Below are 72089 nucleotides of genomic sequence, written 5' to 3'. Positions count from 1 at the left end.
CGAGGCTTTCACGTACATCGGTGATTGTTTTCTTTTGCTCAACAATACATAATTTCAATAAATTTGAGTGTAAAACTATTGGAAAATTCCTATGATTAATATTAATCATAACAAAAATAATTAGCATATGATTTCCATTCAGACCTAGTCCATCACATCTTCAACACTTGTAGCAATGCCATCGATGCTTGAGTTTAGCTCACTGACTATTTCGTCTAGTAGGAACAACGATGCAAAGTTTAATATACACATGTATTTGTGTTTGTACTACTCTGCACAATAATAATGGAATATAGATCTACTGATGAAGGATAATTTGAGTAGAGAATTGTTTTACCCACGTGAGTAATTCCCTTTTTTGCATTTATGTAAATTGTGATATTTAGCTAGGAGAATCTGTGTTGGTTTGGAGGATATTTTGAGGCTTCCTTATGGGACAAATGTAAATACTCTATTAGATGGAGTGCCATTTAAGTAATAGAATAGGGAAAATTATAAGAATACTAGAGGGATTTTATTTACAACCTCCATTTTGTCTTAGTGATTTTTTTGTCTTGGCAGGAGGATGAGATAGTAGAAGAGAGGGACAAAGAAAGATTCACTACATCCTGTGTAGTTGTCTTGATCTGTATAGTAGAATTACTAGACCCTATATAATTTCTTTTATTCTGAGTAATATAATTATAGTTTGATTTTTACTCTATGTTCTTTATGTTTAATTGTTGCAGCATTGTGTTAATATTCTGTGGAGACAATTATTGAGGGGTCATAGGCTTTATATCAGAGAGGGAGTGATTTCAAAATTATTTAGCTTTCAGATTTCACAGGGAAAATTGTTGTTTTGGGCACAGTCATGATTTCCATCTACACACCAATTAACATAAATTCCAAATCTTCACCAACTCACACTCAAATCCAAGGTCTTGGCTCTCGAATAGCATAATGTTCCATTTCATGGAATCAAGACTCAAATCCCCTAGCATGAGGTTCCGAGAAATCAGAGTGGGGGGGGGGGTTGGTAACATAGTGGTAAGAAAAGACGACAAAGGTGGCCTCGTGATAAATCAAAGTCATCCATGTATTCTGGAAATTTTCCCTATGTCTTTCTTTGTGCCCCATCCTAAGCCTTAAACCTTAACAGGTGTTGGTGCCCCATGAGCCATCGATCATTGGGGGAATTTTGAGGTAAAAAATGTGCCTCAAAAATAAAAAGTACTAACAAAATTAACTTTAAAAGAACTAATAGGATTCAAGCTGATGATGTCAAACTCAAGAGTAAATATTTTGGAGGGAAAAGAAGAAAACAACATTTTTTTAATTTTATTTTTGGCTTATCTGCTTATAGATTTACTTAAATGTCATGTGTATATACTTTTTGGATGCATAATTAAATTCCACATCCAACAAATACCCACTCTACATACTTATGAATAGACCCACACTAAAAAAAAATTGAAAATACATGAAAAAAGTGTAACATAGATTTTTCATGTATTTTCATTTTTTTCGACGTGGGTCTACTAAGAAGTATGCAGAGTGGGTACTTATTGGTAATGGAATTCAATTACTCATCCAATGACTATATAAAATTGAAATTTGACTAAATATATAAGGATATAAGCTGAAAATACAATAAAAAAAATATTCTCCTTTCTTAAAAAAAATTATATCTCTTATTTTATTATTTTCCTTAGGATCCCCATTTTAGACCTTGAAATTTCCCTAATGCTTGTGTACTCCGAGATCACACCATTGGAAGGTGAATTAGCATTAGCTAGGGCCCACGATATTCCTTGAAGGCCCTGTGATTCAGTCGAGACATAGGTCATTCACACTCATGATCTAGTTGTCAAAAGTTAGTGGGATGTTAAATGTAAACCATGCACTATGAATGAACAGATCACACTACGACAATGATTAGTGGGCGAGGAAGAATTGAGGGTGAAATAGTAAAGACCAATTTGACATCAAATTTTGGTATTAGAGCATAATTTATCTTGGGTATGGGAGAAAGGCACAAAAGAGTAGCTCAAAATGCAAGTGAAAGGATACCTACGGGCAGAAGAATGTCTGTATTGAATGCATACTAAGAGAAGGATATGAGGTGCATTTAAGAGAGGTTGGATAAAATGGAGACTATCGAGAGGGGATAAGTTGAGACCAGAGATGTTAGTGAAGCCAATCAAGAATATCCTAGTGAAGAATAAGAAGGAGGAGAATTAGTATAGGAGAGAATGTTGAGGATGATAACCAAAATGGGTGTCGGGCTAAGGATGGAAGTACATGAATTTGAACATAATTTGAATGTTGATGAGTTAATGTATTCGATAAATGCCACGAACAACTATTTTAATTATGAAGAAGTAGATGAACAAAAGAAAGTTAAGTTTATTGTCACAAGCCAAAGAGGACATGTAACTCTGTGGTGGGATGAAGTGTAGGTTGATAGGAAAAGAAAAAGTAAGCCCAAGATAAAATGTTGGGGAAAAATGATGGAAACAACTAAGAACAAGTTCCTACCCAAATATTACCATCTAAATATTTTTAGGAAACTGTGGACCCTTAGATAAAGGTCCATGACAATTGATGAATGTATTGAAGAGTTTTTAAATTAGATATTAGAGTTGGAGATATTGAAGAGGATGTTGAAAAGGCTTCCAGATATCCTAATGGCCTGAGGTATGAGATTCAAAATGAGATTTTTATCTTGACTCTAAACATAGTTAGGGATGCTTAGCAAGTTTATTTGAAACTTGAGGAAATTATTTCCAAAAACATAGTTAAAAGAGTAGAGGAAAACATCATGTCAGAGGCGAGGGACAATCATGCAACAGAGAAATATTTTAGTATCCAAAAGAAGAAGGTGGGACTCCAAGTAAGTATCCACCAAGAGGAGGAGAATTTAGAGGAAGAATATATTTCTCTAGAGGCAAAGGTAGAGGCATAGGCTACCATCCTAGATGCCATAGATGTGGACAGTTAGGCCATATTTCATGGGAATGCCCAGAGAATAATCCAATAGGATAGAGGGTGAAAACGTGGTAGAATCTAAAGAAGGGAATTCAAGTCCAATGGCAATTGAAGAAGCTATTGAAGAAGGAGAACCCCTGTTTTTGAAGATGGTTCTGATTAACTTAGAGAAGAAAAATAAATAACCAACTAAAAGAATCTTTTTTAGAACCATGTGCAAGTCAAGTGGTAAGTGTTGTAAGGTTGTAATTGGTAGTGGTAGCTCATAAGAGATGTAGAGAAACTATATTTAAAAAGAGCACCACATCCTACCCTTTATAGAGTTTCATCATTGCAAAAAGGTCATCAAATATTAGTAAATGAACAATGTAAGGTAGAAATTTGGATTGGAAGATACAAGGATGAAATATTGTGTGATTTTATGCATATGGACGTTTGCCATATTTTGCTGGGAAGGCCATGACAGTTGGATAGGAGAGCTATCCATTATGGTAGAAGAAACACCAACACGCTTGAGAAAGATGGTCACAAGTATCCATTGTTTCCTTTATAAGATGAAGGAGCTAAAGAAGAAGTTGGTCCTAGTGTGCTGTTGATGAGTGGAAAGGATATGCTACATGAGGTAAAAAATAAGGAAGTTCATATTTTCTGGATTGGTAAACCCAAGGTAATTCTTACCAACACAAGTGTATATGATTTGCCTAATGAAGTAAAGGATATTTTGGATGATTTTACTAATATAGTTGTGGACGAATTCCCAAGTAAACTACCCTTGTCTAAAGCATCAACCATCATATAGATTTGATTCCTGGAGAGAATATTCCAAACAAGGTAACCTACAGAATGAATCATCAAGAAAATGAAGAGATAAGGAAACGAGTGCAAGAGTTGTTAGATAAAGGTATTATCAGAGTGTATTGTCCCAATAGTCCTTATCCCAAATAAAGATGGTGGATGGGGGTTGTGCACTAATTCAAGGGCCTTCAACAAAAACACAATCATGTAAAAATATCATCTTTCACACATTGATGACTCGATTGATTGTTTGAGTGGTGCTAGTTATTTTTCTAAGTTTGATTTAAATATCGGTTACCACTAATAGCGAATGAGAGATGGGGATGAACAAAAGGAAACCTTTAATACCAACGATGGACTATGTGAGCAGTTAGTAATTCCTTTTGGTCTTAAAAATGCACTAAACACTTTCATGAGACTGATGAATGACGTCTTTAAGGAGTTTATAGGTAAAATTGTTACTGTTTATTTGGATTAAATTTTGTACATCCAAATGAAAGAAGAGCATTTGAGACATCTCAGATTGGTTTTGAAGACCTTGTAGTAAGACATTTATGATTAATTTGAATAAACGTGCCTTTATGAAAAGGGAATTGGTATATTTGGGCTTCATGATTTCTAAAGTTGGTTTGAAGATGGAAACTAAAAAGGTTAGAAAAATCATTGATTGGACTAGCCCACCAAATTTGTTTGAGGTCAAAAGTTTTCATGGTCTTGCAAGTTTTTATAGAAAATTCATTAAAATTTTAGTAGACTTTGTGCACCTATTGTAGAAACCACCAAAGAAAATAACTAGCCATTCAAGTGGACTATAGCAGTAGATAGAAATTTTAAGTTTTTGAAGCAAAAGGTCATGGAGCAACCTATTTTGGCTTTACCAAACTTCAATAAGTTTTTCTAGGCTGAGAGAGATGCAAGTGGAGTTGCTATTGGAGTAGTTTTGAGTTAGGAAGGGTGACAAATTTCTTATTTTAGTGATAATTTAAATGAATCCGAGAAGAAGTATTTTTCATATGAAAAATAATTTTATGCTATAGTTCAGGCTTTGAAAAGTGGCGACACTACCTTATGCCAAAGGAATTTGTTTTGTACAATGATAATCATGCCTTGCAGCTCATTAATAGACAACCAAAGCTAAATTATAGGCATGTAAAATGGGTTGGATTTCTATAGAATTTAATTTTGTGATTAAGCATAAGAGTGGTTCATCAATCAAGTCAGTTGATGCCTTAAGTAGAATCAACTTATTTTTGCAAGAATTCCAAGTTAATGTTATAGGAATTGATGAACTAAGATAAATGGGCAAGGATGATCCAATTTTTAAGGAAGCATATGTAGCCTATGAAAACCCAACTAGCATGAATAGAGCATAGTGGTAAAGCTATATGATCCAATAAGACTTGTTGTTTAAAGACAATCGATTCTAAATTACATGAGAGACAATTTGATAAAGGAGAAAAACAATGGAATAATATTGAGACACTTTGGGACTCACAAAACTTTTTCGTTGTTAAATTATTTTATTTATTAGCTAGGTACGCAAGTTGAAGTAATTTTTTTTTACAAAATTGAGGAGTGTGCCATTATGCTAAGGGAAGAAGGAAAAATACAAGATTGTACCAACAACTACCCATTCCAAGCAAGCCTTTGGATTCTATTTGTATGGACTTTTTTTGGGGATTACCTCTAGCAGAGAGAGTTAATGATTCTATTTTTGTGATTATGGATATGTTTTATAAAACAGCTCATCTTATGCCTTGCACAAAAACCACTAATTCAACCAATGTCACAAATCTAGTTTTTAAAGAAGTTTTGAGATTGCATGGTTTTCCTAGAAGCATCTTTTTAGACCAAGATACGAGGTTTGTACGTCATTTATGGAGGAAATTATTGAAGGAACTAGATGCCAATTTAAATTACAATTTAACTTACCATCCACAAACAAATGGATAAATAGAGGTGGTGAATAGATGTTTGGGGAACATCTTGAGAGGTTCAGAAAGTGAACATCCCAAGCAGTGGGACCAAGTGCTTAATCAAGTTGAATTAACTTATAATAAATATCCCAATAGAATTACCCGAATGATCCCATTGCAGATAGTATATGGAATTCACTCAAGAGGAGTTGGGAAATTTGTGACAACAAGAAATCGAGAGTGCTGAAAGTGAAGAGTTTGTAGCAATTATGCAAGAGGTGCAAGAGAGAGTCAAGCAACAACAACAAGAAACCAACATCAAGTAGAAATATAAAGAATTTTCAAGAAGGAGAAAAATATAATTTGAAGTTGTTGGGTCCCTATAATACTAGTGATTACCCCATTACTATTGTAGTTATACCCCTTATTAATATTGTTGTGCCCCTATTTCCCCCATATTGTTATTACTGTGCCCCATAGAATCCCTCTATTGTTATTTTTGTGGCTTTATATTATTATTGTTAGGTCGGTTGGATTATATTGTGACTCTTTAGACTCCTATATATAGAAAGGAGGTTTTGTCATTTGAAACATCCAAGAAATTTTCATTTATGTAATGTAAAAGAGGTTTCCCCCTCGAAGAGGCTAAATTATAAGGCGTTGATCTATCTTTTCTAGAGCTGGTTTCATAACATTTGGTATCAGAGCTTTGGATTCTAGGGTTTCGCTGCTCCAAACAGGTCATCGTGGAATTTTCGCTATAAATTTTTTTCTACGATGTTTCAGAAGTTGCAAAAAACACCCATTTGAGAAGAAATTGCGCTAAACCTCGGGTCCAAATTTCAGATCTTTTCACGCTATATTTGCAGAGATATGATCTGAGGAAGTTGGTCTTTTTGCAGACTCCTGAATTACATTCCAAACAGGTGACCTGGGGAAAATCATCATAACTTTCTTTCTGAGCATCGGATTGAAATTTCATATGAAGGTACAGAAAGAGGACAGACTGTAGTTTTCTTATATATATGTTTCAGAGTCAAAGGTTGAAACAGTGACACGTGGCACTTCATACAAGTTCGCTCTACTGAACTAGTCTATAATCAGGTCACTGCGGGAGATTGTGCATAACTCTTTCTTGGAGAATCCAATTTGGATCAAACTAGTGGCATTGGAAAGAGGACACAGAAGGCTACTATAGGTCACAATTTTAGAACTGGATGATTCGAAATTACAGAGATACATCAGATTCAATATCAGGCTTCTACAAAGTGAAAAAAGGTGTGTAGTTTTTTTTAAAATTTTTGCGTAAGCTTGGTTTGAAGGAATTCAAAGGGCATAGTAAAGCATTATTATCGGTAATTGATGCCCCGAGGAAAGAAAATGCAAACACCTAGTAAGCAACCTGAAAGCTCTAGCATGACTTATGAAGAAGAGGAAGAAATGCAACATGATATAGCAAAATTACGAGACCAAGTGCAACAAGTGTCACTTGCACAAAAAGGAACATAATCTAAGATGGATGGTTTAAAGAAAGATCTAGAAGCAAACATGGATGGTTTAAAGAAATGCGTAGAGGCTAAGATGGACGATTTGAAGATAGCTTTGAAGTCAGACATCGAAGAATTGAAGAAGTTGCTACAAGAAAGGGTCACTAATGGTGAAAGGGTAGTAAAGGAAACTCATGATGAGAACAAAAGAAATGTTAATCATGATTCCATAGACTCTAATGTTGGATCGAAGACCCACCATATTCCAAAAATTGATATGAGGAAGTTTGATGGCAAGGATCTCGCAACATGGATATTACAGATGGAGAAATTCTTCGATCTCAATAATGTGCAAAACACACAGAAGGTACGTATGGCAACTTTATATTTGGAACCAAATCAGTTTGTATGGTATCAATGGCTTTGCTCTCGTAAACAATTTTTCACTTGGGCAATTTTTACGGAAGAATTGATAGCACATTATGAGGATACAAAAGCAACACTTTTTTTAGCCAATTGATAAGTCTCAAACAAAAGGGTTCAATAATGGAGCACATTGAGGAGTTCCAAAAATTGAACATAAGGGTAAAAGATATTCCAGAGGAGCATAGGATTGATGGGTTCATAGGGTCTTTAAAGGATAATATCCAACATGATGTTTGCCTTTGGGAACCTGATTCATTAGAGAAGGCATTCAGGTTAGCAAGAAAAATGGAAAGCAAAATTATGGCAACCAGGAAGCATACCACTCACAACTATAAAGATGGAAGTGTTGTTGCCCCTAGTCTTCCACAACCTATAAGGTTGACACCACAACAATTGGAAGAAAAAAGAGCAAAAGGGCTTTGTTACAGTTGTGATAGAAAATAAACTAAAGGTCATAAGTGTGCTGAGAAGAAATTATTCTACATAGATTGTGAAGAGGAAGAAGAAAAGGAGAAAGAAAGGTCAAAAGAAGAGGATATACTCCAGGAACAAAGCCTAGATGAAGAACAAATAAATCCGACCATATCTTGTAATGCATTGGCAGGAATTACCACTCCTCAAACCATCAAGATAGAAGGACAAATCAAGAAGAAAAAGGTAATAGTGTTGATTGATTTAGGAAGCACCCACAATTTTATTCATTGTAAGGTAGCAAAGGAATTGAATTTCTTCCTATATCCAGCATCAGAGTGTCAAGTGATGATTGCAAATGGAGGAACAATAAATTTCTCTAGAAAGTGCCATAATATAAAACTATCCATGGGAGAATATGTATTGACTAGCCCAATGCTTTCCATTCCAATGGGAGGTGCTGATGTTGTACTAGGAGTCCAATGGCTACAATCCTTGGGTACAATAGCTTTTAATTTTCAAGAACTTTTCATGAAATTTTCTACGGAAGGAAAGGAAGCTGAATTAAGGGGTATTGCAGGGAAACCAGGAAAGATAATCAGCTTTAATGGTATGACAAAGCTTCTAAAAAAGGAGCAAAGAGGTGTAATTGCACAATTATGTTTGCTAGATGTTTCCACATCGGAATCATCTATTTCTCAAGATCTCCAAAAAGTCTTGGACAATCATTCCAAGGTATTTGAGACTCCCAAAGGTCTCCCACCTATGCGTGATCATGATCATGCTATTCATATGATTCCAGGAAGTGTTCCTCCAAACATTAGGCCGTACAGATATCCCTATGTCCAAAAGACTGAAATTGAACGTATGGCTGCAGAAATGCTAGAGGCTAGTATAATTCAACCGAGTCAAAGTTCTTTCTCTCCTCCAGTAGTATTGGTGCACAAGAAGGATAGATCATGGCGCATGTGTCTGGATTATAGGGAGCTCAACAAGCTCACTATTAAAGATAAGTTCCCCATTCCTGTCATTGATGAATTACTGGATGAATTGCATGGATCAATTTACTTCACCAAGTTGGATATTCGTTCAGGATATCATCAAATCGGAATGAAGACTGAAGACATTCCGAAAAAATCATTTAGAACTCATGAGGGTCATTATGAATTTTTGGTCATGCCTTTTGGCCTTACCAATGCACCTTCAACATTTCAAGGTTTGATGAATTCAATTTTCAAACCATTCCTTAGAAAATTTGTGTTAGTATTTTTTGATGATATACTAATCTACAGCAAGTCTTGGAAGGATCATGTTGAACATGTTGACAGGGTGCTACAACTATTGGAGGAGAAACAATTATATGCAAAAAGATCCAAATGTTTCTTTGGAGTCCAGGAGGTGGAATATCTGGGTCATATTGTATCTCATGAAGGAGTTAAGGTAGACCCTAGCAAAATTAAAGCCATTAAGGAATGGAAAATCCCCACATCCATAAAGCATCTGTGAGGATTTCTCGGGTTGACAGGGTATTATTGCAAGTTTGTTAAGAATTATGGGAGAATAGCAGCACCTCTAACAACATTATTGAAGAAAGATGCATTTTCATGGACTCCGGAAGCAACAAAGGCCTTTGAACATCTTAAAGAGGCAATGTGCCAAGCACCGGTCTTAGCTACACCGGACTTCACAAAAACCTTTATTGTGGAATGTGATGCTTCAGGAAATGGAATTGGTGCTGTTTTAATGCAAGATGAAACACCCATTGCTTTTGAAAGTCGTCCAATCAAGGGAAAGTTTTTAAGCAAAGCTATTTATGAGAAGGAAATGTTGGCAATACTCCATGCACTTAAGAAATGGTGACCCTACCTAATGGGAAGACACTTCAAGGTAAAAAGGGATCATGATAGCCTTAAATACTTTTTAGAACAAAGATTATCCTCTGAAGAGCAACAAAAGTGGGTCACAAAGATGTTGGGTTATGACTTTGAAATCATCTACAAAAAAGGGAAGCAAAATGTGGTGGCAGATGCACTCTCAAGAAAGGATGAGGATGTGGAAGCATTGTTGTGCGCCATTTCTATTATCAGACCAGATTAGATAAATGAAGCAAGGGAGGAATGGAAGAATGACGAAGAAGTGTGGGCACTTATTCGAAAGTTACAACAAGATTTCAGTACGTCTGATACATTTAGCTGGAAAAATGATTCGTTATGGTACAAAGATCGCTTATACCTCTGTAAGAATTCCCAGCTAAAACAAAAGATTCTTATGGAATTGCACACTTCTCCCTTAGGAGGGCACTCAGGTTTTTTAAAAACTTACCACAGGGTTAAGAAGGAATTTTTTTGGGATGGCCTTAAATCATATATTCAAAAGTTTGTGGTGGAATGTTTGGTTTGCCAACAAAATAAAGTTGAAACAATTAAGACATCGGGTCTATTACAACCTTTATCCATTCCAAGCCAACGTTGGGAGGAGGTTTCAATGGATTTTATCACAAGTTTACCCAAGTCTGAGGGAAAGAGTGTCATCATGGTGGTAGTTGACAGACTTACCAAGTATGCACACTTTTGTGCATTATCACATCCATTTAAAGCCAATATAGTTTCTACTGCATTTATGGAAACAATTCAAAAGCTACATGGAAACCCAAAGATTATTGTAAGTGATAGATATCCCATTTTCACTGGAAATTTTTGGAAAAATTATTTTCTTGTCTTGGTACTCAGTTAGCTCATAGCTCATCTTATCATCCTCAATTTGATGGGCAAACTGAGATAGTAAACAAATGTTTGGAAGGATATCTTCGTTGCTTTGTATTTGATAAACAGACAAAATGGGTCAAATGGTTGCCTCTGGCTGAATGGTGGTATAACACTTCCTTCCATACAACAACAAAAATGACCCCATTTATGGCACTTTATGGGTATCAACCACCATCCATCACATCATATTTAAGAGAAAATTCTAAGGTTCTGGTAGTGGAACATCACATTGAACATCAACAACAAGTCCTCCAACTCTTAAAGGATAGCCTCATGTTGGCACAGAATAGAATGAAACAATAGGTAGATCAACATCACAGTGAAATAAGTTTTGATGTAGGTGATTGGGTATTCCTACGGCTACAACCATATAAGCAAATGTCCCTCAAGCAAGCTAAGAAGGATAATAAATTATCACCAAAGGATTATGGTCCATACAAGGTGTTGCAAAAGATTGGTACTATGGCATACAAATTGGAGCTTCCTGCAGCTTCTCGATTGCACCCAGTTTTCCATGTTTCATGTTTAAAAAAGGTTATAGGTAACAAGCTCCCAGTTCAAACAATATTGCCAGAATTTGACGAGGAAGGAAAAATTATATTGGAACTAGAAGCAGTCATAGAAACAAGAACTTGACAGCTACGAAATCGATCAATTTCAGAGTATTTTATCAAGTGGAAGAACTTATCCGCTGAAGATTCCACATGGGAGGTTGAGAATTTTATGCAGAAGTATCCAGAACTACTCAAGCGTTGAGGACAACACTTTTTTGAAGGAGAGGGGCATGTTGGGTCCCTATAATACTAGTGATTACCCCATTACTATTGTAGTTATACCCCGTATTAATATTGTTGTGCCCCTATTGCCCCCATATTGTTATTACTGTGCCCCATAGAATCCCTCTATTGTTATTTTTGTGGCTTTATATTGTTAGGTCGGCTGGATTATATTGTGACTCCTTAGACTCCTATATATAGAAAGGAGGTTTTGTCATTTGAAACATCCAGAATTTTTCATTTATGTAATGTAAAGGAGGTTTCCCCCTCGAAGAGGCTGAATTCTAAGGCGTTGATCTATCTTTTCTATCTTTTCTTGAGCTGGTTTCATAACAGAAGTTGGGGAATTAGTAATGGGTTAGCTTAGGAAGGAAATATTTCCTAATGGGACATACAATAAATTGAAGCTTAATAAAATTTGCCCTTGTAAAATCCTAAGGGAGTTTTATTCCATTCATTATGAACTAGAAATTCCAGGAGATATTGGAATTTCACCAATCTTCAATGAATGAGATCTATATCCCTTTAAGGAGACAATGCATGCATCTACAAGTGATGAAGACGATACCTACAGATGGAAGGATCAATTACCAAAAGAAAGTTATAAGGATATTGAAGCAATGCTGGAAAAAAGGGTGACCAAGAGGACCAAAGGAAAATAATATTTTGAGTACTGTCAATGGAAAAACATGCCATTAGAAGATGCAAGTTGGATGACAATATTGGAAATTTCTAAATTTAGCAAGGATGTTGAAGCCTTGATGGATAAATATATTCTCCCCTGGGAGTTTGGTGTAGGAGCATCCCAACAAACAATTATTTTACCCAAGTGAATAATTCCTTTTATGTATTTTTTCAAATTGTGATATTTAGATAGGAGAATATGTGTTAGTTTGGAGGTTATTCTAAGCTGTCCTTGGAAAGATGTAAATATTCTATTAGATGGAATGGAATTTAAATTCTAGAATACAGATGATTGTAAGAATACTAGAGGGTTGTTAGTTACAACCTCCATTTTGTCTTAGTGATTTTTTTATCTAGGCAGGAGGATGAGAGAGAAGAAGGGAGTGAGAAAGAAAGATTCACTAAATCCTGTGTAGTCATTTGGCTTTATGTAACTTAGAATTATTATAATTTCTTTTGTTTTGAGTACTATAATTTTTGTTTGACTTGTACTCTTTGTTCACTGTGTTTGATCATTATAACATTGTGTTAATATTCTATGGAGACAATTATTGAAGGGTCGTAGAATTTATATCAGAGAGAGAAATTTCAAATTTTTTTAGTTTTCAGGGTTCACAGCCCAAATTCTTGTTTTCAATTGAGCCATGCAGATTCCTAGCTCCGCTCTAGTTAATGTAAAGTCCAAATTTCCATCACCTCCCGCTCAAATCCTGGGTCTTGACTCTTGGGATAGTGTAATGTTCCATTTCTTGGAAGCAAATCCCCCATCACAAGGTTATGATAAACTAGAGTGGTTTTCACTTGGGGGGTACCATAGAATTAAGTGAGAATGAGAGAGGGAGCCCTGTGATAAATTATATTTGTCCATGTACTATAGCAGCAAACCTCATCGCCCCCCCTCCCCCGGGAGAATTAAACTTCAACAAGTCTAGGGACCCTACAAGTTGTCAATCATTAGGGAAATTTTGAGGTATAAAATGAGCCTCAAAACAAAAAATGTACTAACAAAATTTACTTTAAAAGAACCAATAAGATTCAGGATGATGATATTATCCCTAGGGGTAAATATTTTGGAGGGAAAATAATAAAATACTTTTTTGAATTATTTTTTCGGCTTATCTACTTATATATTTACTCAAATGTCATGTTCACACATATTTTGGATGAAAAATTAAATTCCACATCCAATGAGTATGCACTATGCATACTTCTAAATAGACCAACATTGAAATAAATTGAAAATACATGAAAAAATGTGATGACATGCTTTTTCCATGTATTTTCAATTTTTTTCAATGTGGGTCTACTTAGAAGTAAGCTGAGTGGGTACTTGTTGAATGTGGAATTTAATTCCACATCCAATGACTATTTAAACTTGACATATGACTAAATATATAAGGATATAAGTCAAAGGCACAATAAAAAAGTAGTTTCCTTTCTTTTTCTTAAAAAAGTTATAACTCTTATTTTATTATTTTAACTATTATTTTATTATTTTCCTTCGAAGGCTCATTTATAGACCTCAATATTCCCCTAACATTTTTGAACACCCTGATAACACTGCTCGAAGGTGTATGGGCATTAGCAAGGGCCAATGATAGTATAACGAGGCTTCACAATTCGACTAGGTTGTAGATCATTCATGCTCATGATCGAGCCGTCGAAAGTTAGTTGGAACGTATACCCCACACAATGAATGATTGAAGCACGTTACAACAGTGATTACCATATGAGCTAGAATTGTGGTTGCAATAGAAAATACCAATTCGGCATAAAATTTTTGTATTAGAGCACAATTTCTATTGGATATGGAAAAAATGTATAGAGGAGAAACTCAAGGAGTAGGTGGAAGGAGACTTACGGGTAGAAGAACACCTATAGTGAATGCACCCTTAGAGGAGGAGATGTGGTGAATTCAAGAGAGGTTGGTAGAAATGGAGACTACTCAGAGGCGAGGAGCTGAGATTGGAGATGCTAGTGAAGCCGAGTAAGAATCTTCTAGTCAAGAAGAAGAAGGAAGAGAAACAACAAAGGATAGAATGCTTAATATGATAGCCAAATTAGGTGCCAGAATGAGGATGGAAATATTTGCATATGAACATAATTTGAATGTTGATAAGTAAATGCACTGGATAAATTCCATGGACAAGTATTTTGATTATGAAGAAGTAGATGAAGAAAAGAAACATGGATAAGTTTGTTGTCACAAGGTTTAAAGGACATGCAACCCTATGGTGGTATGAAGTGCATGATGATAGGAAAAGAAAATGTAAGACCAAGATCAAAAGTTGGGTTGAATGGTGGAAAAATTTAAGAGAAATGTCATACCCAAGGATTACTAGCTAAATATTTTTAAGAAGTTTCAGAACCTTAGAAAAAGGTCCATGACAATGAAAGACTATACTAAATAATTTTATATTTTAGATATTAGAGTTGGACACATTGAAGAGGATGCTGAAAATGTTGCTAGATATCCTAATGGATTGAGGTGTGAGATTATTATATTGACTCTGGGCACAATCAGAGATGCCTACCATGATTCTTTGAAATATGAGGACAAAATGTACATAAAATAGAGTCAAAAGAGCAGAAGAAAAGGTCATGTCAGAGGCAAGGGATAATCAAGCAACAAAGAAAGATTTTAGTCTCCAAAAGAAGAAGGCGAGAGTCTAATTAATTAGACACCAAGAGGAGGCGACTTTATAAGAATAAGTTCTTTCTTCAGAGGTAGAGGCAGAGGTATATACTATTATCCTAAATGATACATATGTGGAAAGTTAGGCCATATGTCATTGGAATGTATAGAGAATACTCCAACAGGATAGGGGAGTGAAAATGTGGTAGAAACTAAAGAAGATAATGTAAGTATATTTGCAACTAAAGAAACTACTGAAGTAGGATAATACATATTGTTGAAGAGAGTTTTGATTAACTCAGAGAAGGAAACTAAAGAACCTGCTCATATGAGAAGTTTGTTCAGGACCATGTGCAAATCAAGATATAAGCGTTTTAAGGTTGTAGTTGTGGTAACATAGATAATATTATTTCTACAAAGATGTTAGAGAAACTAGATTTAGAAGAAACACCACATCCCACCCCTTACAAAGTTTCATGGTTGCAAAAAGGTAATCAAACCTTAGAAAATGAACAATGTAAAATAGAATTTTAGATTGGAAGATACAAGGATGAAATATTGTGGTGATGTTATGCCTATGGATCTTTGCCATATTTTGTTGGGAAGACCATGGAAGTTTGATAGGAGATCTATCCATGATGGTGTAAGAAACACCAATACACTTGAGAAAGATGGTCACATGCATACATTACTACCATTACAAGATGGAGCTAAAGAAGAAGCTAGTACTAGTGTGTTGTTGATGAGTGGAAAGGAGATGCTGCAAGAGGTCAAAAAGAAGGAATTCCATTTTTCCTTGATTGGTAAACCCAAGGTAATTCTTACCAGCACAAGTCTAGATGAATTTCCAAAGGAAGTCAAGGATATTTTAGATGATTTTGTTGACACCTAATCCGAAACGGATGGGTGAACAGGACAGTCATCTAGAAGATGAACTGATCCGTTTTTATTTTTGTATATAAACATGAGTTACCTAATGAATAAGATCAATCAGTTTTGTCTCTCGTTCAATGTGGAGTTACCCTGGCCTGACATGGTATCAGAGCACAGGTCCCAAAATAGTGTAACTCCTGCTGAGCGCTGCATCATACTGAGCGATTCCTGAGCGATTCTCTGAGCATATAGCGCTGCCACTGCTGTAGACTGCGCCCTCTGTCCTGAGCGCTGTTCTGCTCTGACATCCTGAGCGATTCCCTGCAATACGTTTCTGAATGCCCTGCGCTCTCTGACTGCCAGAGACTGCGCCCTCTCAGAGCTTGAGTCATTGATAATGAACGCGCATAACCGTTGATGCGTTTCACCTGGCCTGGACGTGAATTCGAAGACTTTGAGCGTTTACCATCCTGTAACCCTCGTTTGCTCCTACACCTGCTGTGCATCACGCCATTTCCTAGCAAGAACGCGCATTGAAGCTCTGTCACGGCTTGAAGAACTTTGATGGTGAAATATGGTGAATGCATAACGTTTTTCTTTGGTATTCAATTAACAAACTCATATATATATTGAAGAAATTTGATGGTGAATGCATATATGGTAATAAAACGAGTGCGTTTAATATTATGGTGACTGCGTTTTATTATGGTGGCTGAATTCTATTGAAGCCTGCGTTGTATTCTATTGGTGACTGCGTTTTCTTGTGGTGACTGCGTTTTCTTGTGTCTGCGTTTTTTTTTGGTGTAAGACGACTGTATAAAAGAGCTGTGGAGCTCTCTTATCAAACGGATGCTCGAGACAGTTGGGGCCGTCATCTCATTTGGTGTTGGTGCCGAGGTTTATTGTATTGATAAACTGTATTAAAATCAATGTCGTGCCATAGAATTATGCCGAGGTTCTGCATTATTGTATTGAAACCGTGCCATAGAATTATATATTAAGACCGATGCCGAGGTTCTGTATTGACAAATTGTATTGAAACTGTGCCATAGAATTATGTATTGAGACTGATGCCGAGGTTATATAAATTGTATTGAAGACCGATGCTAAGGTTTATATAAACTGTATTGAAAAACTGAGATTCTAAAGGTAGATACATAGAATACTGCAATGAGCCGAGAACAGTAAAATGTATAGAATTACTCAGTAGCATGTGACAGTCTTTGGCTATAAAGGAACGAGTGTCTTAAACATCTAAAGATTGATATTTTTTTGGAATCTGTGACATAAGGATTTTTTTTCCAGCAAAAGTCTTGCTGTGGCATAAGAATTTTTTTTCCAGCAGAAGTCTTTTATCAACATAAGTTTTTTTTTTTTAGCAGAGATATTTTTACAGAATGCATTCAATCATTTCTATGGTCAGAATAGTTCTCACTGGCAAGGAGAACTATTCTGAATGGTCTCGGATGGTGAAACACACCCTCATCTACAATGAGCTGTGGAAAGGAGTGTGTGTCGGAGAAGAAGACAGAGACCCTGTGCAGCCCACATCAGACAAAGAACTCGCCATTTGGGAAAACAAGAACAACAAAGCCTATGCATTGATCGCAGCATCTGTAAATGAGGAAGTAAGTCGTCATATTTCATCCTATTCCACTGCCTTTGAAGCTTTACAAAAGCTAAAAGAACTCTATGATACACATTCTGCACTTGAAGTTGTTCAGCTCATGATTAAACTCTTCACTCTTGAACTGAAAAATAATGATCCTCTTGCTCTTGCATCTGAAATAAAGTCTATAATGCATGATATTAAATCCACTAAGGTTGAGCTGGATATCTCTCTTATTGCCTTTCTCAAAGCACTCTATCCTACCTACTCCAATTATCTTGAGTCTTTACAAGCAAATGGAAATCTTAAAGATATAACCTTTGACTCTCTTGTGAAAAAGTTTGCTGAAAGAGAGAAAGCCTTTGGAAAGAAAACAGTCCCTGAATCTTCTGAAGAGACTGTTTGCCTTGCTCACAAAGAAAAGCATCCTGCTCAAGATTCTACAAGAGGAAGAGGTGGACGAAGAGGAAGAGGAAGATACTTCAGAGGCAGGGGGGCAGACATTCTCAAGCAGAAAAGGCAGATCTGCATTGCATTCGCTGCAAACGAAATGGATCACATGATGCTTCTACATGCAAGCTACCATGGGACAAGGTTGAGCAGAGAAGAAATCAGCAGAAAGGTAAAACTGATGACACAGACAAAGGTAAAGCACCTGAATCCGCTCACTATATTGAGGCACAATGTAACATTGGAGTAAATGAAGACTTGTTTAATGCTTCACTTACTTCTTCGAAAAATGACTGGTTGCTTGATTCAGGAGCAACCTGCCATATGACTCATAGGAAAGATTTTTTTGAAGATTTCACTGATAATGTTGATGGAGCAGTATACTTTGCAGATCAGTCAAAAATCAAGCCATCAGGGCTTGGCACAGTCAGGCTTAAACTGCCTGGTCTTCCAGACTTTCTTCTGGATCATGTTCTATATCTCCCACAGCTCAAGAGAAACTTGCTGTCCCTGGTCCACATCCACCAGCAAGGTCACTCCATTCATATGTTTGATGGAAAGCTTGAGGTAAGAAAGGAATCTGACCATTCACTTGTCATGAGGGGTATAGAAGAAGAAAGACTTCTTAAACTGCAAGGAACCTCTGCTCATGCACAACATTTTTCATATATTTCTCATCATGATGAAGGTACACTTCCATCAAGTTTATTATGGCATGCTAGATTTGGACATTTAAACTATGATAGTCTCCGCTTGTTGAAGAAAAATGGTGTTGCTGGTTTGCCTACAATTCCTAGAAAACATAAACAATGTGATGCTTGCATTCTAGGAAAGCATAGCAAACAGTCTTTTCATGATTCACATTCAAGAGCACATAGGAAGCTTGAACTTATTCATTCAGATTTATGTGGTCCAATGCCTGTTCCTTCTGCAAATGGAAATAAGTATATCATGACATTTATTGATGATTACACCAGAATGTGTTGGGTTTATTTATTGAAGAACAAATCTGATGCTTTTCAAACATTCAAGAATTTTCATAAGTGGATTGAAAATGATGCACAATCTCATATTGGGTCTATTCGCACTGATAATGGAAAATAATATACATCAAATGAATTTGAACACTATCTTCGCCAACATGGGATTAAACATCAAACAACTGTGCCTTATAATCCTCAACAGAATGGTGTAGCTGAAAGAATGAACAGAACAATTTTGAATATGGTACGATCCATGCTTTTCTTCAAAAATGTAAAGACAATGTTTTGGGCTGATGCTGTTCTATGTGCTGCATATATAAAGAATAGATGTCCATCTAGTGCTATAAGAAACAAGACTCCTTATGAATTGTGGTATGGACATGTTCCTTCGGTAAAACATCTCAGGATTTTTGGTTCCACCTGTTATGCTTTAATACCAAAGGTACATAGAAACAAACTTGGTGCTAGAAGTCGTAAGTGTATCTTCCTGGGGTATTCAAACACATCTAAAGCATACCGCCTCTATGATGAAGTAAATAAAAAGTTTGTTTTATCTAGAGATGTCATCTTTCTTGAATCATCCAAATCTGACAGTGTTGTTGAGCGACAATTTGATCGCTTGGATAGATTCACAAAATCGAAATCATTTCAAGAGTTTGATAATCAGATTCCACATCTTGAAGGGGGGATTCCTATACTAGATCAATATGTGGAATCTTCTTCTGAAGAACAATCTCCCCTGCATGACACTCCAACAACGGATGATGCTTTAAGTGATGTAATTGATAGAATTGGGAGACTCAATCTTGATTCAGACCCAACTCAATCAACAGAACAGCCTGGACCATCTCAGAAAGGTCCCCCAAAGTGGCTGACAAAGACACTTGAAAGTGTTCATCCTGATGAAATTGGAAAAACAGGAACCAAAAATACAAACCGACAAGATGGAGGTGATGTAGATAACTCTAATTCACCTGTTGATATGGATGTTACTTATGATTGTGAATTGAACTTGTCTATAGATTTTGAACCAACTTCCTTCAAAGAAGCTGCTTCTCATGATGAATAGAAAGAAGCGATGCAGAAGGAGTATGATGCCCTCATAAAGAATGGCACTTGGAAGCTGGTTGATCCTCCATTTGGAACCAAACCAATTGGCTGCAAGTGGGTCTACAAGAACAAGTACAAAGCTGATGGCTCACTTGAAAAGCACAAAGCTAGGCTTGTGGCAAAAGGTTTTGCACAGAAGGAAGGGGTCGATTATGAGGAAACTTTTGCTCCCACAGCAAAATGGGCCACCATCCGGACACTCTTTGCACTAGCTGCTCAGAACGGTTGGAAAGTCCATCAAATGGATGTAAAAACTGCATTCTTGAATGGAGATCTAAAAGAGAATGTTTTTATGTCCCAGCCTGAAGGATTTGCTATGAAAGGACATGAACACAAAGTATGCAAACTTGTGAAGTCCTTGTATGGCCTCAAACAAGCACCACGAGCCTGGTATGAAAAACTAACTGAGCATCTTCTGAAACTCAACTTCAAACATTTTGATCTTGATGATGCAACTTTATTTGTCAAGAAAGTTGGCAAAACAGTTGTATATCTTGTGGTATATGTAGATGATCTTTTAATGACAGGGAACAATGAAAGCTATATTGCATCCATAAAGAAAGAATTAGGAAATTTTTTTGAAATGACTGATTTGGGCTATGTTCATTGCTATCTTGGCATTGAAGTAACCCAACATCCAAAGTCCATATTTCTTTCTCAAAAGAAATACATTGGAGATTTGTTAAACAGATTTGGCATGACAGAGTGCAATCCCCTTTCTACTCCAATGGAACAAACCTTGAAGCTCACATCTATTGAAGGAAAGGAATTTGAAGATGCAACAAAGTATAGACAGCTTGTAGGAAGTCTCATCTACCTCACTACTACCAGACCAGACATTTCATTTGCTGTTGGAATCCTCTCCAGGTTTATGCAAAAGCCTTGTGAGGGACATTGGTCTACTGCAAAAAGAGTTCTAAGGCACTTGAAGGGAACTCAAGACCTTGGAATCAAGTATACACAGGTGGACGACTTCAACTTGATTGGATACTCTGATTCAGACTTCGATGGAGACAAAGAAACTGGGGTATCTACTTCAGGATATGCTATGAGTCTTGGATCAGGAGCTGTCTCCTGGAGATCACGCAAACAATCTGTACCAGCAGATTCCACGACAGAAGCAGAATATGTGGTAGCAGCTGAAGCAACGAAAGAAATTGTGTGGCTCAGGAAAATTCTTGAAGATTTGCAGGTAAAACAAATACAATCAACTCCACTCATGATTGATAACACATCTGCAATAAAGTTGGCCAAGAATCCAAAGTTCCATGATCGTACTAAGCATATCAATACTAAATATCACCTGATCCGACATCATGTTGAGGCCAAAACAATCCATCTCCGTCATTGTTCCACAAACGAGCAAATTGCAGACATCTTCACCAAAGCGCTTGGAAGAGAAGAGCTTGAAAGATTCAGAACGATGCTTGGACTCACCAACATCCCTTCAGATTAAGGGGGGGAATGTTGACACCTAATCCGAAACGGATGGGTGAACTGGACAGTCATCTAGAAGATGAACTGATCCGTTTTTATTTTTGTATATAAACATGAGTTACCTAATGAATAAGATCAATCAGTTTTGTCTCTCGTTCAATGTGGAGTTACCCTGGCCTGACAGATTTTTCTGATATAGTTGTGGATCAATTTCCAAGTAAACTACCCCCTATTCGAGGAATCAACCACCATATATATTTTATTCATGGAGAAAATCTTCCAAATATGGCAACTTATAGAATTAATTGTCAATAAAATGAAGAGATAACAAAACAAGTGCAAGAGCTATTAAACAAAGGTCTTATAAGAGAGAGTTTAAGTCCATGTATTTTTCCAACAGTCCTTATCCCGAATAAAGATGGTGGATGGAGGATGTGCATTGATTGGAGGGCCATCAAAAAAATCACAATCAAGTATAGGTTTCCTCTTCCACATATTGATGATTTTATTTATTGGTTGAGTGCTGCTAGATATTTTTCTAAGATTAATTTTAAGAGTTTTTACCACCATATTAAAATGAGAGAAGGGGACGAATGTAAAGAAATGTTTAAGACCAATGATGGACTATATTAGTTAGTAATTCCTTTTGGTCTTACTAACAGACCCAACACATTCATGAGACTCATTAATGAAGTCTTGTAGTATTTTTCACGTAAGTTTGCTGATGTTTATTTGGATGGAATTTTAGTGTACAACCAAACAAAAGAAGAGCATCTAAGACATTTCATATTGGTTTTGAAGACCTTGCAACAAGAGAAATTGTTGATTAATTTGAAGATATGTACCTTAATGAAAAAGGAATTGGTATATTTGGGATTTGCGATTTATGAAGTTGGTTTGAAGATGGTCCATAAACATTTAGAGCAAACATTGATTGGCCTATTCCCTGAAATGTGTTTGAGGTCATAAATTTTACTGGTCTTGCAAGTTTTTATAGAAAATCAATTAAAAAATTTAGTAAACTTTGCACAACTATTGTAGAAACAGCCAAAGGAAATAATCATCCAGTCAAGTGGACTATAGCAATAAATAGAAACTTTAAGTTGATGAAGAAAAAGGTCACAAAGCAACCTGTTTTGGCTGTGCCAGACTTCAATAATTTTTTCCAGGTTGAGGAAGAGTCAAGAAAAGTAAGCAATTGCTTATTTCAATGAGAAGTTAAATGAATATGAGAAAAAATGTTCCTCATATGACAAAGCATTTTATGCTATAGTTCAAGATTTGAAGAAATGGAGGCACTACCTTATGCCAAACGGATTTGTTTTTTCCATAGATAATCATGCCTTGTAGTTCATGAATAGCCGACTGAAACTAAATTAGAGACATGTAAAATGGGTTGAATTTCTACAAAATTTTACTTTTGTGATTAAGCATAATAATGGTTCATCAAACAAGGCAGTTGATGCCTTAAGTAGAATCAACTTGATGCTACGCGAATTCCAATTTAATGTTTTAGGAATTGATGAGCTAAGATAAACGTACAAGGATGATCCATATTCGAAGGAAGAATATGCAACCTTTGAAAACCAAACCAACATGAATAGAACATAGTGGTCAAGCTATATGATCCAAGATGGCATGTTGTTCAAAGACAATTGACTCTACATACCGAAAAGTTCCATGAGATATAATTTGATAAATGAGAAACATTGTGGAGGGCTGTTAAGACACTTTGGGATTGTCAAAACTTTTCATTGTTAAATTATTTTTATTATTTGCTAGGTATGCAAGTTGAAGTAAAGAAATTTGTGGAAAAGTTCAGAGTGTGCTAGTATGCCAAGGGAAGAAGGAAAAATACATGATTGTACCATCCACTACCCATTCCAGGTAGGCCTTGGGATTCTATTCGTATGGATTTTGTTTTGGGATTACCTCAAACACATAGATGTAATGATTCTATTTTTGTGATTATGGATAGGTTTTCTAAAATTGGTCATTTTGTTCCTTGCACAAAAACCACTGATCCAACCAATGTTGTAAATCTATCTTTTAAAAAAGTAGTGAGATTACATGGTTTTCCTAGAACCATTGTTTCAAACCAAGATATGAGGTATGTATGTCATTTTTGGAGGACCTTACGGAAGAAACTAGGTGCCAATTTAAATTATACTTCAACTTAGCATACACAAAAATATGGAAAAACAAAACTTTGTGAATAGAAGTTTGGGGAACATATTGAGAAGTTTGGAAAGTGAACATCCAAAGCAATGGGACCAAGTGCTTTCCCAAGCTGAATTTTCTTATAATGAATCTCCCAATAGAAGTACCATAATGAGCCCATTCCAAATAGTATATGGAATGCACCTGAGAGGAGTTTATGAGGTGAGAAATTTGGGATAGCCGAAAATCAGAAGTTTTGAAGGTGAATAATTTGGAGCAAGTATGCAAGAGCTACAAGAGAGAGTTGACCAACAAATACAAGAAACAAACAACAAGTAAAAACAAAAAGTAGATAAAAGAATGAGACAAATATAATTTGAAGTTGGAGACTTAGTAATGGCTTATCTCAGGAAGGAAAGATTTCATATGGGGACATACTTTACATTGTAGCTTAATAAAATTGGCCCATGTAAAATCCTTAGGAAGTTTTCTTCCAATGCTCATGGGCTAGAACTTCTAAGAGATATTGGGATTTCACCAATTTTCATTGCAACATATCTATATCCCTTTAAGGAGACAATAGATGCATCTACAAGTGATGAAGACCAAACCCATAGATGAAAGGATCAATTATCGAAAGTAGTTCAAAAGTAGATTGAAACAGTGCTAGAGAAAAGGGTGACTAAGAGGACAAGAGGAAAATAGTATTTTGAGTATTTGGTCAAATGGAAAAACCAAGAAATAGAAGATGTTAATTGGATGAAAACAACAAAAATTTCAAAATTTGGCATAGATTCTAAAGACATGATGCATAAATCCTTTTTCCCCTGGATTTTGATGCAAGACCATCCCATCCAAAAATTATTTTACCCATGTGAATAATTCCTTTTCTGTATTTCTATAAATTGTGATATTTAGCTAGGAGAACCTATATTAGTTTGGAGGCTATGCTGAGGTGTCCTTATGGGACATACGTAAATATTCCATTAGATGGAGTGGCATTTAACTTCTAGAATAGGGATAATTTTAAGAATATTAGAGGGGTTAATTACAACCTCCATTTTGTCTTACTGGTTTTTTGTCTAGGCGGGAGGATGAGAGAGAAGAAGAGAGAAAGAAAGAAAAGTTCACTATGTCTTGTGTAGTTGTTTGGATTTGGTTAGGAGAATTAATGAACCCTATATAATTTATTTTGTTCTAAGTAATATAATTTCAGTTTGATTTGTACTATTGTTCACTATAACATTGCGTTAATATTCTATGGAGACAATTATTGAGGGGTCTCAGGCTTTATATCAGATAGAGAAGGTGATTTCAAAAATATTTAATATTTAGGGTTCGTAGGCTAATTTCTTGTTTTGGGTTGAGTCATGATTTCTAGCTCCACACCAGTCAACATAAAGTCCAAATCTCCATCAAATCCCACTCAAATTATGGGTCTCGGCTCTTGGGATAATGCAACATTTGATTTCCTAGAATTAGGACTCAAATCCACTAGCGACATGAGGTTCTAAGAAAATAGAGTGGTTTCCATGGGGTTACCATAGTGGTAAGTAGGAAAGGTATGGGTAGCCCCACGATAAATCAAAGTTGTTCACAAAGTCCAGCATTTTTCAAGGTGGTTTGTGTTGACGAAACATTTCATCAACATCTCTCATTCAGGCTCGATTATATCTCTCGCCTCACTGCATCTAAATTCAGAGTCCCAATATTGTACTTCACATACACCTTCATGCCTACATTTTTCTAATTTCATTGATATATGGCTAGCTTGTCATAGAAATTTCACGTGTTTTCCCTAAAAAAAAAATGAAAAAATAAAGGGGACTCATTTCCCTCATTCGAAAGAAAAATGAAAGGCTTTCCTCCTACTCTCGAAAGTCCACATTATCCTTTTTAAAAGAAGTGAAGTTTCCATAATAAAACAATGTTTAAATTATTCTCATAAGTATTGCTATCTAAAAAGTGATTCCCTCACTAAACTTTGGTCATCCTCATTACCTTGTGATCAACATATACATATATGTCCATGAATTATTTTCCTAAACACTATTCAAATGTTGAATTATTTGCCTAAACACTATGAAAATGTTGGGTCAAGTTACATTATAAGAAAACTTTGATTCAAATGCATGGATGATGTATTGTGTTAGCGCACAATGCATGTAGGACATAGTATTATGATTCCAAATATTGCTATCCAAAAAGTGATTCCCTCATTTCCATATAATCATCATATACATATATGTCCATGAATTATTTTCCTAAACACTATGAAAATGTTGAATTATTTTCCTAAACACTATGCAAATGTTGAATTATTTTCCTAAACACTATGAAAATGTTGGGTCAAGTTACATTATAAGCAAACTCTGATTCAAATTCATGGATGATGTACTACGTTAGCACACAACGCATGTAGGACATAGTATTTTGATTCCAAATATCGCTATCCAAAAAGTGATTCCCTCACTAAACTTTGGTCATCCTCATTACCCTGTGATCAACATATACATATATGTCCATGAATTATTTGCCTAAACACTATGCAAATTTTGGGTCAAGTTACATTATAAGCAAACTCTGATTCCAATGCATGGATGATGTACTGCGTTAGTGAACAATGCATGTAGGACATAGTATTCTGATTCCAAATAAAGTTGTGAAGGTCACACGACCTACGTGTTGTCCCCTTATGATTAACCAAACATCACTAACAACAAATTATGTATTATATATCATGTATGCCAACGACCTATGTGGGATATTGGTCATTATTGTGAAAAAAAAATCGTTTATGCATAGGGACCTATGCATGGTAAACTTTAGGGGCGAATTATAGCCTAAAGGCGAAATTTGAGTGTTTTTACATTTTAAGAGGGCGATTTTTTTTATTAAAAACCCTTTTCATATAATTATCCCCAATTTTATTTAAAAAATAATTAATTTTTTGATTTTAGCCCAAAATAAAAAATGGGCGGATAAACTAATGGAACCTTCATTTGGCCCAATTCGCTGGTTTTAGGAAATCGTATTCCCTTAAAATCGCCGAATTTTGATATTTGCCCCTGGTTTGGGAGATTAAAATGATTTACTACCTTACATTGGGTGCAATTTTTTTTAATACCATGGGTCAATACCACATGCCCAAAAACCATCTCTCATTTCCCAATCAAAATATTTATAAATATTTTATTTGAATTTAATTTTATAACATTTTTTAATTAAATCTAAAAGCAAAAATATTATAATTACTTTTAAGATATATCTAAATCCTTTATCACATTCAAATATATGAGATATAAATAATAGTTATAAATTAAGATCCATTTTACCATATAAGTTAGTCTAATAATTTTGTAACCATAATTAAACTTTATTAATAAGCACATAAAAAATTATTACTTATAATATAACAATTTTTTTAACCATGGATATTCACCCCCACTTTACCATGGACATTATTAGGTTGTGAACATGCTTTGTTACAATACCATGGTCCAATACCATGACTTAACAATACCACATGCCCAAAAACCATCTCTCATTTTACAGTCAAAATATTTTATAGTTTTTTTTTTTTTTTCAAATTAATGTTGTTACAATTTTGGTATTGGAAAAGATATTGTAATGTCATGTTATGTTATCTCAACATTATGACTCAATCAAATTAAAAAATTGATTAATTAATTAATTAAAAATTAAAATATTTTGACTCAATGAAATTACATAAAAATAGAAATTACAATAAAAAAATAAAATTAATAATTATAATAATCAATAATTAAACAAACCTAGATCCATTTTAACTTTGGATCTATCTAGAGATTTGATAATTAATAACCCTATGTTAAAATGAAAAGTCTATGTTATTATTTTATGTAAAAATTTTAGGTTATTATTTTTTAAATCAATTTTTGTTGAGTAAAGGTAAATTTGAAATAAAAATAAAAATAACTCTATGTAAAAATGAAAATTCTACATTATTATTTTTTTATTATATCAAGAGATATTGTTTTGTCCATTACTGGTTTTTGAGCTCAAGGTTTATAAGAACCCATGGTATTCATGTGGAATATAGTCTATTTAAAGGGGGGAATTATACCATCCTAAATCCATCTTCTCATTCTCCCTCTTTCTCTCTCTCCCTCAGTTTTGATTAGAGAGGTATGCTATGAATTCTTAAAGTAGTATACTTGGATTTGCAACATGTAAGATTTTTTTTACATAGGGATATCTTAAAGTAGTATACATGGATTTGCAAAATATAATATTTTTTTTACATAGGGATATCTTAAAGTAGTATACTTGGATTTGCAAAATGTCATATTTTTTTTACATAGGGATATCATTTACTTTTGATTATGGTCTTGCCTATTAAGTGCCCATTTTCTGGTTTTGATTATGGTTTTGATCAGGTGCAGCGTCTATGACCCTTGTCTATTAAGTGCCCATATTCTAGCTATCATTTGGGAGGTTTTTTTTATTGCATCCAAATGTTGTCTTGTTCTATGAAGTTACCAGTGGTTTTTGAGCTCCAGGTTTATGAGAACCCATGGTATTTCCCATGATATTCATGTGGAATATAGTCTTTTTAAAGGGGGAATTAAACTAGCCTAGATCCATCTTCTCCCTCTTCCTCTTCCTATGCGTGGAAACCATCATTTTTGATTCTCATTTCCCACTCGCTAGGTTTTTATTCTCATAAACTAGCCTAGATCCATCTTCTCCCTCTTCCTATGGGTATCCCGGGAAACCCTTGATTTTGATTCTCATTTCCCACTCGCTAGGTTTTGATTCTCATTTCCCATTCACCTTAACTAAGGATGGATCTAGGTTGGTGTGTATCAAAAGAGAGGTATATTGTGAATTCTTAAAGTAGTATACTCTGATTTGCAAAATGTAAGGTTCTTTTACATAGGCATATAGTTTATTGGATTTGCAAAATGTAAAGTCATTTTATATAGGGATATGGTTTTACTTTTGATTATGGTTTTGATCAGGTGAAGCATCTATGACCCTTGCCTATTAAGTGCCCATATTCTACATATCACTTGGGAGGTTTGCATAGGTTGATCATGATTGTGAAACCCTATTCCAAAACAAAGACATCTATCCACTTAAATAATCTTTTTTTTTTTTCATTTTAAATTAAAATAAAAATCAATAATATGAACAGTATCACTTATAGGGCTGAAAAAAAGCTAGAAGCACTAGTAGTTGTTGGGAGATTTCAGGTTTTCTAATATCATGAGAAAAATGTTGTTTTTGTTGCTTTATATTTTATAGTTTGTGTACAGTAAAATATGGTATATTAACGACTTAATCACTTTCTATCTTAATGGTTATTTTTTTTAAATTCATTTAAATTATAATTAATTAACTTGATATAAAAATTATTGATGAGACAATATTATATAAAGGGAAAGTGATTTGATAATTATAATTACAATTTGTCCAACTTTGTGAGTGAATGATTATCTTCACTTTCAATTTCTGAATTGAGATATAATTAAATTTGTAATGGTTTATTTATATAATCATCACTCGAACATGATATTTTTCCCGAAGGAGGTCACTCACAAAACAGAATATATATATATATATATATATATATATATCTTATTTAATTCCAAAACTAAAGAGGTCATTTCAAGTTACAAGGGTTTGTCTAATATATATATATATATATATATATATATGAAAATTAACCATCATGCAATATAATATCATGTTGACTCCGTTAAATTAAAACATAGATTATTATTTTAATATGATAACTATAATTATTATTTTATACGTGTCCTTAGAGGTATCCTAAAGTGTTGTTAGATTCTAGCTAGTTCATTTTTTATCATGTTAAGGAAACAATCATAGTACCTAAGGTGACCATGTATATTCATTTTAAAATTTAAATATTTTGTATTAATTTTTGTCAATATAGACAATTTTAAAACTAAAATTCACTAATCAAAATCATAACAACACTTATCTACTAATCTCTCTCAAAAATACATCTCTCCCTAGACTTTTGTAATTAATATACATTTAAAAAATAAATATTCTAAACTGAAAACTAAATCTCTCCTTAGTTTGAAATGTTCTATAAAATATTTTTTAATTAGTACATTTTTAAAAACTAAATATTCAAAACTTATTTTTATTTTTATTCACACTGAGCCAAGTTTTCCAATGACGGTCTAAAACCCAAAACCCTAGTAGAAAAAAAGATTCCTTGCCACATGATAGGCTTCTTTGCGCTCAGATTGCTCGGAGGATGATACTAAGATGTAAAAACTGGAAATTCAAAAAACACTGTAAGATAAAGAATAAATAAGTTAATTACATTATAATTTTTTTGAGTTGAATTGCAAGCCGCAACCCTCGAAATTTAACAAAACATTACTTAAATCATGATCAGGTTATTTACCTGCTCACAAATAGTAAAATCTCATCTTCCTTCTTAGCTCTTGCGAATATATGTAGGGCTCTACATTTTAAGGATGTCGCTTTGAAATGTTGAGCATTTTTGCAGGGCAGAAACCTCTTCTTTGACTGATGCGAGGGGTTCTCACTTATTTTCGGCTAGGGCTTTGCGTTTTGGGGTTTCATCTTGATACATAAAATTCCAAGGGAGACGCGGGCTTATTATCATTGTTTTGCTTGGCCGTAGGAGTTTTAAGGCTGATTTCTATTGCAAACCTTTATGCGCTATAACCTTTCGTGCTGATTTTCACCATGCATATTTTATTAATATGTTATTTTAGTATGTAATGTTGGATTTTTTATGCTTTTTAGTACTAAAAAGTTTTTGGTTTGGGAATATTGTCGATACAGTTGGGGCATACTTAATGATGGACATGGCTATACCTGTACAATTTGTTACAACAAAAAAATGGGAGAATTCTATCTCCAATACTCATATTTGTTCATCTCCATCTAAAGATAGGTAGGATGAGTAAAAAACATTTCACAAAATCCATGCTCTAACATAGCTACTTGGAAACTATTTTACAAACTAATTATATAACAAGATACATAGATAGATCATTCCTAATTTTTCAATAGGCCTCAAAGGAAGTACCCAAACTCAACGAGCAAGGATTGTAATCCCAATGCTTTGTTCCATTTAAATTCTTGTTCTCACATTTCTTTCCCAGATTTCCTCCCTCTCATGATTGGCATAGAGCTTAATGTTTGTTTAGCTACACTTGCATAAGTGAGAGTTCTAATGTCTACCTTTGTTACCCCTAGGCTGAGGGAACATCTTCCCTCACTATCTCTAATCATTGTTCCTCCCATGGATTATTAATTTGTTGTTTCACCATTTTTCCCTTGTATTTCTTCTCAATTTTTCCATTTTCACCTTTTTTATTTTTTGCACTTATCTTCTTCATGTCAATTTTCTAAGGACTTATTGTGGCTCATTTCCCACTCCTCACTCATATATTTATATTCCAATACATGAGAAATATATTTATATTCCATATGAGTAATATACATATTTCAGTCCTCAAGGGATTGCTTAGAAAACAAGGCTCATAGTCATTACAAGAAATACTCATTATGAGTCCAACACATTGTCACATGTAGGATTTCTCCCTACCACCTATGCTAAACCTAATTGACTTTCCATGAGAAATATCTTTATATTCCATATAAGGAATATACTTGTTTTGGTTCTTGATGGATTGATTAGCAAGGCTTCAAGCCATTACAAGAAATACTTATTATGAACTTTGTTAGCCCTTTACAAAGCATTTATTATTAAGTGAAATATTCGCCAAGATCTTACAAGATATTATAATCCAATGAACGATTCGCCATGATTTTACAAGATAATATAATTTGGTGAGAGATTTTCCAAAAAAATTGATACATACTATATTATTGATAAAATTGCCTTCCATTTTTCCTATGTATCATGGGGATTCGCCCATTTATTATATATATAAATTTAGGGGGGTTCTTAAAATTTTCCCTAGACCTATGTGGGATATTGGTCATTATTGTGAAAAAAATTGTTTGTGCAGAGCAACTACACATGGGATTCATTCCCTGAGAACCATGTTAAATACATACTTACATAGTGGGTGAAAAAAAAGTTTCCAAATTGGATGAGAATTTTGATCACCTCCACTTCGCCTTGGATGACCCAGCCTTCACCATGACACCATTACACCAATGTAGAGTTTTGTACTGAAAGATTGAAGCAATCAAATAGAAACCTTCTCTTACTAGTCCTCACTCTCTTTATCAATATTTTTACAGTGTCTAGGTTTTAATTTTCTTTGTCTTATATGCATTCAGACTTCAATCATTGTATATACCATTTATTTTAAATATGAGTTTCCTTTAGTTTATGAATCTCTTGGGCCATGCATGAAGCTAAACACACTTTCTTTTACTCTATTGCATCATAAACAATTGTGAGTGTTTCTTATTATGTTTAATGATGTACATATTAATTTAATGTAATTTATTTCTTTATCATATAGTGTGTTTAGTGTATTGGCACTAAATTTGGGTTTGTCCTTGTACCTCATTTTTTATTTTATTCTAATTGTTATTTTATTTCTTGTAATTAACCTTTATGATCTATATATAATTTGTTTAGATTTTAATTCCAGACCGTTTCATTGATTACAATAGTTCTCCAAGTTTTATTGCCATTTCTTTAATAAAAGAAAAGAATCCCATTCAATATAAATTAACCTTATATAGTTTATAATTGATTGAAATTCTAATTTTAGAATTATATAAATACAAAAAATAACAATTGAACATTTATAGCCTCAACAATAGGTATATTATAAGGCTCATTTTCCCATCCTCCAATCTATAATTTCCTCTTTTCCTTGCATTTATTAACATTTTTTTACTATAATCTGGTTAATAGGGCAACTAAAGGATGCTTTTCATACTTCATGGTCTAATGTGGTTAATATGCAGGAAAAAGTACATTTGAGTTCTTTTACTATGCAGAGGCAAGTTGGAGGCAACTAGAGGAGATGTAGGGGACTTGTCCTCTGCACTTAATCACCTACAACTCGACTTGATCCCTAAAAATCACTTTGCTACAACTTGAGGACCTACTAGTAGTCGATGCACTCAAGGAATTACGAGGATCTAAGGGAGCTAAATCCACCTTTTTCAAGATTTTGGAGGGAAGAGGTCCTCTTTCCAAGGAGTTGCTCCTCAGTCATTTTTGTGTAAATAAACAAGCCCAAGGGCTTAATAGGATTCAAAATTCTGGAGCAAAAAGGAGCTATTGAGAGCTAGGAAGCTTGAGATTGTCATTTTCATTCCATGATTTATTTGAACTCTGTATTATGTCAATGAAAAGCTTACTATTATCTTACATCTAAGTTTTTTTCAAAGGGCTAAGTCCCCTTGGGTCGGGGCCCAACCCAGAGGCTCTAATCTCTCTTTGTGTATTTTATTCATGCATTGCTTTTAATTAACAACATCTCTTATATTACTTGATAGAAATTTACTTATAAAAGTTGTTGGCACATGCCTCTCTACCACCTCTCTTGTGGGAACTGTGGTTGAGGAATATGTGTTAGCAAGCCAAAAACATGTGGTTACTTTCTTTTGGACATTTTTAGACCTTAGATTAATGCTATTTTGCATACTATATTTTTTCATATTTTAGAGTTAAATGATGTTCTTCTTTAAGCTTTCATAGATGTAGGTCAGATGCATGCTACAAGTTAGATTGTATTTTGATGCAATAAAATTTAACTCATCCTTTCTAGTTTAGTTTGCTACAATTTTATCTTCATTTTGGCATTCTTTTCAAAGTTGCAAAGAGGATTGCTTGTTTTTTTTTGCAGGTACTACTTTTGGCTTGCAGGGTAGGCACATTCATCCTACATTCCTCCTATCATCATCATCATCTTCCTCCTCATCTCACAGTGCCCTCAAAACTCTTCCACTGAAATTACATTTATGGTTCATTGAAGGACACAGAGTGCATTTGTTTTTGTGCAAGATGGGCATTTGAGAGGTTCTAAGCTTGGAAAAAGATTCATATATCCTTTTACACCTTCATGGTGCTCATAGATCCAATCTTGTAGCGAAAAAGGGAAATCTGTAGCATCCTTAAGCAATACTATATCATCATGTAGCACCATGTAAACTCGACCATATTTTCTCCAAAATATTGATTTTTTGTCGCTTAGGCTTGAAATATGACCAATAGGCTCTGAAACCATGATTGAGGAGGACTAAAGACCACTTTAGACTTGCCTTTTCTTCACTGCAACACAATTATACAAGTAGGGTTAGAGGACAAATTTCCGAATTTGAGGAACAATGATGACTTTATTATGAAATTCCTAATGAACTCTGTCACTAAAGCTAAGTTTCTATGAACATAGTGATTAAGGGGTGATTTATCAATTAAAAATAGATTAGGTTTGTTTTATTTTATTTATGTTTCTTTTAGGGTTTCTATTATAAGCATTGTTATTGCGTAGGCTAATTTCCTTATCGATGCAACTTTTCATATTTTGCAATAAGACTAGAGTTTACATTCTTGCAAGTAGCATAGATCTTACATTCTACAAGTAGACTAGTATCTCCATTCCTTCAAGTAATATAGTTTTTACATTCTTGCAACTAGGGTTAGGATTGTAGTTAAACAAGTAGCATTCTCATTCCTTTTTGCAAGTAAATAATATTTTCATTTCTGCAATTAGGATAGAACTCTCTTTATGCAATTTTCTTTCTTGAGTTAGCTTGTAAAATGGTCTTTGTATGCCTTGGTCTAGTCCATTGCTTGAAGGTGGCATGAGTAGAACCTAACCTATTATGCATATATCATTGTCACCTCTTAAGTTTGTACAAACCCTGGGTTGATAATTAAAGTTGGTAGCCTTGGGAGTTGCAACACTCTTGTTGCAATACTAGGGCTCATCACTTTTTGGTGCCATTGTTGTCGAGCTGTCTAAGTAGGTGTTGTTTCTGCTTAGAATTTGCCTTTGTTTTTAATCTTTCAGTTTTTTTGCATCAACATTGTTTGATTTGAGGAAAAAAACACACACACACACACACAAAATATTTCATGCCTCACAGGAGTAGGGATAATCAAGGGAAATTCATACCAAAAACCCCCACCCCTTCAATCTGTTAACCATCACTCTTCTTTGGTGACTATGAACTTCTCACTCTAACCACATGGGAGTTAGAGAATCCTTTAGGTGAGAAACTTGAAATCTTTGAAGAATCCATAGGGGAGTAAGAACTATATCACCTATCCAAAACATGGCCAAGAATATACCAACTGAGCTCTTCCCTCTCCAAGAAAGCAATGTGGAGTCCAAGATGAAGAATATAAGCCCCACTTCTCTTCCACACTTCCATGGCCTATCCTTTGAGGACCCTGGCACATTCATGTTCAATTTTGTTGTAGTTTTTAGGACCTATGATTATATTTCTGATGAACAGAAGTTAAAGTTGTTTCCCTCCACCCTCAAGGATGCAACCTTGCACTAGTTTATGAGCGTATCTAGAGGTAACATCATTACGTGGGCACAAATACAACAAGCCTTTAATGAGAACTACAAGGATTATTGTAGGTCTAAGGAGACAAAAAAGGAGGTCTATAGGATGACCCTAAGGCTAGATGAGTCCTTAGAATATTATGAGGAAAGGTTCCAAATTAATTATAAGAGGGATAACTATACCCTTGACCCTAAATAACTCAATCTTGTACTCCTCCGATGGATTGGGGATGATGTAATGGAGATCCTTAATATGTTGTCTAGTGGAGATATCTGTCATTTTATCTATGATGACATCAAGACAGTGTTCAAGAACCATTCTAGCGATGCAAGGAAGACAAGTAGGTCTAGTTAAGGCCTAGTCAACTCTTCTCCCTCCACCTTGAACATCAAACAAGAGATAGAGACTTCAAGAGTGAAATGTTGCACACTTTTACCTTACAGATGGATACTATTCATATTAAGAGGAAGATGAAATGGAACTAGCTATCTTTTGCCCAAGATGCACTAAGAGGCACCCCAGAAATGAGTGTCCATTGAACACCATAGAGGTCTTCTATGTTTGTGAGGAGAACCATGCAACAGATAAATGTCCCTCTCTTTCAGGCCTAAAGTATGTATACCAAGGGATATAAAATGGCTTGGAGCATCTTTTCTTCATCAACCAAAGGAGGCCATAAGGCCCTTGGCCATACCAACAAGGCATGCAGGGTGCACAATATCCTTCTTAAAATCCAAATCAGAATGCACCCTTCCAACCTTGGTATCCTCCAACTCACTCATCATGGTCCATGCCCCCTCCTTGGTCCTATACTCCTTAGTACCCTCCTTAACCTGTCAATCCACCTTTCCAACCATATCAACCTCAACCTCCTCAATGGGGCAACCCTCCACAAGGATGGAGGCCTCATACAACCCAACCTCCTGCCTTAATTCCTCCTGCCCAACCTAATTCAAACCCAATCAACAATAAGCAGGCACAATAGGTCTACAATTGGGAAACATCCTATCATGCTTATACTATGGAAATCCAAGAGATAAACCTTCAGTATAGGAAGGTACAGCCTCGGGTTCGGGTGGTGTCTTTTCTCTATCAACACGTCCTTTCAACACATCCTATCAAGCGAGATAAGCAAGGGAGCTTCCATATGTTCACCTACCTTCTCCACCTTAGATCTTGAAGAAGAGAAGGAAGACATGGGAAGAAAATAACCCTCAAGCTAATATACCTCCATATCCTGAAAGGTTGGTCCAACCTAAACAACACACCCTAGAAGAGGTTGAACTTCTGGGAGAATTGAATAATTTGTGTGTTAATATACCCCTTCTCCAAGCCATCAAAAATGTCCCCGTTTACAACAATATCATCGGGGAAGAATAGCTTAAAAGGCTCGAGAGAAGAAAAATATATGCCCCCACTATCAAGTTTGTTAGGAAACTGCCTGATCTAATGCTTGGGAGAGTAGTATCCCCAAAGTACTTGGATCCTGGAAGCCTAGTAGTGGATGTGCACATTAATAGTATTGTGGTCCCAAACACCTTGAATGACCTTGGGGCTACAACCAATGTCATGACTAAGGAAACAATGTTGAAGCTCAATCTCCAAGGAGCCTTGAGGAATACCACTACATTGTTTTAGATGGTAGACATATACACAATATCCATTAAGGGAGTTATTGAGAATGTGATGTTCTCTATCAATTCCTAGGAATATCCCATAGATTTCCTTGTCCTCCAGCCCAAAACCAAGTTTAATGGGTACCCTCTCATCCTAGGGAGACCTTGGTTGGCCATTGTTGATGCTTACATTAGTTGCAGGGCTAGGAACATGACCATTAAGAATGGGCATCTCTCAAAGAAGCTTGTATTATATCCCCCTGCTCAACCCTCTGTTGAGCATGATTTACCCTTGTGGGTAGAGGAAGAGGAAGAATAATACCTTTATCACTGCTTCCTCTACCCAATTTGTACATTATACATTGTTATAGGGAGTAGGTAGCTAGATGAGGATGAATTTATTCATCACTTCTTGCAGAATCAACCTCTTACTGCCATGCCAATTGATGAGCTAGTGGACGAATCCTTAGAGCAACCTGAGAAAAATCCATGGACTAAACTGTGCTTTTCTAAATCTGACCTAGATCATGCAAATATTATGGAAATCAACCCTTCCAAAACTCTAAAAATTAACCCTTCTCTCTTAGCCAAGCAAGAAGAGAAATTATGCATTGTTGTGTTGAAACATATTGATGTCTTTGCTTGGGACTATAAGGAAATGAAAGTGGTGCATCCCTCAGTTTTTACTCATCATATTTACCTCAAGGAGGGATGTAAACATGTGTGCCAACCCTAAAGGAGGATGAATACTGCCCTTAAGGATATTGTAAAAGAGGAAGTGCAAAAGTTGTTGGATTCAGGGTTCATTTACCCCATTTCAGATAGTGAGTGGGTATCCCCTCTTGTCATAGTACCCAAGAAAAATTGGAAGTGGAGGATTTTTGTTGACTATAAGGAAATCAACAAAGCCACCAAGAAGGACCATTTCCATTTTCCTTTCATTGATCAAGTCCTGGATGGATTTGTAGGGAAGAAATTATTTTCATTTCTGGATGGATTTAATGGATACAATCAAATCCATATCAACCCTGAGGATTAGGACAAGACCACCTTTACATGAACATGGGGGAATTTTTCCTATAGAGTCCTCCCATCTAGTTTGTGTAGTGCTCCTTATACCTTCTAGAGCGAAGTCTTGAGTATTTTTGTTGAACTCATACATGCCACTATTGAAATATACAGGGATGATTTCACCCCTTATGGGAATGATTTCCAGGAAGATCTTTCCAATATGTGTAATGATCCAGGTGGATGTTGGTGGCCACCCACCTATCCCATTTGGACCCCCACAACTATATCTTTCAATTTTTCTGTTTCCTTAATTATAGCACAGTTTACGATTTTTAGCAATTTTTCGAGTCCTAAACTTCCGGAGCCGTTTTGAGGCCCTAAACGACGTTTTTTGGGAAATCCACCGCCAATGATTTTTTCGTCTAAAAATCATTTTTTCTATCGTAGTCCTCAGAGATATCTTTCCAACGGGCTATCATGCGCGTCAAAAGGAGATAGTACGACCAATTCGCGACCCCGGGAAGTTGATGTACCAACTTACCCAAAAACAGGGCCCACAATTTGGCGTTTCATCTTCTAAGGTTAGGTTTTGGAATGTGAAGGGTTTTCCATTGTTTCTCAACAATAAATGGGTCCTCGAGCCTCATTGTAACACAATTTTTGGAGAACAGTTCAGAGGCATGTAGCCGACACATCTCTTCTCAGAGATAAGCTACCATCGCCCTAGATGGGTTATTTCCATTTCTATTTGTAAGCATATTTCAGTATTTTACAGTAATGAAATGAAGTATTATTTCCACTGCATATTTGTCTTTATGGTTATCTCTGTATTTTATTGCGTTCCTGTTTAAATCCGGATCAGTGGTATCAGAGCAGTTTGCTTTTTCTCTGTTTTTCTTTGCATGTCCCCAACTAGGTCGGGATATAAGGAGTTAGGTCTGGAACTTGTCGAACCTTTGCAAGACCAGCCTCGCAAATCTCAACGACCTCCCATGGAGGATGAGAAGAAAAATGAGGGGGCAGGAGATCCTATCAAAATCTTGCTCGAAGAAGCCCTCAGTGACAAAGGAACACGATGATGGACAACTTTGCCCAAATCCTTCAGCGGCTACCTAGAGGCAACGCATCGGCTTCCAACAGATTCTCTGGAAATGCCACACCATTTAAGGTACAAGTTAATTTTGAAATCCCCATCTTCGAGGGTCAAATAGACGCAGATGTCGTAGATAAATGGTTAAATATGCTCGATGGGTATTTTTTGTTCATGAATTTTCAAGTCGGGAAAAGATTGTTTTCGCTCTTCTCAAAGCAGCCCCCCACGTCAAAGACTGGTGGGAAACCTACTGCGAACAGAAGGATGAAAGTACAGGCTCACTGTTTTCAGCCGCACCCACTTGGAATGACTTCCGGGATGCCATCAAGGAGCAATACTACCCTGTCAAAATCTATGAGGACAAATACATCAAATGGACCACACTGCGGCAGGGATGAGACCAAGATGTGCCGGAGTTCACAAACATTTTTCATACCCTTCGCACACAATTGGGTATCAAAGATTCTAAGCTGCATCTGGTACTCAAATACCGCGGCTGCCTACACAGATACATCCAGGAAGAGATGGAGTTCTTGAACATCTCCTCACTCGGCACAGCATACCGATACGCTGTCAAAATCGAGCAAAAGTTCAAACAGAAGAAGCGAGACTTTGGATCTGCAAATCCAAAGCCCAATGGACAAAGCCAAGGCGGGGTGACCCAAGAAAACCCGTCGAAGCCGCAAGAAAAGAACAACACCACAAAGCCAAAGAAGGACACAGGAAAGTGGTGTGAGTTCCACAAGAGTCCCACTCATAACACAAGTGAGTGTCGGACCAAGCAGTGGCTGGTGGCCGAGTTGAAGGCTTCCGAATCAGATGCATGTTCCGACTCTGAGTCAGAACCCGACAAGGGGAATGACAAAGGGAAGCAGATCATTGATGCAAATCCCAGCGCCACTGTTGCTACTGCCAAGATCCAGAAAAATGAGCCCGAACATCCAGAGGAGGGGGAACGTCTTTTCCACTCACAGATGTGGGTGAAGGGTTCGCCGCTGCAATTCATTGTCAACAATGGCAGCCAAAAGAACCTCATTTCAGCAGAGGTCGTGAAGCGGTTGGGCCTACCAACTACACCACACCCACAGCCGTACAGTATCGGTTGGCTTCACGAAGGACGAGATCTCAAAGTTCGCCAGCAGTGCCGCCTTCCCTACAGCATCAAGCCCTTCACAGACGAGGTATTGTGTGATGTTACACCTCTGGATGTTTGTGATGTACTATTAGGCCAACCATACTTGTGGAGGCGACATGCTGTGTATGAGTCAAGGCCTCGCGCTGTCATCATTTCTTTGGATAATTCATTATACAGGATACCGGAGGTAGCCCCACCTACCGCCACCTCTTTGATCACTGCTAAGAAAGGCAGCAAGCTCATCTTACAGACTAGGAAATTTATTTTCTGTCTGGTTCACTCCTAAAGTAAGGGGAAGATCATTGCTACATCCATGACCCTCGCGAAGGGTTCCTCCACACAGCAGCAGCAACAGAGGGATACAGTCGTGACAGAACGCAGGAACAACTTCTCCTTACCCGGAGGGGTACCACACAAGTTTCAGGTGGGCGACAAACTTTGGTTACATTTGCAGAGGGAGCACCTTACCAGAACCCATCAGAAACTCAGACTACTTCGACATGGTCCTTACACCAGTAACAAGGCTACGAGAAACAATGCTTTGAAGCACAACATTCCTCCATTCCTTCGTTTGTACCGAGTGTTCAATGTGGACCATCGCTGACCATGCTCCCCACCATTTCTGGACACATCAGAGATTGCAGAACAGCTCACCAGAGATCCAGCTCAGCAGAAGCTTCCTCATCTCAGGGAGGAACTCAACGCAATAGGGACCATTACTTCCTAAGGGGGGAGGAATGATCCAGGTGGATGTTGGTGGCCACCCACCTATCACATTTGGACCCCCACAACTATCTCTTTCAGTTTTTCTGTTTCCTTAATTATAGCACAGTTTACGATTTTTAGCAGTTTTTTGGGTCCTAAACTTCCAGAGCCGTTTTGAGGCCCTAAACGACGTTTTTTGGGAAATACACCGTCAGCGATTTTTCTATCTAAAACTTGTCTTTTTCGTCGTAGTCCTCGGAGAGATCTTTCCAACGGGCTATCATGCGCGTCAAACAGAGATAGTACGACCAATTCGCGACCTCGGGAAGTTGATGTACCAACTTACCCAAAAATGGGGCTCACAATTTGGCGTTTCATCTTCTAGGGTTAGGTTTTGGAATGTGAAGGGTTTTCCATTGTTTCTCAACAATAAATAGACCCTCAAGCCTTATTGTAACACAGTTTTTGGAGAACAGTTCAGAGGCATGTAGCCGACACATCTCTTCTCAGAGATAAGCTACCATCGCCCTAGCTGGGTTATTTCCATTTCTATTTGTAAGCATATTTCAGTATTTTACAGTAATGAAATGAAGTATTATTTCCGCTGCAGATTTGTCTTTATGGTTATCTCTGTATTTTATTGTGTTCCTGTTTAAATCCAGATCATGTAAGGTCTTAAAGAAGTGCATTGAAATAAATATTTCACTGTCCTGAAAAGTGTGAATTATTTATGAATGCAGGGATTGTCCTAGGTCACTTCCTTTCTAAGGAAGGGATCCAAGTTGACCCTAATAAGCTTTCCATTATCAAAAGGATCACTATCCCTCAAAAACAAAGGGATGTCAGAAGTTTTCTTGGGCTAGCTAGGTGTTAGAGAAGATTCATTAAGGACTTTAGCAAATTGGCTTCACCCATATTGGATTGTTGGCAACAGATTTAGAATTTTGCTGGATAGATAGATGTCAAGAGACATTTGAAGAACTGAAAGAGAAGTTAATAGTGCACCAATTCTTAGAGGTCCCAATTGGGAATTTCCTTTCCATATACACACAAATGCATCAAACAAAGTTGTAGGAGAAACTTTAGGAAAATTGCAAGACAAATTTACCTATGCCATATATTTCATTAGTAAGAACCTATCCAAAGCTGAACTTAATTACAATTTGCTAAACAAGATTTTTTAGCTGTGGTGCACTCTTTGAATAAGTTTAGGCATTATATCACTGGGTACTAAGTATTTGTTCATACTAATCATGCAACCATTAAATATTTAGTGAATAAACCTGATGTCAATGCTAGAAACATTAGATGGATGGTATTATTACAACAATTTGATCTAACCATTGTTGACAAACCAGGGAAATAAAATGTGGTTGTATATTTTTTGTCTAGACTAACATTGTCTATAGGAAATGAGAAGATGGCAGATGATCAACTTCCAGATGAACAAATTTTTTCTATCTTGTTGTTGCCTCCTCGGTTTGCTGATATAGAGAACTACTTGGTTTCTTGGAGGTTCCCTCCTAATATATCCTCCAAGGCGAAGAGAAAAATTGTTAGGAAGAGTGCCCCTTTCACTTGGATTGGCAGAAATCTCTTCAAATAGGGGCAATATCAAATCTTGAGGAAATGCATGAGAGAGGAGGAGGTCTTTGACATCCTCTCAACATGCCATGATGGACCCTATGGGGAACATTTTGCTGCTAAGAGGACAACCTTCAAATTCCTACAAGCTTACTACTATTGGCCTACTCTACATCAAGATGCCAAAAGGTACACTATTATATGTGATGAGTGCCAAAGGATGGGAAAGCCTACACCCAAGGATGAAATGCCCCGAAAACCTCAAGTGACTCTAGATCCATCTGATTAATGGGGCATGGATTTCATTGGGCCAATTGATCCCCCATCTAGACAAAATAGATATATCATTATGTGCACTAATTTCTTGAAAAAGTGGGCTAAACCAAAGGCAGTAAAGGAAACAACTGAGCAGCAAGTTGAAAATTTTATAAGAGAGAACATGTTCTCCAGGTTTGGATTTCCAAGGAAGTTGGTCACTGATAAAGGAGCTCAATTTACTTCAACTTTGATTGAGGGAATCATGGAGCAACATCATATAAAACACAAAATATCCACTGCCTATTACCCTTAAGAAAATGGATAGGTGGAGGTAAAAAACTGGGTGTTGGACAACATTTTGACTAAAGTTGTGAAGAACAACATAAAGGATTGGGAAAAATAACTTGTAGAGGCGACTTAGGCCTACAACACCACTTGGAAAACCACCATTGGATTACCCCATTTGATTTGGTTTATGGAAAGAAGGCCTTGTTTTCCATTGAGTTTGAATACAACACATTGAAGATGACAACATAGTTGGATTTGTACATCACTGCAACTCAACAAGAGAGGCTACTCCATCTTAATGGCTAGGATGAGTTCAGATTGTAGGCTCTCATGCACACTGAGGTAGTCCAAATGTAGAGGAATATTTGACATGATAAAAACAATAAAAAAAGAGCCTTCCAAGAGGGTGATTGGGCCCTTCTGTGTGATTATGGGTTCAAGGATTTCAAGGGAAAATTGATGACAAGGCAGTTGGGTCCTTATCTGGTAGAAAAATGTTATGGGAATGGATTTTTCCTAATAAGAACAATTGATGAGGAAAGCATTCCATTACTTGTTAACAGTTACCGATCAAAGTTGTACAAGAAGCCTATGTAAAAGGAGAAGTTTACCAGCTCAATAAGTAGGGATATGAGTGTAATTGGGGGTCTCACAACTCTCCGTTCATCTAACCTCTTATCAACAAAAGAAGAAAAAGAAAAAAAAGAGAGAGAAAAATAATAAAAGGGCCTAGGTTAAAACCTTCATGGGGCACTTGAGGCCAAATCTAGGGCTGAAAACCTTAATGAGGTAGCCCAAGATGAAAAAAGAGAGAAAATAAATGAAAATATCCCCAGGAAAAAACCTCCTTTGAGGTACTTGGGGTAGGCCTGTGGGTTGAGAACCTCTTTTGAGGTAGCCTCCAGGTCTAAAAAAAAAGAGAAAAAAAGCAAAAAGAGAATAGAAAAGTGAGAAAAAGGAAAAAACAAAAGAGAAGAAGGGGAACCCTTACTTTAGTTTTTCCAACATGTTTTTGCAAGGTTCCAAACACGGTTAAAGGGAAAAATGTCAAAAGAAAGCACCTCCATATTCCAATTATCCATCTCCTAGGCTAGTTGTCTTCATGTCCTTCAACATTCCATCCATATCCCAAGGTTCCTCCATCACCAGGCCACCCATCTCACTCAATTCTGCCTCAGTCCTAAAATGCTACAGGATTTTCTTGAACTACTACGAGATTGACCAGAATTGCTACAGGATTGTGATCGGCATAGAGAGAGGGGTCCAATTCTATGTTTTCCTTGGGGGAATGAAAAAATAAGTCTAACACACCTCCATCATCCAACCTTCACACCATTCAGCCACTTCTCCATCCAAAAAACCATCTTTGTCCATGAAAGAAATCCATTTTCACCCTTTCTTCCATAATTTTCACCACCACCAAAGTTTCTAGTCCTTATCCATGAGTTCACCATGAATTATTAGAGCCTTTGAATGCATTTCACAAGGATTATTGTGATATTGGAGGGTTCTGTGTGATTGCTACAAGAAAGGATCCAATCGTGTAACATCCTGCAAAAACTCTACAAAACCACAATTGGAGATACTTGGCAGCACCAGAATGAAGACTTAGCTATCCTGAAACATTGGAGGACCACCTTTGTGATCTTGGGGCAACCGCACAACTCCTAAGGAGCTTCTATAAGGTCATTTTTCATCCCCAACAACAACATATCGATCCACCATTTGAAGCACCTGCATCAATAGACTTCGCTCAGTCAAATATGTATCAAAAAACATCTACAACAATATTTTGTTTAAAAGAAGGACAAGAGCATGAAGCAACTGTAATGGAAAATAGCACCTCCAAATACCAATAGATCAATCACTATCTTGAACCAGCATGCAGGCAACGAATCAACCCAAGATCATCAAGTAGGCATAAGTATGACACTCCTCACCTCTTCCTTTAAGTGCATGGTAGCTCAAAGATGTTTTTAATTTATGAGGAACACGTTTTTATAGGTTGGAGGTGGGAAGCAGGTTTGGCTACTCTCAAATAGTTAAAATGCAGTTAACTCATTCATCCATGCAACATGGAAAAAAAGACAAAAACAGGAGGGATAAAAGGACAAGCCCAAATCTCATTTGTACCGGAAAGTCATTCCTAAGATGGTCAAAGAGACCCACTAAGGAATAGAGAGTGGAGATATCTATGATCAAGGGTCCCCTAGGGTGCTATAGAGAAGATACATGGTTTAATAGAAGGTGCTACAGGATCGGAAGCAACTGCTACAGGATAGCAGTATACTGCTACAAGATTGCAGACAATGCAACAAGATTCGGTTGAGAGGTGAAAAAAGGTTTGAATTAGTGAGAATTTTCCTCCAAACCCCTAAAACCATGAAGGAATATCCTAGGGAAGGGTAAGTAGCTCATTTTCCTCACCTCCCATGAACAAAAAGTAAGATAATTTGGTTAAAATTATGCCTATACATACATCCCGTAGCACACCCTTGCATATTGATTTTTTTCTCAAAACTTTGTTTTCATATGAGGGAAGCAAGGTGGCAGAAAAGTTAATTTGTTTATAATTTTGCATGTAATTCTCTTCCCATTGGCCAGAAGAAGAGTACTAACCCTCTCACCTCTATCTTGAAACTCTAAGTTGCTTAGAACACAACAATTTACAAGAAAATTCTTTGGGGAAAATTGAGGAAGAAACAATAGGAAACATGGGAGTGGTTTTAATAGAAGGGAGCCCACAAACACTAAAATAATCCACCAACGCCCTCCTGCCAAAGATATCTTCATAAGCCACCAATGGATGGGGTTCTTTGAAAAGCTAAAGGGGTATGATGATGAAATAACCCATGAATTTTCTGTGACCCTTCACTCTCAGGGGAAGGAGAGTTCCACCACTGTTGTAAGAGGACTTTCCATCCATTTGAATGTAGATATCATTAGCAGAGTGACCACACTACCTATAGGAGTTATATGGGGCAATGAGGATGAGACAAAGGTCATCAAAACTAAGAAGAATTTCTTCCTCCCTGAAGAAAAACTAGTTGAAGACAAGAATGGAGTTAGAAGGGAGAGCCTTTCTTACCCATGGGATGAAGTGGCTTATGACATCCTAAATTACATATCTTGTGAATCAAGGTTAAGTATTGTGTATGCCTATCAGTTTAGGATATTCTATGAGCCACGGTTCCAGATAGAAATTCCTATCCCAAACAAGCTTAGTATTCCCAACTTTCTCCTTCAGTATATGATTGAAATGAGATAGAGGGTGAGAGAAGGGAAGCACCAATAAATTTCTCATCATGGCCTCGTCAGTCTCATTTTTATGAATGCCTTGAGTCACCTTAAGAACCCTGTGCTATGGACTAATTTTTTGGATGTGGACAGGGAGGCCTTCATTGAGACTCAAGCCCAATCTCTGACAGAACATGAAGATGCCACCAAAAAAAGTGATGCTAAATAAGAAGATGAAAAGGAGGAAGAATTTGAAGAGAATAAAGAAGAGATTGAATAAGGGGATAGAGAAGGGAAGGAGGAGAAAGGGGGGACCAGAAGCAGCAAAAGAGACCCTTGGGGATCCCTCCAGACCTCAGCAGAAGAGAGAATAAAAGCAATGAGTAAATCCCTCAAAAGGGAATATAAAACAAGATGTGGCTACCACCATGGAAGCCCTTAGCACACCCATAAAAACCAAAAGGAGGAAGCCCAAGAAAGGCCCCTTATATTTCAAAAGAAGGAAGAGCACTAGGATCAAGCAAGGGAAGCGTCATCCTCCTTCAAAAGTTCCATTTCTAATTGAAGAATCTGGTAACCACAGAGAAGGAGGATTGGGATGAGGAAAAGGGAAAATTGAGGAAGTCACCTACCCAAAATCCAAGGGAAAGAAACCTCAAACATACATAAGAAGGAAAACCATTAGGGTAGCTAGAGCCAAGCAATTACAAGCATAAACTTCCCAACTATAGGGAGAAAAAAACTGCTACAAGAAGGGGTAAAATTGATATAGGATAAGGAGAAATTTATACAGGAAGCAAAAAAACACCTCAAGAAGGAGAAGGAGGAAAAAAGAACTCAAAGAGTTTGATCCACGACTTGATCTTGGGTCCTACTACAAGTCCTTAAATCATACCAAAAAAATTTGTAGTCCCCATCCTACTTGAGCTAGAAAAGGAGAGAATTTGTACTCATAGGTGGATGCAGATTGCTAAGTCCAAGAAATTTTAGGATGTGGGCCTCATGGAAGAAATGATGAAGACAATGGGTGAAGAAATGGTTGACTTAAGATTCAAAGAGTCAATCATGAGGGAGTAGTTGAAATTAGAAAATCAGAGGCTAAGAGAGTAGCTACAAGAGAAGGAACCACAACTTGCCACCATGGAAAGCTTGGCCATGGAGGCCACCCAGTGCTAGAATCCATGCAAATCATATGCTATCTTCCTCAAAGAAAAATGACTATAATTTCAAATCAAGACATTGGCACAATTTGGCTCCCTCCCATTTCAGGATTATAGGAAGTTCATTTATTTTTTCCAACAAGTTAGCTTTGAAGATAGAGCCAAATTAGCTGAGCTATACATACCTAAACATGGTCCTCACAAACATGAATTTACAGGACCCCAATTCAAGGTTGAAAGATGCACAACTAATGGACCTAGCCTGTTGGCTTGTCCATGAGGAAGAGAGGGCTGAAGAAGAGAAGAAAGTTATGGCCAAGGAAGCAAGTGAGCCTCTATATATCAGAGTAGAATTAACAAGTCCCAAGGCTGTCATAAGCAACCATAACCTCATCTTTGTAGACCCTAAATTAGCCCGTCACTACCTAGAGAAACAAGAGCAAGCTATCCTCCATTTTGAAGAAATTTTTAGGCTTTTTGGGACTGAGAATTTTCAGGCTTTCCAGAGGAGATGGCATGATTTGCCCCACAGTCTAAAAATTAGGAAAAACCACTCCCCTTATATGTTGAGGAATGTCATAGAAAGGACCCCAATTTACAACAGAATTGTTAAAAGGTTGAAGATCAACTAGATAGGGTTAAAACTCACTCCTCCCTTGTTATTGGACCTATAGGAAAGAAGAGAATAGGTAAGGGAACAAAGGGAGTGGGCAACAATAAAGGAAAACACAGGTTTTTATCCACAAGAAGGCACACCAGCTGAGGTGCCTTGGGATGTTAGAGAGGCGACAAGGGCCATGCATGAGCTATAGATCAGTGAGTAAGTTGCTAAGAGAAGGAGAAACACCTTTAATAGGGGGGTGATGATGGGCCCCATCAATAGGTATATCATAGGGCCCATTTTTCCATCCTCCAACCTATAATTTCCTCTTTTCCTCGCATTTATTAACATATTTTGACTATAATGTGCTTAATAGGGAGACTAAAGGATGTTTGTCATACTTTGTGGCCTAATATGGTTAATATGTAGGAAAATAGTGATTTCTGAGTGAATTTACTAGGCAGAGGCACGCCGAAGGAAGCTAGATGAGATGTAGGAGGCTTGTTCCCTACATTTACTCACCTTTAACTCGACTTAATCCATAAAATCACTCAACTACAACTCAAGGATCTACTAGGAGCCGATGCACTCAAGGAATTGCGAGGATATAAGGGAGATAGATCCTTTTTTTTGAGATTTTGGAGGTAAGAAATCCTCTTTCCAAGGAGGCTTCCTTGCAGTCATTTTTGTATAAATAAAAAAGCCCAAGGGCTCAATAGGATTCAAAATTTTGGAGCAGAAAGGAGCTGCTAAGATATAGCAATCTTGAGATTTCCATTTTTATTCCATGATGTATTTTAACTCTGTTTTATGTCAATGAAAAGATTACTGTTATCTTTCATCTGAGTTTGTTTTAGAGGGTTGAGTCCCCTTGTTTTAGGGCCTAACCCTAAGGCTCTAGTCTCTCTATGTATTTTATTCATGCAATGCCTTTGATTAACAACATCTCTTGTCTTACTTGATAGAAATTTACTTATAAAATTTGTTGGTGTAGGCATCTCTACCACCTCTCTTGTGGGAAGTGTGGTTGAGGAATATGTGTTAACAAGCCAAAAAAACATGGTTACTTTCTTTTGAAGATTGTTAAAACATAGATTAATGATATTTTGCATACTCTATTTTTGCATATTTAGGAGTTAAATCACATTCTTATTTAATATTTCATGTACGTATCTCAAATGCATGATGCAAGTTAGATTGTCTTTTGATGCAATAAAATTCAACTCATCCTTTCTAGTTTAGTTTTCTACAATTTGATCATTAATTTGGCATTCTTTTAAAAATTACAAAGAGGATTTTTTGTTTGGTTTGTAGGTACTACTAGTAGCTTGCAGGGTTGGAATATTCATCCTACATTCCTCTTATCATCATCAACCTCTTCCTCATCTCACATTGCCCTCAAAACGGTGCCACCAAAATTACATTTCTTGGTCATTGAAGGACATCGTGTGCATTTGTTTTTGTGCAAGATGAACCTTTGAGAGGTGATAGGCTTGGGAAATGATGCATAGAACCTTAATATACCTCCATATATCCTTTCCCACCTTTAGAGAACCTTTTTCACCCTTAGGATGTTCATGTATCCAATCTTGTAGCAAAACAGGGTAATCCTATAACAAAACAAGGAATTCATGTAGCATCTTGTAGCAACTTGTAACATGATGTAAACTCGACCAAATTTGCTCCACAAGCTTGATTTTTTGTCTCTTAGGCTTCAATAATGACCCTTAGGCTCTGAAACCATGATTGAGGAGGACCAAAGACCACTTTAGACCTACCTTTTCTTCACTGCAACACAATTATGCAATTAGGGTTAGAGGAAAAATTTCTAAATTTGAAGAACAATGATGAATTTATTATGAAATTCCTAATGAACTCTGTCATTAAAGCTAAGTTTATTTGAACACAGTGATTAAAGGGTGATTTATCAATGCAAAATAGATTAGGCTTGTTTTCTTGAATTTATGCTTCTTTTAGGGTTTCAATTACAAGCACTATTATTGCATAGGCTAATTTCCTTTCTAATGCAAATTTTCATATTTTGAAATTAGAATAATGTTGACATTCTTGCAAGTAGCATAGAGCTTACATTATACAAATAGATTAGTGTCTCCATTCCTGCAAGTAATATAGTTTTTACATTCCCGCAACTAGGGGTAGCATTGAAATAAAACAACATTCTCATTCCTTTTTTCAAGTAGAATAATATTTCCATTTCTTCAATTTTGGTAGAACTCTTTGTTTATGCAATTTCCTTTCTTGAGTCAACTTGTAAAGTGGTCTTTGTATTCCTTGGTCTAGTCCATTGCTTGAAGGTGGAATGAGTAGAACTTAACCTGCTATGCATATAGAATTGTCACCTCTTAAGTTTGTACGAACCTGAGGTTGATAATTAAAGTTGGTAGCCTTAGGAGTTGCAACCCTCTTGTTGAAATACTAGGTCTCATAAAAAACTATGAGAAAATGGTGAATATTATGCTCTTAGTTAGCAACTTTCGAAATCCAATGGTTTAAATATTCGTTTTTAAGGAGCATAAGGTTATATTCATTTTTCTTGCAAAGAAAAATATTGTGATCCAATTTTTGTACATTGTTTAGGGTTAGAATAGGTTACTCATTTATTTATTTTACTTTCTCGTTTTCATCAAAGTTGGAGCTTCGAGACTGTTCCTTGGGGGCTACAAATTTGACAAAGACTATATTTTGTGCTCCATGATTCTTCCTTGTGGGACACGATTTTCTTGACAAAGGTGATAAGTTTGAGTTACACCAATCTTGGTGTAAATTTAGTCTTAGTTGTGTAACCTAAAGAAACAGGGAAAGTGCACCCGATTCTCTAGAAAACCATTGAGAATTCTAAGAGTGTTGGTTTTCGAAGCAAAACATCTTGCCCCCTTGAGTGTTAAACCTTGACAAGTCTTGGGGCCCTATGAGTCATCGATATTGTGGATCCTGTTATCACTCCAAGAAACTCTCCTAGGTTGTAGCTCGGAGATGCCTGGTAACATATAAATCTTCAATATTGTTCTTTGAACTATTGGAATGGATTAAGGTTTGGATCAAGTTAGATGACTGTTTCAACTCTGTTTTCACTCCAGACATGCATGAACACCCTCAGCTTGACAAGGCTTTAGACCACTAATGCTCAATAGTTTATAGATTGAATGGATAGATGGAGAATATTGACTGTACCAGCAGATGCATACATAAACATATATGAATGGCTAGCTATAGAAATTAAATGAAGCTTGCAAATCTAATTTATCAACGTAGAGATAAGATGACAGTTATCTGGCATTAGACACAGAAGAAAACATGAATAACCTATTCAAGTGCAAGCTTAGAACAGAGGAGAAGATGGCAATTGAACATGTAACAACAAAAGAAGCTTGTATTACTGGAATGAAGATGAGACATTGGGAGGAACAGAGTATCCACAGTCTCCAAAAGTTGAACCTCTATTCCTTCTAACTTTCAACCATTTATAGGTTTTTTACAATGCTCTCGAGCTCTCTAGGGCTCGAGATGTCTTAATCTATCCCCTCTAGCTTCTAACTACTTGATGCCATAATTAGACAAGCATGAGCACAAGGGCTCTATTTCTAACAAACACAATAACCAAATTCTAGTCATTTCGTCACGCTGTCAGGTGGCTCGCATGTGCTGTGATGTTCCACGATCATTTCTGTTAATTCAGCTGCATCGTGCTGTTGTTTTTCCCCTTTCAGCCATGGATTCCGTTATTTTAGTTCAATTGTTCGACTGTCACAAACACTGACAGAGCCAACCACTTTCCTCCTCGGGTGACTAATGGGAAGCGGGGTACGGGGGCATATGGGCTATTGGATGGGATGGATCGACGGTTAAGATGGTGGTCAGGCGGTAAAGGGTGGACTACGGTGATGGTGAATGAGGGTCGTTGGATCGAGAGAAATGGATGGAGGAGATTGAACGCAGGAGGCCTAAAGTCGTGGCGGGAGTGGAATAAGTCTGAGCCGTCAGATCTCAGATGAACAGATCGGACGGCTATCGGGCAGAGGAGGTGCTCGAAAGATAATGCCTAGGAGCAGTTTCATTTGAGTGGAAATGGTTTCTATCGGGTGGTAAGCGGTAAAGGTCAGAGCCCGCCCAATGCCATTCATCGCACACCATGTAGCAGCAGAGGAGAGAGAGGAAACCACCTTTATCAGGCGGGTATCCCTCTCGCTTGTTGTCCGTGCAATATGCACGACAACCGTTAGATCTGGCGGGGGTGATCTAATGGTGAAGATTGATCGAGCAGGTCTTGTCGATTGGGTGAAGTGTGGGCTGTCAGATCGGTGGGGAGATCGATGGTGGGGGGACACAAAGGTACAGGATGTCCTCAAGAAATGTGTGAAGGGCGTGTATGGGTGGAAAGGTAAGGTTTTCGGGGGGTTTTTTTGTGCATTAGTGCATGGGTTAATTTATGTAGGGCCAAGGTGAAAGTGGGTTTGTTAGGATGTGAGGGTTGGGTTAGGGTATGAGCGGATGAGAATGGAAGTGGAAGAGTGAGGAAAGTGGGGTGATGGCCCATGTGGGAACCTCTCCATGACAACAAAACAAACCGTTTCCTTCCTTTAGCCTTCAACATAGCAACGCTGCACCTCAGGGCTAACACTGGCTCCTTTTGGGGATGAAAGCCTCCCTGTGAGGTTTCAAGAATTGTAGACCACTGCCTTTCTAGTAAAAACCAAAACAAACTTATCTCCTAGTGTTCCATTTGACATGGAGTTTATTGGCATAAAAACAAAAAATGAAAAACCTATTACAGTATTAAGGCCTCAAAGTCTCATATGAAGTAAAGTTTCAAAAACCGCCCATTGACTGGGCCATCAAAAACACCTTCCCCCTCCAAATTGTGCAGAATGAAAGTATTGTTCATTTGAACTTGAGCAATGACAAATGGTCTTTTCCATAAGGCATCAAATTTACCATTGTTTCCCTTCTTTTCCTTCAATGCATCCCATTTGAGAACCCAGTCACCAACCTGAAAAATGTCCATTTTTGCCTTTTTATCAAAGGCTTCTTTGATCTTCTTCTGATGAATTCTTGACTTCTCCACTAGTTTTTCTTTGATCTGCTGTAATTCAACCAAGTTACTCATCCTCCTTACCATGTCATTCTCTTCATCCTGTTCTTCTTGCAAGAATTTGGCCACAAGAAGAATCAACTGGATAGAAAAACAACATCAGCGCCATAAACCAGCTTAAATGGAGAATTTCCTATGGACTTCTTGTTGGTAACCCTGTCAACCCACAGTGAAAACTTCAACTTGGAATCCCAACTCTTTTTGTTGTCCTCCAACAATTTTTTGATTTCCTTTTCAATCAAAGGCAATAAGAGAGGGCTGATAGGTCTTAATTTCTGCTTAAAAGGGATGGTGTTCTTCTCCAGTGGAATCTTATGCTGAATGATGTTTGTGTCATAGGTCTTAAGATCACTGTACTCCCAAGCAAAAATATCAACAAATTGTTTCATCAAGGTGCAATACTTTGAACTTTGGGCAAAAGACAAGTGGGTGGATAGATTTATGTACTTTGGATGGTTTGGACTCCCTACATTATGTCTATGAATTGTAGACTCATTTTCTTTTTTGGCAGGCTTATAAGGTACATCATTATGATCAAACAGCTTCTCTAGAGGCAGCAATCCTTTGGGTATATGGTTACTAGGTAGCTTAACAATGCTATCCTGACCAATCTCATCCTTTAACTTGGACTGGTTGCATTCTTCAATGTTTTCATTTTCTTGGTAAATGTGTATTTCAGAAAATTCATCAATGACTTGTAAAAACCTATTAATTTCATCATTATCTTCAAAAACTTTCTAGTATCTGACATTGTCGGGCAGAGATGGTCTATATTTCACTTGAACTTCATAATTCAATTTAGGAGGCAAAGGAGGGATAAACATGCTAGCAGACACAACAAGGGAATCAACAAGCTGGTTCTTCATTCCAACAAGCTGGTTCTTCATTCTAGGGATGTAAGAAATGCTGAAACTATTAAAAGAACCTGTGAGCTTCCATACCTCATCTCTGTATGCTTTCAACCTTGGATGTTTTGTTTGGAAATTTTTGTTCACCTGCTGAATGATAAGGTATGCATCTCCAAACACCTTCAAACCTTTGATGCCCATTTCTTTAGCAGAATTTAATCCCAATATAAAGGCTTCGTACTCTGCTATGTTATTTGTGACCTGAAAATTTAAATTGAAAGATAAATGAATGCATTCTTGAGTGGGAGACACAAGGACTACACCTGCCCTTGCAGCTTCCTTAGAGAAAGCTCCATCAAAGAACATGTCCCAAATCTGTGGGCCTTCTTCCTCTATGGTCTGGCAATCTGGTTTCCTAAGTTGCATGGAGGCCAACTGGGATTCTTCAATCTGAAGAATACAGGCTCCAAAATCAGTTTCAACAACATAGATGGGATGATTAGTGGGATTCTTCTCATCACTGATGATATAAACCAACTGAGCATCTCTGTATAATCTTCTACTCTCACCTCCAAAAACTGGGACAGTAGCATAGGACAGATCATTTTGCAATGTTCCACCTAATCTCTTGATTCAACCTCTAGAAAGCAACATCCCAAACTTGGGGGGCACATCTGCTACCATAATATCCATCATCATGCTCTTCATAGGTAGCTGAGACAAGGTGATGGCTAGGTCTTTGATTAATCCCAAGCATTTCACTTTTCTAGAGTCAAAAGAAATAGGTCATGATAAGGCTTGGTAATGTCAAGACCCAACTCATCCATGACAACCTTGGGCATTAGATTATGGCTAGCTCCTATGTCTAGAAGGCAGTTATGAAGGATCTTGTCATGAATAGTCAAAGAGACATAGAATGATGGGGAGCTGTCATCATAATTTTCAATCATTGGGCTGAGAACAACAGCTGGTTTGTCATCTTGCAGATTTACATAGTCGTGGAGGCTTGGATGGCATTAGGCTCAAGGGCCTCGAGGATAGATCTCTTGAAGGACTCATTCTTCACTAGTTCAATTAGAGGTATAGGTATTCTCAGCTTCTGAATTTCTGATTGAAAACTAAAAGGAGAAGGAGACTTGTCAAGGCCTCTTACTTCGTGAGCTAGAGCTTTGAGGATGAGGGATCAACTTTCGGTCGTTTCTGCTTATTAGCTTGTTGCATTGTAGGGACAACAACTCTCTGAATAAGAGTTTCCTTGACATTATTCATCTTTGACCTCAGATCATATCTGTGCCAATCATCAATTTGCATAACAGCTTCGCCATCCCACTCTTGGATGATCTAGTCATTAAATAATGACTTTTCATAGACAACTAAGGTAAAAAAGGAGGCACTGCCTTTGTGTTCAAGACTATGGATCTCATCATCTTCTTCAAACTGCTCTTCTTCCATGACTACATTCTGGAAAGGGGTCTTTACCCTTTGGTCTTCATTGGCATCTTTGCTTCTTTGTATAATCTGCAACTGCTCATTAGCGCTTCTATATGGATTTGGGTTTCTAGGAGAAAAGGTATTAGGAACTCTTCCTTTCCCAAAGTGTTGGTCAACCTTTATTTTGGAGATTTCAGAGGCTAATGACTCTATCATCTTGGTCATTTTATCTATCTTGGGATCTGAAGATGATGAAGATTCACCCCTCTGTCTCCTTCTATCAATGCTCCCCTTGAGCTTCTCTGCAGCCATGATGTTTGATTCTACTTCCAAGGTTGCATCCTACATATCAGCCAAGGTAGCACATCGCCTCTCCCTCAACAGTAGACAGAAGTCAGAGTCAAATGCACTGGCATAGGTGAGTTTAGTAGAGGTAGTGGTGGGTTTTACTTCAGCTGGTATCTTGTTATACATGCGGTTAAACCTCTTATTAAAATCAAACAACAACTCACCATTTTCCCTCTTTAAGTTGCCAAACTCGATGTGGTAGTAGAGTAGATCCTTCTTATCCCCCCAATGCTTTAGGAATGCATCATCTAAAGCCTCAATATCTGCTATAGACCTTGGGGTCAGTTCTCTGAACCATTTTCTAGCCTCTCCATCTAGGCTTTGGACAAAGACTCTCATCCACACATCATCTTCACTAATGTCCAGGTTATCAGCATAGCTATAGAATGATTCAAGATGTTCCTCAGCTGTAACACCTTCAGTCCCAGTGAACTTAGGCATATACTTCTGATATTCTCCAGTAGGCATGGCATTCAAAGGAGTGGGCAGTACTAAAGGTCCATACCTAGCCGCTATGATTCTTTCCATTTTGGTAGGTGCTTGTGGTCCTGCCATAGTTGTGGTGGCTACAAGGGTACTGGAAGTCTGAATGACAGAGGGTTGAGGAGTGACTGATAGGATTAAAGGAGTATGATGGATAGGAGGAGAGGTTTCCTTTGGGCTTACAACAAAAGAAGAACCTAAAGAATAAGGAGCTCTATGAATCTCTGAGATTTTTTCTTCACTGCTAGTATTAGATGCTATACTCTCAACATGTATTTGTTCTATTACAGGATTTTCTTGAAGAGATATAGAATATTGTTTAGAACTACCTGAACCTGATGCTCCTTTCTGCAATGCCTTTCTTTCTTTGATGATTCTTTCAGGGTCAGGTACTGGGTCAGCTTGTGGCTTCTGAGGATTTCTCCGAGTATGCCTCACAAACTGAGCCAGAACTATGGAGTGGAGTCGCCAAGAGGTTCATCCTCCAGTAGAGTCGCCAGATAGATGATTACAACCAAAATAGTGTCCAGAATTTGTCTATCATCAAAGCTGGATCTCTGTCGTCCCCCACAGAAGCTGAGCTTCAATCTCCTCTCCCCAGCAACAGCGCCAATTAAGTTATCGCTCCAGAAAACTCTCCTAGGTTGTAGCTCGGAGATGCCTAGTAACATATAAATCTTCAATATTGTTCTCTGAACTATTGGAATGGATTAAGGTTTGGATCAAGTCAGATGATTGTTTCAACTCTGTTTTCACTCTAGACATGCATGAACACCCTCAGCTTGACAAGGCTTTAGACCACTAATGCTCAATAGTTTATAGATTGAATGGATACATGGAAAATACTGACTATACCAGCAGATGCATACATAAACATATATGAATGGCTAGCTACAGAAAGTAAATGAAGCTTGCAAATCCAATTTTTCAACACAGAGATAAAATGACAGTTGTCTGGCATTAGACACAGAAGAAAACATGAATAACCTATTCAAGTGCAAGCTTAGAACAGAGGAGAAGATGGAAATTGAACATGTAACAACAGAAGAAGCTTGTATTACTGGAATGAAGATGAGACGTTGCGAGGAACAGAGTATCCACAGTCTCCAAAAGTTGAACCTTTATTCCTTCTAACTTTCAATGATTTATAAGTTTTTTACAATGCTTTCGAGCTTTCTAGGGCTCGAGATGTCTTAATCTATCCCCTCTGGCTTCTAACTACTTGATTCCATAATTAGAAAAGCATGAACACAGGGGCTCTGTTTCTAACAAACACAGTAACCAAATTCTGGTCATTTCACTGCGCTGTCAGGTGGCTCGCACGTGCTGTGATGTTCCATGATCATTTTTGTTAATTTGGCTGCATCGTGCTGCTGTTTTTTCCCCTTTTAGCCATGGATTCCATTATTTCAGTTCAACTGTTCGACTGTCACAAACACTAACAGAGCCAACCACTTTCCTCCCTGGGTGACTGATGGGAAGCAGGGTACGGGGGCATATGGGTCGTTGGATGGGATGGATCGACGGTCAGGATGGTGGTCAGGTGGCGAAGGGTGGACTATGGTGATGGTGAACGAGGGCTGTTGGATCGAGAGAAATGGACGGAGGAGATCGAATGCAGGAGGCCTGAAGTTGTGGCGGGAGCGGAATAAGTTTGAGCCGTTAGATCTCAGATGAACAGATCGGACGACTATCAGGCAGAGGAGGTGCTTGAAAGATAACGCCTGGGAGCGGTTTCATTTGAGCGGAAATGGTTTCTATTGGGCGGTCATCGGGTGGTAAGCGGTAAAGGTCGGAGCCCACCTGATGCCATTCATCGCACGCCACATAGCAGCAGAGGAGAGAGAGGAAACCGCCTTTATCGGGTGGGTATCCCTCTCGCTTTTTGCCCGCGCGATATGCGCGACAACCGTTAGATCTGGTGGGGGTGATCTAACGGTGAAGATTGATCAAGCAGGTCTCATTGGTCGGGTGAAGTGCGGGCTATCAAATTGGTGGGGGAGATCGACGGCGAGGGGACATGGAGGTATGTGATGTCCTCGAGAAATGTGCGAAGGGCGCGTATGGGCGGAAAGGTAAGGTTTTCAGGGGGTTTTTTGCACATTAGTGCATGGGTTAATTTACATAGGGCCAAGGCGAAAGTGGGTTTGTTAGGATGTGAGGGTTGGGTTAGGGTATGAGTGGACGAGAATGGAAGTGGAAGAGTGAGGAAAGTGGGGTGATGGCCCATGTGGGAACCTCTCCATGACAACAAAACAGACCGTTTCCTTCCTTTAGCCTTCAACATGGTAGCACTGCACCTCAAGGCGAACAGATCCCATGATCATGCCACTTGAAGGGGAACAAGTGTTAATGAGGTACCATGGTAGTCTTAGGAGGCCTCACGATTCAGCTGGGTCGTAGATCATTCACACTCATGATTGAGCCATCGAAAGTTAGTTGGTTGTTAAATGTAGACCAGACACAACGAACAATTAGCACACATTATGAAAGTGTTTTGTTGGAGAGAAATAATTGAGGGTGTAATAATAAAGGAAAATTAGACACCATCTACATATCCATCCATTGCATCTCCTTTACTATCCATCATTTTATTAAATAAAAGTAAAACTCGCTCTATTTAAAGAATTTGAGTATCTTCTACGTAACTTGTTTGTCACATAATGGAGAAATACACACAACTGGTTGTTTTTAATAATAGAACTATTGCGGAATATTTATTTTCTCATGTTCCTTGATTTCTTACCATAATTTCATGGCCTTAATGTTGTTTTTTTCTTTTTTAATTTCATGGTCTTAGTGTTGAATTTATTTTGGTTTTTTATTTCATGGTCTTGTGTTGCTCACGTGGTTAAGAAATAACATATTGTGCTAAATAAACATACAATGACAGTCATGTCACTAACATCTTTATAAGATGCACTATTCATGTGGTTTCTCTAATTATATTTTAATAATAATACACAACCATTCTTGGTGCAAATTTAGGTTGAACTAGCCTCAATATTATAGAATAATAATCTACTTACATAGGAGGGTGCTATCATTTCCACCTTCTAACTCCTCCAAATAAGATTTATTGATGTAATGTTGACTTATATATCAATATTAATAATTAATATTAGATATCAGATATTAAATATTACTATTTAATATTAAATATGTTATTAGATTTAAACCAACCTAGACCCTTGTTAACTCTGGATCTATCAAGCACTGAGATTTGACCCCTCTAGGTGCTTTATATATCCGAAGTTAAGATACACACACACACACACATTGTTGGAATAAGGAATTAGTTGGGGGGGGGGGGGGTGAATCAGTAATAGTGAGGTTCTTAGAGCCTTACACACAACTATTTTTTTCTTTTCTTACTTCCGATTACTTGTGAGTGCATTCATAATCCGATATAAGTAAAAATCTAGATAAGCCAATCACATGCACACACAATCTATCAAATGAGAAGCACACAAATATTAACATAGGTATTTTTACGTGTAAACCCAATTGGAGAAAAGCACCAACACATTTGTTATTGTGATGTAAATAAAGCACCTACTTAATTACATCATTTTGTTTGTAAGCACCCACACATAGGAGGTCCCAACCACCTTCAGATAACAAGCCACTACTTGTTAAGAGGCACCTACCTTTTATGAATGCAAGACACTACCTACTCTAGTCATTATTCTACCTTTCATATAATTTTCAAACTGAAAACAAAGGCTAATGCATATACTCATAAATATAAATATGATTTACTACAATACCTGCTCATTTTCTTTAGCTTTGTAGTTCTCCTTTGAATTGTGCTCTCTACTACTCAACCAGCTCTAGTCACGACCCTCTGCAACTTTGTATGATTGTTAACAACTAGCCCTAATCTCCCTTTTTTTCACACACTCACAATGTTGCACTCTTTAGCTCACAACAATTATACATCACCCCACTTTGCCTGACTACACTCCACTCTTTTGTTCCTCTATTGTGCTAGGAACAATGCTGTCTTTGTACCAAATAGTGTGCTACAACATGGCATGGGCTGTTGTTGTTTGATAAGGTTTCATACACTTTGAAACCATATTCAATTATGGATATGGGATTAGTTCACTCAACCATCGCAGTCACATTGAATCACTGACTAGTTATGTAGGTGTCTCCCATACTAAGAATGGGTCCCATAGTCATTCTCTTCATTTATTTACCCATAATGTGCAAGTAATTATCAGAGTAGACTTGCTTCAGCTTGGGACAGACTTTACAGTCTCCATTAATTAAATGGAACCAACCTCTCTGTGCACATTTACTATAAGCTTTTGACTCATTCATCCTATGTAAACTATGCACTGGATATGCTGACTCGTCCATGGATGTGACACGGAGAGCTACCATTTCATACAACCTTCAAACATATGCCCAACACTTTCCCACAGTGTCCCTTTTTTTTTAGTGTCTAAATACATGCATACATACATATGTCGCCACTGAGTTGAAATCCCGAATCCCTGTATCCCCATAAATTTTATAAATAGTGTTCCTCCAGATCTTATGGTCTTAGAAGTTCCGGGGTTGACCCACTTGGCCTTAGCACTTATCTTTGGTGCCTTTCCTTTGATTTTGGCTCGAGCTCCTTCAATTGCTTGTCCACAATGTTTGAGACTTATTCATAGCTCGAAGGCCCTTGATCACCGTAACAAATGGAAAGTTTACAAAACCAAGTGTTGGGTGCACCTTTTTATTTTTAATGGAAAATCAAATGTCAAAAAATCACTATCTCCCAACACTGTTTACCCGACACTCCACTGAGATTGCTTCTAGGTTTTCGACTTTTGGGAAATTCTTGTTACAGGTTCTATCAACTGTTGGAACATAAATTGTTGTCCCATGTTGGCTTGGCTCCTTGCCATCTCCAAACACCTTTTAAACAAACCTCTGGGGTTCCTGGGTTTCGGGCTTCCCACTACCTCGACTCACTGTATTCCCATAACCCCTTTTTTAAATAAGCCTCCAGGATTCTGGGTTTCAAGCTTCCCACTATCCTAGCTTAGTGTAATCCCGTAACACTATTTAAATAAACCCCCTGGGTTCTGAGCCTTCTGGGGTTCTAGGGTTTCGGGATCTACTACTAAATGCTTCAATGCCATTATTCGACTAATCAAAACTTTTGATTCAGAGGCCCATTTACAGAATTCCACATATCATTATAAATATCTTTGTAAACACTTTCCAACTATGCCACTTTCAGGAGAGACTGAGTTGATCTCTTGAGACATAATCTCCTCAAATGTCCAGGACTCCCAAACCATCATAGTTATATTTTTATGGATTATCCACTAAGCCTGATACTACGATGATTCTCTACAGAACACTGCAGCAACCATGGGATTCCCCCTTAACAACATTCTCATAAATTCTAACATATGTTTCTTCTATCCTTAATGATAGACCAGTTGAAATCAATTCCAACAAACCAAGTTCCATCAACCATTCAGATAGTGCCATATGTCCAAAAATCTTCCCCTTTTGCATTTGTGGCAACACACTTGGCTCCCCTTGAAACCATGCATGGTTTTATTCATCACTGTTCTTCTCCTTGGCACTAGTAATCTCCCTCCCCTTTTTCATCAATGGTAGAGCATACATCTGAAGTTTCCCCTTGAAACACCGTAGCTTACTCTTCACTTGATCCTTCAAGCCAAGTAGCAACCAACACTCATTGTAATTGAGTTATTTGGAAGGAGGAGTCACGACTCTATCTGTTTCCAGAGACACACACAAAGATATCTTGCAAGTGTCTTAGTAAAGATGTCTGCAAGTTGTTATTTAGTGGCTACATACTCAAGACAAACGGCACTATTATGAGAGGATATGAATGTTCTTGGTCTTTGAGTGCATGAGAGGATTCTTAGATATACTGATAGTACTAGTGTTATCGCACATGATGGGAATTGGATCAATAAACTCTACCTTAATTTCCTTCAACGTCTACCTCATCCAGAGAATTTGTGAGCAACAAGTGGCAGCTGCAATATACTTTGCTTCAGTAATTGATAAAGAAATGGAGCCTTATTTCTTGCTGACCCAGGACACTAAGTAGTTTCCCAAAAGAATGTGCACCAAAGGTGATCCTCTTTTCATCAATAATACCTTCCCAATTAGCATTAGTGTAGGCCTTTAATCTAAAATCTCTTCTCCAAGCATACTAGAAACCACAGTTTATTGTGCCTTGCAGATATTTTAAGATCGTTTTGACAACAAGGAAGTAACTTTTAGAGGGGTGGGCTTGAAATGTAGCTACCAAGTCAACTACTTGCACGATATCTGGTCTAGATGGTGTGAGATATAGCAAGATTCCTATCATCGACTTGTAGCTAATCTGGTTAAATAGTAACTTACAACCTCTAACCATGGGGTTGCTATTTGTCTTGTAATATTCTAGTCCAAATTTCTTCAGATTTTCTCACGGGTATTCAGATTGGGAGATAAATACCCCATCTTTTGATTAAGAAATTTGGAATCGTAAGAAAAAGGACAGTTCTCCTATCATGGACACCTCAAACTTTGTTTGCATACAGTTTGTGAATTGATGTCCCAACTACTCCAAATCACTGCCAAAGATTATGTCATCCACATATACTACCACAATTAGTGGGTGGTCATATTCAAATTTTATATATAGATTGTTGTCTACAATGCCCCTCTTAAAGCCTTGTTGTTGGAGGTATCTATCTAGTGTTGGAAATAATACTGAGGGGGGGGGGGGGTGAATCAGTATTAGCAAATCAATAATCTTTTCATTTCCATTATCAGATTCATATACGCTACTTCAGTTAAGGCAACCCGCGTGTATACGCAACTGTGTTTAATGCAACTAGCATATATCCAGTAAACTTATGATTCAGTTAGTTGATCTTTAATGAGTGCATTAGAACATTATTAACCATATAAATAGTAAACAGGTGCAGTAAAACAGAACAAATCATCACACATAAGAAGCACACATGAACACCATGATATAAGGTGGAAACCCAATGTGGGTGAAAACCACCTGCTACAATCATCTCTATCTTCCTTTTAATAAGAAACTTCTTTTTACAATTTTGTACTGGTGCAGACTCATACCAGTACGCAGGCACCCACTTGTAGAAGGCTACAACCTTCTCTCATTCTCCAGCTACTACTGGAAGGGAGCTACAACCCCCTAGCTCTTGTACTAGCTGATGTACTAGTACGTAGGTGCTGACCTATAGAAGGCTACAACCTTCTCTTTTCTTCCAGGGACCACGTTTCATAAATTTTCAGACTAGATCCATCAATACAAAACAATCACTACTGCAATATAACCATCAACTCTGAATCACCCTACAACTGAATCACTGAAACCCTGTCATCAAAACACAGTCACCAGAACACAGAGTAGAGCCCAGAACTCTGCAACAACCACTAGAACCAATAGCAACCTCAAATATCAAATCTCATAATGTATACGCTACTTGACTATGTCGAACCAGCGTGTATACACTCTTTCACCAAAGGGAACCCGCGTACAGATATGAAAATAATTACTTATACCTTCGCTACAATTTTCAACTTCAGATATACCCAGAACATAAGATATAAAGGATAAGACATGCGTCAGTATTCAGATCTATTCATGATCATACCATATAATGATAATGCATTTTAGTCTTCATGATCCCAGTCCATCAACCTTCATCAACCGCATAGGTGCACCCTTGGTTCAGATCAAGCAAAGCATCACAAACCCATAACCAACATACTAGATCTCACACTTCATTAGATATTCGTTACTTGAATACTTCTGTTTGGCCTAATGATCTTCTTCTCCTTATATAGGTTTAGGCCTCTCTCAATACCATGGTCCAAAACCACGTAGGACCAATACCTTGGACCCAATACCTGGGGTCAAATACCAAAATACCATGGACCAAATACCACGGACCAAAACTTAGTTTTCCGACATGTATGCACCTTTCCTTCTATGAAAGTGCGTGTGTATGTTATACGCAACTTTGTATATAGTGAACCTACGTATATACGCAACTTGGTATATAGTGAACCTATGTATACCTTTCTTTCTTCATTCTGTGAGTCTGAACTATGATCTGTCATCTGAGTGAGTTGCCATCAAGGACAACACTTGAGTCATAGCTGTATCATAATGCCAACATCTAGTCTTGCATACCAGGCTCTAGGGGTCTATTTGAGTCCATATAAGGCCTTCTTTAGTTTGCACACAAACCCTTCATTTTCGATGAGCATGAACCCTTCTAGATGCTCAATACAAACTTCTTCTTCCAGATTTCCATTCAGAAATGCTGACTTCACATCCATCTGATACCTTGATGTTTTTATGACTGGAAAATACAAGAAACATTCTGATGGCTTATAGTATTGCTATAGGTGCAAAGGTTTCTTCAAAATCTACTCCCTTTATTTGGGCATGTCCTTTGCAGACTAAGCGGACCTTGTTCCTAAAAAATTGGCCTTGCACATTTATCTTATTTTTGAAAGCTCTTTTGTTTCATATGTCATTTTTCTCTTTGGGTCTTGGAAGAAGCTCCGCAGTGTCATTCTTCTCAATTTGATATAGCTCTTCATTCATTAACTTTATCCATAATTTATCCTCACTTCCATGACTAAGGTTCTTGGGCTCAATCTGATATAGCGGAGCTAGGTTCATGCAACTTGGGATACCAAGGAACCTTCTCCTAGTTTGAACCCCAAGCCTTTGATCACCAATAATTTGACTATTTGGATGTTATTTTTGTACATACCTTGAGGTAGCTACCTTTAAAACTGATAAAAAAACCAAATATATAGGAATTCCTTGAAGATATTTGGACTTGAAAATAGTCAATTGACGATATTTTATTTAGTATAGTTTTGACTTTGAGAATTTGATGTAATCACAACTTTAATATTAGCTGACTTTATAATTATCTGGGCGTCCAATGACTGTAGTTTCTCTTCCAATCTAGAAATCTTCTTATCACTTTGATTAACCCTAAGTTGGTTATTTTCCTATTGGAATTGGTGGATTATTTTCTCAAGGCAAGGAACCATAACCAAGTATCTTTGCTGGTAGTACATGTTTTGTACACATCTATCCAAATCAACCTTATTTTGATAGTGGTCATCATAGTTATTATCAACAACCCAAGCATGAACATTGTCGTCCACAAATTCAGAGTCGAGATCAGACTTAGGTTTGTTTATTTTTAGCACAGGTTCCTCGGGAGACTCGACATCGACATATACATCTTTGATAGGGACCCATTTACCTCTATTTCGTCAAGCCTGAGATATTTTATGAGCCAAATGTTTACTTTACTTTGAGATTGAAGGTTTGGACTCAACTGATTGTTTTCTTTCTAGTGTGCAGGTCGAGAATGGCTAGTGTGGTCCGAGAGACTAAGGTAGAAATCATCCTTGAACTCAAGTTAAAGCTCAACATGCTGAAACCATACCTTCTTTGTCATGCTACAGGTTATGCGAGTAAGCACAAAAATATGGGAGTTTTAACTATTGTTTCCTCACATAAATCTGACTCATCTGAATGACAAAGGTTATCAGGGCCTAAATTGTCATTATTATGAGACACACAGATTTATAGAGTAGCTGCTCAAGAATAAGGTGAAACCCAAGGAGGGATTTCATGTTTGTCACTAGCATGAGTTTTTTCAAAACCATTTTGATGAAGGAATGAATCCCATGTATCCCTGGACTTAGCCAAATGATGTTTGAAAAGAATACATATTAATCCATGATGAAGCAAGCTACACTCAAGGTTTTCGTGTTCCCTTTGATAAAAACTTGGCCATTTTAGAAAGGATTTTGTTTAGATAAAATGGAAGTTTCAACTAAAAACCCAAAAATACCATCAAAAGGTTATACGCTACAAAAAAGCAACTCCATATCTACCCTCACAGGTAATAAAATTCTTAATGAAATAAAGTAAATCCTTCCATTTCCTTTTGAGGAAATGAACATGCATACCTTTCACACTTTAGGTGTATCCTTTGAGACCAGAAATTCTTACCAGGGATATCCTATACTGTCAAGTTTTTGGACCAATTTTCACCCTCGATGGAAAGATGAGTTACCTTGTTAATGAAACTTTCATCAACCACCATTTTGATATCTGCAATTTTTTATTTATGGCCATTATAAGTGGAGGCAAAACCCTTAACTATGTCCTTATTATGACCTTGGCAACTCTGAATAAAATCCCACCATCCAACTTCCTGGAAGAGAGAGAGGTACTCTTCGTAAGCCTCAATAATTTCACCTCCGAGAACCTATGTTCCAACTAGAAGGGCCATTGTAGGATATTTGAGATGGATCAATAGTATTTTTGTGCATAAGGAATATCATACAAACCATGCAAGGTTTCAAGGAAAACCCTAATCTCACATAGTGAAATGCAAAGGAAAAAATTCCAAATGCAAGTACAAAGTATGTAGGAATAAAACCCTACATTTTGAAATGATGCACTTGAAGCTAGTATTGATAGTAGTGGATTGTATTGATAGGCTTCATAATGGTAATAAAACTAGAGGCCTCAATATGTTTTGATCACATAACAAATGTCTAGGTGTTAAAACATACAATTTACAACTCGAATGAGTAAGTCCATATCATCACACAGACCTATGACATTTAACAACATACCATGTCACATCACCTATTGTTGTTAAGTGTCACTTGAAAAATTATAACCTATCCATCACATAGGTGCATCAATATTTATCCCATCAAAAATTTAATTATGAAAAGAACTGGTGCATATAGTGTTAGGTTATGCCACCTTAGGTTATAATAACAACCACCCAAAACATAAGTATCGAGATGAATAACACTAGGTATTTTTAAATAATTTAAGGTTGAACCCTTTTGATATAGTATGGAATATGAAAAACATGGTTACATATTATAATAAAGTCCAAAAATATAATTAAATCATTCATATTCCAAAACCGTATAGAATATAAAAACACCATGTCATAAGCACATTTTCAACCCATAACTAGAGCAAAGGAACTATGTAAGAGAAAAAATAAAAACACGAGGTTTATATGTGGACTTGGCTAAATATTTTTTTAATGCTATCAGGTTTTCTTATAAAACAAAAGGAATGTGATGTCTAAAACTATATGAGGAATATTTTGTTTTGTCCAAGCATAAAATACATGCATCCACCAATAGAATCTTAGAGGCAATGAAAACATGATTAAGTCAAAGTTTAGAAAAAAATAGCACAATCATCACACAAGAATAAAATCTATGCTTTTAAAATAAGTGAGTCATCATTTTAGGTCATTAAGGCAAACTAACAAATCTTAAAATAACAAGAAAAATAAAAGGAGGGATCCATTTCATTCGAAGAATGTAAGGGGAGGTTGTTGGGCAACCCAAAAATGGCGATTCACTAGATGAACCCGTTTTTTTTTATTTTCACAGAAAAAAGCGGTAACCTTTTATTTATAAAAATGAAAAGTTACACAAAGCATATGCATTGAAGCATTTCAGAAGTTGCCCATTGGGCTCGAGTGCTTTTGCACACAATGCAACGTAGCGAGGCTACCGTGCATTCAGAGAGAAAGAAAGAAAAAGAAAAAGGAAGGGAGGAAAGGACAGAAAAACTGGTTCCAGGGAGTGAGTAGAAGACTCACACCTCATGTTTTTCTCCCCTTCTTCTTTTCAACCTTGCGCCACTCTCCTTGGGTGGGCTCAATCGTTGCTAGGACTAACTGTGTTTCTGCTTTCTGTGGAGCTGTATCCTTGTCTGAGTCTGAAGTATCTGAGGGGTGATGCCGTTTGATCCCTCCCATACTTAGATCCTCGCTTGTCTTCTCTGCCTGATTTGAATGGAGTTGTGAAACCTTGTTGGCTGATATGTTTTCCTTTTGGGTCTCCTTTCCTTGGGTAGGCTCAGTATTCTCTGTGGGGGTAACTTCCTCCTCTGCTTCTGATTCGTCGTCCTCTGAGTCAGGAGGGGGGAATTGCCACCCTTTTCTCTGCTTCCCTTTCTGCTTCTTTTTACTGTTTGCTTTCTTGGCTTCTAGGCATGTACTTTGCAAGTGTCCTGTCAGCCTACAAATTCTGCATCTGAAAGCAGTGTTTTCGTAGTCTAGTCCTTGCAGCCAATTTTGTTGCTTGTATACCAGCCTTATACTTTCCGGCAATCCTTTACTTAGATCAACTTCCACACAAATGCGTGCATAGGTGTAGATCCTCTCATCAATCCTCTCCAGATCTGTTTTGATATATTTCCCTATGCTGTTCCCAATTCCTTCCAAAACTCGTTCACTCCAAAAGTGAAGAGGAAGGTTATATAGGCGGACCCAGACCGGCATTCTGGAGACAGTCATTTTGTTTGGATCAAAATCTGGAAACCATGGGGTCATAAAAAGACCCGATGTTCCCCAAAACCAAGGCCCTGCACTGATGATTATATCTCTGGCTTCCGTGGTTGCAAACTTAACAATGAAAAACCCCTTGGAGCATAGATGTATATCGCATTCCATGGTCCAATTGGTGAAGATCCAGTGAAATAGATCCATTGGCTTTGGCCAAAAACTGTTAAATCGACAGATTAGGGCCTGAGTTTCATATGACTTAACGTATTCTTCTAGTCCTGTAGAATCAATGTTGAGGGCTGGGGTTTGCCCTAGCTGATCTACTATGTATGGCCTAGGTGTCTGTCCACCTTGATCTGGAGGGGACCTTGGATCTTTGTTACCCTGTAAGATGTTTTTGTATGAGGATCCTCCCTTGGGTTGTTGCTGAGATGTTGTCTTTTTCCCCTTGTCTCCTCCTATGGTGCTTGGATGTCCCTGGGGCAGAGCACCTCCTCTCAGCCTAAGGTTTAAAGAAATGGTTGTTTTTGGGCTTATATCATAGTTTTTCAGGGTTCTGCTATCCTGAAGGGACCACCTACCACTGACCAAATGTTGGATCTGAACAGGGTATCCCATCAATGCCCATATTTGTTGTTTCAACTGCATAATGGTGCTTTCTGCATGTACCCACACTAGACTGGTTTTCCCCACAGGGGGTTTAATAAAAATCTGAAAACAAGTTGATGTTACCTGTTGCCTGGGTTCTGGCTGTTCTAGCTGCCCATGACATTGCGCTGCCTCAAGATGCGAGAAAGGAGGCTGCCCCCGTGGTATACACAGATAAGACCTCTTCCTTGCCTCATTCCAGATCTGGAGAAGCCAGGCTCGATCTATGGCTGTGTGCAGCGAGACTGTCTTCTGCCAGGGGTCCTTAAGATGCTTCTTTCTTGCATGAAAATCTCCAATTCCTGCCTGGATCCAATTTTCTTTTGCAGAGATGTTGGTTTCGGCCGCTGACTCTTCCTGTAGTCGGTCGAGTTCTGGTATCCCTGCATGTACAGTGATGGCCGGTATTTCAAGCACAGCCCCCCTTCGAGGACCAGCACAAAGGGATCTAGGCCATTGAGAAATTGCGCCGAAGGTGCGCAGGCGCTGAGCACGATGGCCAATGTATATAGAAACCCCAGCGCATCCCACAGACCACCCAATGTGCGCACCAGGACAGAGATCTCGGACGGACTGTGATGAGGGTGCTTGGTTCAAGTATGTGATCAAAGACGAGGGCATAGTCCGCCATTCAGGTCTGCAGGGGGCCCCAAGAATCAGCCCATCCGTCGCCTGGCCGCGCCCAAGAAAATCTTTGTTTCCTTGCCCCACAGAAGCACCACCACGAGGGACAATAGTGGACCCCCAAATTTCGAAACCATGGAAGCTCCTCCAGTTCAGCGAGATCCGACCTGCGGCGGCTGCGTTGGTAGCAAAAAACCCTAGGTCGAAAGAACATTCGCCCGCGCTCTCCATTTTTCGTTCGCCCCCTAGATGAACCCGTTATCTCTCACTAGAAACTTGTATAATGCTAAGGAAATATAGATCAGATGTTAGATAAAATAGATACCAATAGATTGAAAATTTAATTTCTCCAATTCATCTTAAAGTTGATTGAAATATGTTGTTCATAAATACTTTCATATAATTTTCATCACTATACAAAAACTTAAATAATAGAATCCACTATTTTTTATAGATATTCAGGGAATTTCTAAACAACAGATTAAGAATTAAGAACAACTAACCATACAAGTTGAATAAAAATGACTCCAATACCACATACATTGCCTCTTCTAATAGTTCGACATCCATAGCCTTGACAGGGATGCATTTTAACCTAAATTCATATGCTTTTGTCCCAACTATTAGGATTTTAATTCAAATTTATTTAATTTCTTTTCCCTTATTTAGGGTTTGGATGAAGACCAATGTCTTGGCTTGTTGGCCAGATGATGAAAATGCCATATCTAGAAAATTATGAAATGATCAACCCGGCTCGTGACGAGACCTCTTGTTTCCCAGTCTTATGACTGAAAGCCATCACCCAAGCTTGGTGACAAGATATGGTGAAGTCATTTCCCAATGATCCATGACCATGGTAGGACATCTCATGATGATATCTCTTAACCATCAATTAACCTTGTTAATAATGATATATCTGATTAGTTAGTAACCCCAAAATGGATCCTATAATAGGTGGGGAAGCAAATATGAACCAAAAAAACTCCTTAAGAGTAGCGAATGACATAAGAAATTAATCGCCACTAACTTTGCACCAATTAGATTGATTATTAAATATTTTTGACTAAATAATGAATTCCCTTAAATAAAATATGGACTGATTTAAAAATTGTTTCTGTAGTGATGGTAAATTTTTTTGATATTTCGAACAAAAAAATCATCTTTCTATTCTATGAAAAACAAAGGCAAACAATTAAGTGAGTTAGAGCATCAATAGAAAAAGAAACACCTGCTCAAAGTTTACCTTCCAAAGATATTTCAAACAATTTTTTTAGCTTAAACAGTGGTCCAGTCAAAACAAAGCAACAATACTAAAAATTATAAAAATATTCAAAACAAAATTGCACGGAAATAGCAAGCAATATTTACAAAATTAAACTTCCTTGATCTTGATTAGATGAATTAACATATTCAATGGCAATTTTATAGAGACCTTGACCTTTGACAACCCGTGTAGGTTTTATTTCAAGATTATACTCTTGAAGGGTTATAATCCAATGTACACTTTTCTCACCTAGCTCCTTTTGTACTGGCAGATTTACAACTCTTGGGTAGGGAAAAATAACTTTTGTTTCATATTTTAGTAGGTAGGACCTTAAGTGTTTTACTGTCTTAAATACAACAATGATTGTTTCTCCACTACTAAGTAATTCAATTTTGCTCCTTTGAAAGCAGTTCTCATCAAAGCAATAGGAATTTCATGATCAAACTCATTTCTTTGAGTAAGTATAGCAACATATGTAGTATCAGAAGAAAATGTGTAAAGTGTGAAATATTTGGAGAAATTTGGGCTCATTAAAGTAGGAGCTTCAAAGATAGATTTCTTTATTGTGCAAAATGCCTATTTTTCATGATCTCCCCATTTGAAGTTATATTTATTTTTCACCAAGTCTTGAAGTGGTCTAACAATTTGAGAGAAACTGGGAATACATTGTCTAACAAAGATGACCTTTCCTATAAAGTTTTGCATAGCCTTTTTCAATGTAGGAGGTGACAAACTATTAATGGCTTGATTTCTTTCAAGATCAATCATTATCCCATTTTTGGAGACAACACATCCACACAATTTTCCCTCAGTAACAACAAAAATAGACTTTTTGGGGTTTAGTTTAAAAAAAAAAATTGCACCTTTCGAATACACTTCTAAGGTGTGATAAGTGGTTAGATCTCATTTTGAAGTAAACAATGACATCATTCGAGTAGATGACAACAAAATCATTGATTAAACCATGAAAGGCAATGTACATTACCCATTGGAAGGTTGCGCCAACACTGATCAAACCGAAAAGAATCTTCCTATAGGTGAAGGTTCTCCATGGAATTTGAAAGGTAGTTTTTAGTTGATCAACAAGAGCTACCATAACTTGGTTGTAACCTGAAAAACCGTCTAGAAGAGACAACATTTAAGAGCCAAAAACTTGTTGCAGGATTTTCTCCATGGGAGGAAGAGGGTAATTGTCTTGATCAAAAGTTTTGTTTAGATTTCTAAAGTCAACATAGAGACAAATGTCTTCATTATTTCTCCTAAT

The sequence above is a fragment of the Pinus tabuliformis genome, chromosome Q, assembly GCF_031772625.1.
Source record: "Pinus tabuliformis cultivar Carrire ecotype Pingquan chromosome Q, CPIR1, whole genome shotgun sequence".
In the NCBI taxonomy this organism is placed as follows: Eukaryota; Viridiplantae; Streptophyta; class Pinopsida; order Pinales; family Pinaceae; genus Pinus; species Pinus tabuliformis.
This window is presented reverse-complemented; position numbering follows the sequence as displayed.